Source organism: Microcaecilia unicolor, chromosome 12 (genome assembly GCF_901765095.1).
Source record: "Microcaecilia unicolor chromosome 12, aMicUni1.1, whole genome shotgun sequence".
Taxonomy (NCBI): domain Eukaryota; kingdom Metazoa; phylum Chordata; class Amphibia; order Gymnophiona; family Siphonopidae; genus Microcaecilia; species Microcaecilia unicolor.
The window spans coordinates 43743916-43804863 of record NC_044042.1 but is presented as its reverse complement, the minus strand read 5'-3'; the positions used below and the strand labels follow the sequence as shown (position 1 = coordinate 43804863).

The window sequence follows — 60948 nt, the reverse complement described above, 5'->3', positions numbered from 1 at the left end:
TCCCTCTGCTTCCCACCCCTCCCAGTCCCATCCATCTTCCCTCTGCTACCCCCCCCCCACGAGGTCCAAGATGGTGACTCCGTTTACCCCCTCTCTTCCTCCCTCCCTCCGGCGCAGGCAACAGTCTTCAGCTTTTTCAGCGTTCCTGGCAGCGGTAGCGATGTACACGCTGCCTTCGGTCTGCCCCGGAAGCCTTCTCTTCAAGTTCCTGTTCCCACCTATGCGGGAACAGGAACTTGAAGAGAAGGCTTCGGGGCAGAGCCAAAGGCAGCGTGTACAACGCTACCGCTGCCAGGAACGCTGGAAAAGCTGAAGACTGTTGCCTGCGCCGGAGGGAGGGAGGAAGAGAGGGGTAGACGGACACGCTCCTCTCCGTCCGCTACTCCGCTTGGCTTCCCTGCCCTCTCTGTCTGCGTCCCGCCTTCCTCTGACGTCAGAGGAAGGCGGGACGCAGACCGAGAGAGCAGGAAAGCCAAGCGGATGGAGAGGAGCGTGTGCGTGCATGTGTTTGTTTGTTTTTTTAAACTAATGGCGCGGCGGCGCCTCATCGTCGTTTGGGGGGGCATTGCCCCCCCTCGCCCCCCCCAGTCTACGCCTATGCATTTAGTGACTGATGGCTCCCCACCCCAAGGCAAAACATTGCAACAGACCAGCTCTCCAGTGTTTTCTCTAAGGACTTAAATTAGGCCGGCAAATATGAAACTTGTTTCGCCTAAAGTTTCTTTGGAACATGAACTTTGCAGAATGTCCCAACTGCCATCTGCTGAGAAAGTGACCAACAAATAGAATACCTAGCATGATCTAAAAATGGGTAACTAGAGCACCAGTGAGAACAATTGGAGTACTAAAACATCCATTCATCCAAAATACATAGAACACCTTTTATGTACTCCCAGAACCCTTAGCAAAAAATGTGGTTTATAACTGTGATGGGAAAACAGGAAAGTTGGCCTGGTGGGTACCTGCACCTGGAGGCCATATCTCACTAAGAGTGTCTTTTACTAAGGCTTACTCATGTTTTTAGCATGCGCTAAAATTGGCACGCTAAACGTTAGAGACACCCATAGGAATGCATTGGCGTCTCTAACGTTTAGCGTGCCCACAATTTTAGTGCGCCCCAAAAACATCAGCACTCCTTAGTAAAAGAACATCTGTGCACATAAATAATCTTGAAGCGGATCAGAGGAAGATGAAAAAAATGGTATGGGGTTTGTGCCAGAAGATATATAAGAAGAGATTTGAGGACCTCAATATGTATACACTAGAGAAAAGAAGGGACAGGGGAGATATGATACAAATCTCTTTCAGAGATGGGGAAGTGGTAGAACTAGAAGTTATGAATTGAGGGTATAGGGCAATAGACTTAGGAATAATATCAGGAAATATGTTTTCACCAGGAAGATGGTGGATGCCTGGAATTTATTTATTTACTAGTAAAAAAGGCCCGTTTCTGACACAAATGAAACGGACGCTAGCAAGGTTTTCCTCAGAGTGTGTATGTTTGAGAGAGTGTATGTGAGAGTGACTGTGTGTGAGAGAGAGAGAGTGAATGTGCAAATGTGTGTGTGTGAGAGAGAGAGAGAGAGTGAGTCTGTGTGCAAGTGTGTCTGTGAGAGAGAGAGTGTGTGTGTGTGAGAATGAGAGTGTGTGCAAGTGCGTATGTGAGAAACAATGTGAGATAGTGTGTTTCACACAGATACAGTGTGTGCGAGAGAGAGAGAGAGTGTGTGTGTGAGACACAGACTCTCTGTGAGACTGAGTGTATGAGACCAAGTGAGTGTGTGAGTGACTGTGTGACACATAGAGAGTGAATGTGATACAGTGTGAGACATAGAGTGTGTGAGAGACAGTGTGAGAGAGAGAAAGACATTGACTGTGAGAGAGAGAGTGTATGAGAGAGTGTGTGTGTGACAGAGATACCTCCCCCCCTCTCTGGTGTCAGGTCTCCCTCCCTCTTTCTGGTGTCAGCCCCCCCCCCCCCCTCTCTCTGGTGTCTGAGCGTTACTGTGCAGGACGCTGAGCTCTGGCTGTGCTTCAAGGAACTGACCAATCCTATTTAATAGAATGCACCTCCAACATTCTGAAGCCGAGAAACCTCATGTGGTTGGTCACTTCTTCTTGTGACGAACCCAGAAGTACGTGATGTCAATTCAGGAGATGGATACAGAGAGCAGGAATGCCTCAGCCATGCAGTCAGCCTCAGAATGTTGGAGGTGCGTTTTATTATATAGGATTATCTCATTTGTACCCCACAGTTTCCCAACAGCGTCAGGCTCAATGTGGCTTACAGCGCACCACAGAGGCAAATGCCAATGCAGTAAAATGAAGCTAATACAGCAGGAAAATCCCTCCTGTTGGAGGTGGTGGGGACAAAAGCAGTGACAAAATTCAAAATGTGTGGGATAAACACAGAGGATCCCTATATAGAAAGGTTAGAATCAAAACAAATCTTAATTGACCTTCACAGTTTGAACAGGACATAGAGGGGTGTAACCTGAAAGAGTGACAGGTACAACTTTAGCTGCCTTGTTGGACAGACTGGATGGACCATACTGGTCTTTATCTGCTGTCATAAATAATTAATAGAATAAAATCACTTCTGTTAGAAGAAAAACGATGAGGGAAAAGAGGGGAAGCACTTCACTGATGGTAATAGGATGGAGTAGAAAAGGAGGGTGTTGACTTTTTTATGCAAATCCAGAGTTGAAACTTTTCAGTAATCTAACTCCCTTTCCCTATAATAGTAGTTGGCTCCTGACAACAGTGTCCAACACGCCTACAGCTTTGCAGTAAACTTATAGTGAAGCAAAAGAGGATATCCAAATTTAAACCATGGAATCGAGCCAAAGGAACACACCTTCCTACCTTGCTCTCTCCATCTTTAACATGTTGTGCTGCTGCTTCCCTTTGGGAGTAATCGCTCTGGTCTGTTCTCTCCGGGTAAGTTCCTTTATCTTTTTCTCTTTTTCTTCTGTGACTTGCACATTTTACTCTTTCTTTTACAGATGTCTTTAACATTTGACATACCTTAAAAGCAGGCACAGTTACAGCATACATATCAAATAATGATAATAAATAGACAAACAGGCACACAAAGAAAAGCATATTTCTCATGTGCAGCTCAATTGTGCACAAGAATCAAGCAGTTTGCTTTAGCTCAAAAGCTATTATTAAAAATCCACAGAAGAAAAGACACTCTCAATATTTCTGAGATATTTGTATCATTGATATTAGATAATTGCCTCATTTTCATTGCCAGATAATATTTTATCTTCACTATCTTTTGCGTAGTCCACAAATTGTAATGAAAGAGACACAGTCTGGGAGAGTCTTAAGAAGCTGCAACAGAAAAGACAGAAGGAGAGGTCAATAAACGGGGCAATGTCTAGACAGTTTCCTGCTCCTAGTAGGGTCAGGTGGAGAGATGTTAACCCCATTGGAGACTCATTTTGAAAGCACTTAGACTTACAAAGTTCTATAGGTTACTATGGAACTTTGTAAGTCTAAGAGTTTGAAAATATGTATGTCACCCGACTCTGGACCGTATACAGGTTCTCAATCCCGACCAGAAAACCAGTAAGGGATCATCCCCAGTTCCTGGCTCAGACCTCACAATTGACTTTCACCAAAAGTCAGAGAAGTTGTACGTGATGCTCATTACTCCTGTACTAACTGTTGTGTTTATTTCATCAGGTGGGTACTACTCATATAAATGTACAAATGTTGTTTAACTTAGTTGACAGCCTTATAAATATTGATGATTTAATGTTAGAATCTGGATTTAACATTCCTACATCCGATGAGCTGGCTTTAGATATAAGGTGAAAACTATTCGGACTCATTTACAATAAAGTACTGTCTTGCAACTTGATGTCATGAATGGATCAGTTAGTATTCCTGGGAACTATGCATGGGAGTATTTTGAACGAGACCATCCAGGAAGTCAGGTTTATGTTAGCTCGGTATGTCAATGAACCTATGTGCAGTTCACATGATGAACAATGCCAGCACTGCTTTTCTAACTGCACTGGGGGGGGGGGGGGGGGGGGGGGGAAGAGAGAGATTGTTTTAGCACTAATTCCCAAAAAGTCTACAGGGAATTTAAAAGTAATGAGTAACTATCCTTCTTTTGCATCTATCCCATTGTTTATGAAAATTATGGAGGGTTATGTTACCAAGTTGCTGGAAAATTACCTGGATAAACGTAGCATTCTGCATCCATCACAGTCTGGTTTTAAGAACTATTTACTGAAACGGTGATAGGTTCTATTATTACACAAGGAAAATCTTTGCTGCAACAGCAGAGCATAACTTGGTGTCTAAGGATTACCTTCTGACCCAGAGTTTGTCCACTACATTAACGCTGTTTGCATCCACCTATTTTTAAAGACTTTGTTCTATCTTGTGATTTTCTCTCAAGCTACAAAATATATATATAGGTCAGTTTCCTGTGACATGTTTTAATATATTCACACACTTCTCAGGCAGGCCCTGTTGCCGAAACACAGTGCCGTGTCGAGTCCAACTTTGTTACAGAATAAAGAACATATCTCTTCAGCCCGTCGTCTTGGTTCTTGAAAGAGTCTTGTTGATCACGCTACTCCCCTGCTGTTGTTGTTGTGTTCTTTTTGTAGTGGATCCAGTTTCTCCACCTCGGTGGTTGACCCCTGTCTACTACATTGAACAAAATTTCAGAGTGTGCACAATTGATTGAGGATTGGATTTTGGCCCAATGGCTTTAAATTAAATCGAGACAACACTAGGTTTCTGTGGATAGGTTCATTTGATAGGATTGGGATCCCTCAGAGTTTTACCATCAAAACAGACACTTTCACCTTTGAGTTTCTATCTAAATTTTTTTTGGGGGGGAGGGGGTAGAAGTAGACTAGTCTTTTTATATGTTGCAAAAACAGAGCAATTCGTAAATACTTTGCACCAGTAAATGTTTTAGATTATTAGTCCAGACTTTAATTCTATCTAGGATAAATTATTGTAATATTATCTATGTTGGATGTTCCAAAGCTTTAATTAGACAGGTGCAGGTCATATAGAATACTGCAGCACATTTGATATATACAGCCCTCAAATTCGATTCTGTTGTCCTGTTTTTTTTTGTGGAGCTGCATTGGCTCCCATTAGAAACCAGATTGCAATTTAAGGGGGTCTAACATTTATAGCTCATGCTAACAATCATCCAGTGCTAAAAGACCTCTTACCTTATGTACTATTATTTTTAAAAACATGAGTGGTGATGCTCCAGATTATCTATGTGATTCGATTACATTTCCTCAAAAATGTCTTTTTTAAATGACTTGTAACCAAATGTTATTGTGTTTCCCATCGGTAAAGAGGATTAAATCACATAAGGTGTTTAATTCCTCGCTTAAGTATCAGGCAGGTTTAGTCTGGAATTCACTGCCATCTCAGATTTGATTACTCCCTGATTATTTAATGTTTAGGAAAACCTTGAATATAACAAAAGAGAGGGAACGAAGTACAAACTAAAGTCCAAACAAAAAAAACAGCACCACGGGCCTTTAAAATGGAACACAGTTCTTTAATGAATGAGCCTTGACAAAAAGACCCGACACAGAAAGTGAAAGTGCCTTGGTGCTTTGTAGCTTTTACTATATGAGATGTGGGGTAAGGAATAATATATTGTAGAGGAATATATTCGAGTTATTCCCCAAGGTTTCCACGTCATCACTGTGACCCCTGACACAGGTGCTAGTCACTGAAACACGGCCCGTGCCGGGTCTTTTTGTCAAGGCTCATTCATTAAAGAACTGTGTTCCATTTTTAAAGGCCCGTGGTGCTGTTTGTTTGTTTTTTTGTTAGGAAAACCTTGAAAACATTTTTATTTCACAGATATGTACTACTGGGAAATTAGATCATGTTTGGCATGTGCATTGTAATTCCTGCGTAACCCTAGTAGCACTTTAGAAATGTTAAGTAGTAGTAGTAGTAATCCGCATAGAACTGTTAAGGTATCTGTGGAATAGAAGTTTGGTCATAATAAGCCTTATGGGAACAAATTAATTTGTTATGGGAACAATGGGCATTAATGGGTTAAGCCAGGTCTCAAGGATGTGCCCATACCAAAAATAGCTATTTGCCATACTGTTTTCTCTGCTGTAGACTGGCTGGATTGTTGGTGTCTCTTATGGAGGAAAATAAAAACCCTCAGGCCTTTCCTTTGATTCTTGAGCTTTGACTGCTTCTCTTTTTTTCATACACATTTCTGGCCAGTTTTTTTTCAATGCTTGGAAACCCATGCTGTAAATAGAAGTTTTCAAGCCCATACTTGCAAAGGAAGTGGTACTTTTTGGTCACCGTATAAGAAGTAAAATTGTACACCCAAACCAATAAATACTATTCAAACGTATGTGTTTACTCTGAGTCTAAGGAACCTTCCTCCTCCCCTTCAGCCACGAGTGATGGTATTGTTATGCTGGACAGTATTTGGCAATCTTTATCATTTGTGTGTGTGTGTGTGTGTGTTTTTTCTTTTGTAGCACATAAGCAAAGTCTGGATTTGGCTTGTATCTCCTTTCCCCGTCATTAGTCTTCTCCCTTAATTGCAGCCAGACCTCCTCAAGCAAGCTGCATTGTTTCAACTATTAGTATCCAATTATCACAGCCTGGCAAATTAAGCTACAAATTCCTCATTTTTAAGGAATCATTTGCCATTTTCACATTAACTAATCTTTTCTTGGTATTTATGGAGTTTTTTTGGGAGAGGAGACCTTGCTACTGTGTGTTTTAGAGACTCCAGGCTGTCTGCCCTGTCCCCTGGAGGGGACAGATGGAATTACTTCCAGATTTGAATACACTAGAGAAATGAGTTAAGGAGATATTTCTACATTTAGCAGTCTTGTTACAATTTTGCTGAGTTCCCTGTTAGTCTGATTGTAAGAGCATCTCAATCAGGGGACATGCCATGGAAGAACTACCAGTGAAATCATACTTTTAACTACTAGAGGCGCTGGAGAGCCATGGACTGTCTTCTTTATGCCCTGATATTTTCCACTCCATCTCCTTGGCAACACCCTAGTGAAGCCAGCTTCCTGAACCATCATAGACTGAACCCCAAAAGCTGTCTTCCAACCTAACCCTTCCTTCCTGATCTGGTACTGCACAGAAGGGGCTGATGTACTTGCTAAGAAGTTTTCTCATAGACATAACTTGGAGAATACTTTTTAGTACATCTATCCTGTGTGTATGATAGATACAGATTTACACATATACTGTATCGATATATTTTAGACCTGTATTTAAGGGACTACCAAACTATGTCTAAAATATGCCCATTTAAATCTCAGTGTGCTGCCTGATTTAAAATCACTAGGTATACATAAAGCCCCATTTACATATGTAAATCCACTATTAGCTATGTAATGTCATCTAAACATTTTAAAATAGCCTCTAATGCCTTTTTACGGGGTTACGTTTAAAAGATTGTGAGTAGTTTTTGAGGGTTATACTTCTCAGTCTTGCCAATTTTTGCACCTTTTTCTTAAGTTGTTACTAGAAAGATAAAATTCAAGGGACAGGGAATATTTCTTTCAGTGATTCGTCTAATAGCAGTGCCTGTAGGGATCTTATGGTTTACCTTGCTCTATGGTTTTCTTTTCTTTGTATTGTAGTAGGATTTTCCTGGGTATCTCAGCTGAAGCTGTCATCATCCTGAGTTGTTACAGTGCTAGGATCTTTGTTTGGAGGATTCAGTTTGTCCTGTCTTTTGGGTCAGAACATGTACAGCAGTACCGTGTAGCTTGGCTGTGTATAATGTTTGTGTCTGTGTGCGGGTGATGGAAATTGGAGCTGTGAAAGAAACTACATCTGTGGCTAATTTTCTCAGGGAGGACCGCTCACCCTCCACACAGGAAGTGCCAATGCGTCGGTCATCTGGCAGCCTGGTACCGGCTCTGGAGCCCCCACAGATTCTGACACCGACCCCCCAGCCTTTTCCGATGGAAGCTCTCGACGAGCGCATCAGAGCCCTTCTTCCACAGCTTCTGGAGGGATTGCTGCGCCAATCTGCTTTGGTGTCGGGGGTGCTTGTGCCTTCTGTACTGACTGTGGAAGTGGCATCTGGGCCATCGCCTGTGGTGAGGTCCCCGTCTTCGGCACCGCTTGCGGTATCGGCGTCGGCCGCCACCCGGGTCGATTCCCCCTCGACGTCGGTGGAGGAAGCTTCGCCGGAATCCAGGCAGGGGTTGACTTCTCAACATCCCTCACGAAGTCGTCATTTTCTCCGACGTCGAGACAGGCTCGGCTTCGGGCTGCTCTTAGGGAGCTTTTGTCCGATACCGATGATGAGCGCACATGGGAAGAGGAAGAAGACTCCAGATACTTTTCGGAGGAAGAGTCATATGGGGTTCCCTCTGATCCTACTCCGCCAATTGAAAGAAGAATGTCTCCACCTGAGAGTCTTTCTTTCTCATTTTTTGTTCAGGAAATATCTAAGGACATTCCATTCCCTATGGAGGTTGTGGATGAGCCCTGGGCCGAGATGTTCGAGGTCTTGGATTATCCTTCTCCACCTGCTGAGGTTGCAACGGCTTCTTTGCATAATACTCTCAGAGAAGTACTTATGCGAAATTGGTCGTTCCCGCTTTCTAATCCAGTGGTCCCCAAAAAATCCGAGTCCCAGTACAGAGTCCATGGAGAACCTTTAATGGTGAAGGCCCAACTTCCTCACGATTCCATGGTGGTGGACTCTGCTCTCAGAAGAGCCAAGAGTACTAGAGACTATGCCTTGGTGCCCCCAGGCAGAGAATCTAGGACCTTGGATTTTTTTAGGAGGAAAACGTATCAGGCTGCTATGCTCACCGCCAAGATCCAAACTTACCAGCTTTACACGATCATCCACTTGCGGAACTCAGTGAGGCAACTGTCTGGTTTGGTTGAAGAACTTCCTCCGGAGCTCGCCGAACCTTTTCACCAGGTGGTCAGGCAGCAGAAGGCGTGTCGCAAATTCCTGGCCAGGGGTACTTACGACACTTTTGATGTGGCATCCCGAGTAGCTGCTCAAGGTATAGTGATGCGCAGACTCTCATGGCTGTGTGTCTCTGACCTGGATCATAAGACCCAGCAGCGGATGGCGGATGTTCCTTGCCGGGGGGATAATCTTTTTGGAGAAAAAGTAGACGACATGTTCGATCAGATCAAAAAGCACCATGATGCTATGGATTCTCTCTCCCGCCGGGCATCTTCTGCTACAACCTCCTCATCTAGGAGGTTTTTTGGAGGGAAGAGGAGTGCTCCCTATTCCTACAACAGGCGTAGGTACAATCCTGCTTCTTGGCAGCCTGTCCAGGCTCAGTCCAAGCACGCTCGTTCCCGTCAACAGCGTGTGCCTAATGCCCCTAGGGCTCCCCAGCAAAAGCAAGGGACGGGCTTTTGACTGGCTCCAGTGCAGCATAGCCTCCGAAAAAGTGTCCATGCCGGACAGATTGCCGGTCGGGGGGAGGTTGATATTTTTTCACCAAAGGTGGCCTCTTATAACCTCCGACAGGTAGGTTCTTCAAATAGTCTGGTTAGGATACACTCTTAATCTGTAATCCAGGCCTCCAAATTGCCCACCGGGAGCTCAGTCCTTCAGCTCCCAGCACAAGCAGGTACTCGCAGAGGAACTCTCCGCCCTTCTAAAGGCCAATGCGGTCGAACCCATTCCACCAGGGGAAGAAGGGCTGGGATTCTATTCCAGATACTTCCTTGTGGAAAAGAAAACAGGGGGGATGCGTCCCATCCTAGACCTAAGGGCCCTGAACAAATTCCTTGTCCAAGAAAAGTTCAGGATGGTTTTCTTAGGCACCTTTCTTCCCATGATTCAGGAAAACGATTGGCTATGCTCTCTGGACTTAAAGGACGCCTATACCCACATCTCGATACTTCCAGCTCACAGGAAGTATCTTCTATTTCGGTTGGGAACTTGGCACTTTCAGTATTGTGTACTGCCCTTTGGTCTTGCGTCTGCACCCAGGGTTTTCACAAAGTGGCTGGCAGTTGTCGCAGCATCGCTATGCAGACTGGGAATGCACATGATCCCTTATCTCAATGATTGGCTAGTGAAGAGCACTTCGGAGGCAGGCTCTCTACGGTCCATGCGGATGACTATTCGGGTGCTAGAACTTCTGGGCTTCGTGATCAATTATCCCAAGTCCCGTCTTGTCCCGGTTCAAAAATTGGAGTTCATTGGAGCTCTGTTGGACACACAGACGTCTCGAGCTTATCTTCCCCAGGCAAGGGCAGACAATCTCCTGTCCCTAGTGTCCTTGGCTCGAGCGTTTCAACAGATCACAGCTCGGCAGATGTTGAGACTTTTAGGGCACATGGTTTCCACAGTTCATGTAACTCCCATGGCACGCCTACATATGTACATAAGTACATAAGTAATGCCACACTTGGAAAAGACCAAGGGTCCATCGAGCTCAGCATCCTGTCCACGACTGCGGCCAATCCAGGCCAAGGGCACCTGGCAAGCTTCCCAAACGTACAAACATTCTTTACATGTTATTCCTGGAATTGTGGATTTTTCCCAAGTCCATTTAGTAGTGGTTTATGGACTTGGCCTTTAGGAAACCGTCTAACCCCTTTTTAAACTCTGCCAAGCTAACCGCCTTCACCACGTTCTCCGGCAACGAATTCCAGAGTTTAATTATGCGTTGGGTGAAGAAAACTTTTCTCTGATTTGTTTTAAATTTACTACACTGTAGTTTCATCACATGCCCCCTAGTCCTAGTATTTTTGGAAAGCGTGAACAGACGCTTCACATCCACCTGTTCCACTCCACTCATTATTTCATATGCCTCTATCATGTCTCCCCTCAGCTGTCTCGTCTCCAAACTGAAAAGCCCTAACCTCCTTAGTCTAGAGATCAGCTCAATGAACCCTAGCTTCCCAGTGGTGCCAGGCCACAGAGGGTCTAGAGGATGTGATCCATCTCTCCACCGGCTTTTGCAGTTCCCGTCAGTGGTGGACCATTCGATCCAATTTGACCTTGGGACGTCCATTCCAAATTCCTCAGCTGCAAAAAGTGCTGACGATGGATGCATCCCTCCTGGGGTGGGGAGCTCATGTAGATGGGCTTCACACTCAAGGAGCTTGGTCCTTTCAGGAAAAAGATCTTCAGATCAACCTCCTGGAATTGCGAGCGATCTGGAACGCTCTCAAGGCTTTCAGAGATCGGCTGTCCAACCAAATCATTTTAATTCAGACAGACAATCCGGTTGCAATGTATTACACCAACAAGCAGGGGGGCACCGGATTTCGTCCTCTGTGTCAGTAAGCCATTCAGATGTGGCTTTGGGTTCACCACCATGGCATGTTTCTCCAAGCCACGTATCTGGCAGGCGTAAACAACAGTCTGGCAGACAGGTTGAGCAGGATCATGCACCCTCACGAGTGGTCACTGAACATGGACGTTGTCTGCAAGATCTTCCAAGCGTGGGGCACCCCCTCGGTGGATCTTTTTGCCACTCAGTTCAATCACAAGGTTCCTCAATTCTGTTCCAGGCTTCAGGCCTACGACAGACTAGCGTCAGCTGCCTTTCTCCTTCATTGGGGGACAGGCGTTCTGTATCCGTATCTTACCATACCTCTAGTAGGGAAGACCGTGGAACCATGATTTTGATTGCGCCCTTTTGGCCCCGTCAGATCTGGTTCCCTCTTCTTCTGGAGTTGTCCTCCGAAGAACCCTGGACATTGGAGTGTTCTCCGACCCTCATCACCCAGAACGAGGGGTCGCTTCTACATCCCAACCTCCAGTCTATGGCTCTCACAGCCTGGATGTTGAGAGCTTAGAAGTTGCCTCCTTAGGTCTTTCGGAGGGTGTCTCCCGAGTCTTGCTTGCTTCCAGGAAAGATTCCACAAAAAAGTGTTATTCTTTCAAATGGAGGAGGTTTGCTATCTGGTGTGACAGCAAGCCCCTAGATCCTTTTTCTTGTCCTACACGGACCCTGCTTGAATACTGTATAATTATGGTACAGCCAGAGACCCCCCCACCGGAATGGTGGCGGGCCCAGTCATAGAGCTCAGGCCATTACAGACCTTGGCTGAGTCAGAAATCTGATGGCTGACATAACTGGGAGCTTACTGGAAAAGTATGGCCTAGTTTGTAGCCCAGATTGAGGCCTAAAAGTTAGGTAAATAGATATGGAAACAAAATAATGGAGAATTTCAACACAAAATGGAAGCCCGTATCTGTTACAAAGTGGAATTTTCTCTAATGTAAGTTAGAAAAACAAGTTGAGAAATGAGTGAGTCATAGCAGGTGCAGAGAAAATAGGGAACTAGCTGTCCAAGAGAGGAGGGAGACTTTCCTGTGAGCAGGGTCTTGCTTAAGATTTGTGATCAAGCGAGCTAAAGATAAAACCATGTTAGCAAGATAGAAGCTACTCATTAGCATGAGCCAATCAGTGACAACCATGACATTAGCATAGATCCAATCAGGTATATCTACTGTCATATTACCCATATCCTGAGGGCACCTATAAAAATCCGGGTATTTCCTGGTTTGAGTTAGAGAGAAAAGGGTTGGCACTCTCTCTCCAAGGGAAACCAATGTGTCCAGCAGAATTGACAAATTACCTAATTGCTTTCCCTTGTAAAACCTCTAATTGGTGAAAAATTATAAAACATTAGCAAATAATTAACACCTGTTTGTAGCTTATTATATTCCTATAATTAATTGATTGTACATGCCTGTTGTCAATCGCTGATTTGACTTATACCTTAGCAAATAAACTCCTCATTCCAAATGATGATTTGTGGGCTTCACTTAATGATGAAAGGCTGTAAGTATAAATGCTTTTGCTACATCAGGCTATCATTCGCTGCATTGTATAACCTGTAGCCTAAATCCAGTTTGTCATAAGGCTGGTATCTATTCCTTGCCAGTGCTGAGAGGCGGACTAATGCGGGTCCCTCTCAGTGGCAATTTCTCTTAGAACTTCACAATTCCCTGATTACCCCAGTACTAATGCTATTTGGAGATGGAGTCAGATTAAGGTCACTCTAGCCTTCTTGGGGGGGGGGGGGGGGGCTCGGGACCCCTCAATTCTCAACAATACCTTCTACACTTATCAGAGTCTGATCTCAAGAGCAACTCTGTAAGGGTTCACCTTAGTGCAATCAGTGCTTACCATCAATGTGTAGAAGGTCAGCCTTTCTCTGGACAGCCTTTAGTAGTTTGTTTCATGAGAGGTTTGCTTTTGTCAAAGCCCCCAGTCAAACCTCCACCAGTGTCATGGGATCTCAACATCTGAACCAGTCAATTGTCTTGCCAACATTCTTTCCACGTCCTCATACCCGCCCTGGTGAAGACAAGTTGCACACCTTGGACTGTAAAAGAGCATTGGCCTTTTACTTGGAGCGGACTAAGCCCTATAGACAGTCCGCCCAGTTGTTTGTTTCTTTTGATCCCAACAGGAGGGGAGTCGCCATCGGAAAATGCACAATCTCAAATTGGCTAGCAGATTGCATATCCTTCACTTACGCCCAAGCTGGGCTGACTGTGGAGGGCCATGATACGGCTCACAATGTTAGAGCCATGGCTGCGTCAGTGGCTCACTTAAAGTCAGCCTCCATTGAGCAGATTTGCAAGGCTGCAACGTGGTCATCTGTCCACACATTCACATCTCACTACTGCCTTCAGAAGGATACCCGATGCGACAGTCAGTTTGGGCAGTCAGTGCTGCAGAATCTGTTCGGGGTTTAGAATCCAACTTCACCCTCCTAGGCCCATTTATGTTCTGTTCCAGGCTGCACTCTCAGTTGTGTTTCTTTTTAGGCCAATCTATGTTATGTCCTCGCCATTGCGAGGCCCAATTGACCAATGTTCATTGTTTTGAGTGAGCCTGGGGGCTAGGGATACCCCAATAGTGAGAATTATCAGCCTGCTTGTCCTCGGAGAAAATGAAGATACATACCTGTAGCCAGTGCTTTTTTGGTAGAAAAAATGGTGCCGGTACTCATTGTGGGCAGAGTCACCACATATGACTCCATCCCTATTATAGCCATACCCACATTTGCCAGACCCCTTATACCAGCTATAGCACATATAAACAGACATCATTGAAAATATTATACTAGTATAGGAGAAAAAAATAAAGTGATTTTTTTTTTCATTATAAATAATTTCTGTAAGCTGTTACAGCTCCAGTATACCCAGTGCAAAATAAGACAGCAGATGTAAATTCTCAAATTGGACATATTCCAGACACTAAAATGAAAATAAAATGATTTTTTCTACCTTTGTTGTCTGGTGACTTTGTTTTTCTGATCATGCTGGCTCAGTATCTGATTCTGATGCTATCTGTCCTCTTAACTCAGTTTCCAGGGCTTCCTTTCCATTTATTTATTTACTTTCCTCCTTTCTTCTTCATTTCTTGCCCTACATCCGTAAGTAAAAGCTGGGTCTTCCAAAGACTTGACTGTCCAGTGGATCCAGCTTCTGCCTACTTTCTACATCCATGTGCAGTTTTTCTCCTCTCTTCCTTTTCCCTCATCTCATCTCCTTCCTCACTCTTCCCTCGCCTCCATCCAGGGGTGTGGTGGTAAATTTTTAACAACAGGCTCTTTCTCCGGACGTAGCCAGCTCTGCAGTTGGAAGGGCCAGGAGTGGCCGGGGGGGGGGGGGGTGGGGGGGGGAGCAACACTTGCCTCTCTCTCCTCCCTCCCTTTGTGCGGGCACGCTAGGCATACCTTTACTGGCAGCCAATAAATGGACTGCCACCACTCCCAATATCTTGCTCTGAGCAGCATGCTGGAACTTCTCTCACATGATCAAGAAGTCCCAGCCTGCTGCCCAGAGCTGGAAACAAGGAGCGGGGAGCAGCAGTAGTCTATTTACTTGGCTGGCAGGGTTCAGCATCCCCACCAGCAAAGTAAAAGATAATTCAGCAGGGGGCCCAAGCCCACATTTTGGGAGCCAGTTGTTAAAGTAGCCATGGAGGGCCCTACTTTAACAACTGGATCCCAAAATTCTTAAAAACTTAACAACCGGCTCTTGCGAGCCTGTGAGAGCCTGCTCCAGCACACCACTGCCTCCATCCATGTCCAGCATTTCTTCTCTCTCCCTTCCCTCTCCTCCATCCACCCATGTCTAGCAGCCCTCCTCTCCCCTGCCCTCCATCCACCCATGTCCAGCGACCCCCCGTCCGCCCTGCCATACACCCATGTCCAGCGATTCTCTCTTCCCCCTGCCATCCACCCATGTCCAGAAACCCTCCTGTCCCCCCTGCCCTCCCCTGCCCTCCACCCATGTCCCGCAACCCCCGTCCCCCCTGCCATCCACCCATGTCCAGCAACCCCCGTCCCCCCTACCATCCACCCATGTCCAGCGATTCTCTCTTCCTCCTGCCATCCACCCATGTTCAGTGACCCTCCTGTCCCCCCTGTCCTCCCCTGCCATCCACCCATGTCCAGCGATTCTCTCTTCCCCCTGCCATCCACCCATGTCCAGCGACCCTCCTGTCCCCCCTGCCCTCCACCCATGTCCAGCAACCCCCTGTCCCCCCTGCCCTCCACCCATGTCCAGCGACCATCCTGTTTCCCCCTGCCATCCACCCATGTTCAGCGACCCTCCTGTCCCCCCTGCCCTCCCCTGCCATCCACCTATGTCCAGCAAGCTCCATTGTCCCCCCTGCCATCCACCCATGTCCAGCGATTCTCTCTTCCCCCTGCTATCCACCCATGTTCAGCGACCCTGCTGTACCCCTGCCATCCATCCATGTCCAGCAACCCCCCTGTCCCCCTTGCCATCCACCCATGTCCAGCGACCCTCCTGTTCCCCTGCCCTCCACCCATGTCCAGCAACCCCCCCCCCGTCCCCCCTGCCATCCACCCATGTCCAGCAACCCCCCGTCCCCCCTGTCATCCACCCATGTCCAGCGATTCTCTCTTCCTCCTGCTATCCACCCATGTCCAGCAACCCCCTGTCCCCCCTGTCATCCACCCATGTCCAGCGACCCTCCTGTCCCCCCTGCCCTCCACCCATGTCCAGCAACCCCCCTGTCCCCCTTGCCCTCAACCCATATCCAGCGACTATCCTCAGTTTGGGCAGTCGTTTCCCTGCTCCCCCTCCCTCCAGCCACCTATACCCATCTGAACCCCCCTTCCCAACCCAGTCCCTACCTGCCTACCAGCTCCGTGCCGACGACCCTCTTCTCCTGCCACCCAGCACCGTGATGACCAAGCCTTTTAAAAAATCTACGAAGCGGCGGAGCAGTGCCTCGTGTCTGCTAGTAAAAGAAGAAAAATCGCCTCATCGGCCGGCTTTCCCTCGCTGTGTTCTGCCCTTGCGGAAATAGGAAGTTACGTCAGAGGGCGGGACACAGCGAGGGAAGGCCGGCAGACGAGGTGATTTTTCTTCTTTTACAGGCAGGCGTGAGGCACCGCTCCACCGCTTCGTAGATTTTTTTAAAGGCTGGGCCATCACGGTGCCGGGTGGCAGGAGAAGAGGGTCGTCGGCATGGAGCTGGTAGGCAGGTGGAGGGGACCTTCAAAATAGGTGCCGGTACACTGTATCGGCGCGTACTGGCACAAAAAAAGCACTGCCTGTAGCAGGTATTCTCCGAGGACAGCAGACTGATTATTCTCATAATCCCGCCCTCCTCCCCTTGGAGTTGTTCTTGTTTCTGGTTTGCTTTTTTATTAAGCAGATCGTTGAAAGACAAAATGTATTTTATTATATATATATATATATATATATATATATATATATATATATATATATATATATATATAAAATATATATTTATAAAAACTGCCCGACCCAGGCCGTGTTTCGCCCAGCAGGGCTGCTTCAGGGGCTACAAAATAAATAATATAACATTAAAAAATCATATAATAAAACATATATATTTGTATTGTATGCATATTCATTAAATGTAGAAATATTAACAAAAATTACATATATATGTGTGTATATTCATATTATACATTAAAATGTACATAAATATGGAATGTAAAATATAAAATATGACACCAATATCCCACAATAATAATAAATAAATAAAACTGGATACTTAATCAAAAAATAGACTGTAAATTCTATGCATGTTAATTATGAATGACTAATATGTTCATAACACAAATAAATAAATAAATAAATAAATAAAGCACATACGTCTCACAGTCATATTAAAACAATCAAATGATAATGAGAAAAAATAACAAAAAACTACTATATCTATTAACTTAAAATAAATCTCAATTAATGGACGTCTACCATGAATTGGAAAGCATATTTGCTTAATAAGACAAAGAGAGCATATTAGTTTGATAAAACATATAACTTATATTATATTTAATTTCCGTCTTGGAGTTTGCAGATCGTCTGCCTTTGTGCTTTCTTGGACCCTTGCTTTTTTATTAAACTGAGGGACTCACGCTCGTGTCATGGGCGGGAAGCCGTTCACGCATGCGCGGTGCACTCAGCCCACGCGACGGAGCATTCCAGAGACTTCTTAGTTTGCTCTCAAGTTTTTTTTTGGTTTCCTGGGCTCTTGCGGACGACGACCCAAAAGTGAGAGTAATCAGCCTGCTGTCCTCGGAGAATACCTGTTACAGGTATGTATCTTCATTTTTCTGGGTATCTGAGCTGAAGATTTCATCATCCTGAGTCGTTACAGTGCTAGGATTTTTGTTTGGAGGATTCAGTTTGTCCTGTCTTTTGGGTCAGAACATGTACAGCAGTACCGTGTAGCTTGGCTGTGTATAATGTTTGTGTCTGTGTACGGGTGATGGAAATTGGAGCTGTGAAAGAAACTGCATCTGTGGCTAATTTTCTCCTTATAGATGTTTCTAGATTGAAGATCGCAACTGCAGTGCCCCTCAAAATAACCTTTTCCATAAAGAAGACTATTTACCTTGAATCCAGCTAGTAGGTATTACCTTTGAGCAATAAGCAACACATTACTCCTCCTACTCCCCCCTCCCTCAAAACACTTCCTCTTCAGCAGCCCTAGTCCCAAGATCCAACTTGGGGATTCATGTGAACCTTCCACAGTACAGTACTGGCATTGAGCCGCCTCCACAGTATAGTACTGGCATTGAGCCGCCCACGTTCACTGTTAAACATTAGCACAGATTTCATTTATGTGTGTAGTCATTGAAGGCTTGATGGTGTACAGATGTGGTGTGAGGACATATTTATTTATTTTATACCTTTCTGGCCCATCTATTACCTAGGCAGGTTATAATAAAATATATTTAATTAAAACCACAATTAAAAACAAAGTAACACAATACAATACAATACAACACAGTCTGGTTCATGTTCCATATCAAAATATCCTCATTATAACCATATCCTAAGACTGAAAACCTAAAGAAACAAATGTAGCTGCTTCTTAAATATTGATAGCTCTGTGCGCATACATAATTTCTACTACTAATAATCATTTCTATAGTGCTACTAGACATACGCAGCGCTGTACACATTATGTGCAGGTACTTTTTCTGTCCCTAGAGGGCTCACTATCTAAATTTAATGTATGCATATCTTTTCTTTGAAAATTATCTCAGAAAGCACATACACACATTTACGTCTGCTACAGTACAGAGAAATTTCATGTCTACTTACATGTATATATGTGTATTTTATAAAGTATGCACAGAAACAGTAACCCCTCCCCAATCCTGCCCCAGGGAACAGCTTCACTCACTTCAGGTAAACCTATGCGCATACAGCTTGTACTAGATCTACTAAGTTGCCCAGTTCCAGGAGGTAGAATTTTGGGTCAGCAGTCTGTGGTTTGTAGTTCTTAATTCAAGCCTTTGAAATCAATTCCTCAGGTCTCTTACTGCATCACAATAGGATTGTTGGGAATCCAGGACTGGCCCAAAATCTCCCTCCTGGAACTGAGTACTTTGGAGCTCTGTCTATACATGTAAGAACATAAGAATTGCCCTACTGGAACAGACCGAAGGTCCATTTAGCCCAGTATCCTGCTTCCGACAGGGGCTAATCCAGGTCATTAATACCTTGCAGAATCCCAAAGAGTAACTAGACTCCATGTTACTGACCCCAGGGATAAGTAGTGGCTTTTTTGTGTGTGTGTTTACCTGAATAGCAGTTTATTGGCTTTTCCTCCAAATCTCTTTCACGCATATTCAGTATGGATATCCTGAAAACCTGAATGGCAAGGGGTATACCAGGTGCGGACTTGGGAAACACTGCTATAAAGGAAAGTAGGTGAAATACGTGTCTATAAATTAGGTGTAAAACTTAGAGCTGATGCCAAAGATAATTTATTGTATTCTATAAGTTATCTCCCTCATTATATAAACTTGTGTGCACAGTTTCACAACTATCATGCAAAATTGTTTGTACAGGATGTAGAATAGAGGTAATTTCATGTCTAACTTAATTGTTAAATTAGGTGCTTATTGGCTTTAATTACCAATAATGGCCCTTAATTGACATTAATTAGTTCTGATTTCCAGTAACACAATTAACTGCACTTAGGCACTATTCTATAAACACAGGGGCTGATAATCAGACCTAGCCAGGCTGCCTCCTGTGGTCGGCACTGAGTCTGGATATTCAATGTTGGGCCGTTTCTGGTGACTGGCATTGAATATCCAGTTTATTTTTGGCCACTAAGAACATGGCCGGCCAAGCCAATATTCAGCACTGGTCAGCTAAGTTCATAGTGGCCAAAGATAGACCTGCTATTGACATGTCCAGATTTGGCCACCAAACTTAGATACCCTTTTACCAAACTGCGGGAAAAAGGGCCCTGTGCTGTCGGTGGGGGACGTTTTTCCCACACGCCAGGGCCCTTTTTGACTGTAATGGGCAAAAAATACCCAGGCACACATGGCTTTGTGGTAAGAGTTGCATGGCCATGCGGTAAGAGAACTCTTACCACATGGCCGTGCTATGGGGGAGTCCTTACCACTACCCATTGAGATGGCAATAAGTGTCCCGTGCTAACCCAGCGGTAAACAGGCATCGCATGGCAATGCCCGATTACCACCGGGCTATTGCCGCACAAGCCATTTCCGGGGGTTTTCTTTTTTCCTTGGAAATGGCGCACGCTCGGGGTGGAACTGCTGTCAGCTGCCATGTTCGGCTGGCTGTAGTCCCGAAAGAGCGAGCGGTAAGCCCATGTTGTGCTTACCATGGTTCTGTAAAAGGGCCCCTTAGCTGCTAAGTACTAACTGGGAACATTCAGTGGGTGACAGCCAGCTTTCTGCTGTTGAATATCGGTGGATAGCCGGCTAAGTACCATTTAAGCAGCCAGATGCCGTTCCTGGCCTATTAAATGGTTTTGAATATCGCCCGGATAGTGCCTAAAGGCTGTGGCACACAACTACAAAGGGGGCATGCACAGTGGTGGGCCATGGGTGTGTCTTGCAATTGCACAGGTAAGTTCTAGAATACTATCATTTACATGTACAAGCACAAGCATTTACACCAGCCTTTGACGTGGTATAAGTGCTCACAACTAAAGTTGGGTGCATGAATGCCAACTTATATTTGTATTCTATAACGTTAATTATGCACATAATTTCCATTACAGAATTGGCACCTAGCACTCAAAGTTTTGGTGCCTAACTGTAGGCAACCTTTATTGAATTTACCCATATGTGCATAAATGTGAGTTCCACACATGCTTTGCCTAGACTCTGCTTATATGTGTGCCGACCTATAAAATATGCACTATGTAAGATATGCACATATACTGTATATAGAATAAGGCTTAGATGGAATTTGGTATTTATATGCACATGTGTACATAAACACACATGCATGCCATTATTCTAATTTTTTACATGCATACTCAGTACCTAAATGTTAGCGTCCACTTTATAGAACTAACCTCTATGTACCTAATGATATTATTTAGAAAACATCTGTGGGTAACGAGAACAAGAATAAGACTCAAAAGATGGTCAAAATCATACATCTGCATAGATTTTGTATAATTTTTCACCTTTGTCTTTCATACACCAAAGATGACTTTGGAAGAAGTCTTCTTTATTCTGTGATGGTACTCTGATCAAACGTTTAAGTAAAATAAATTCTAGAACCATTGTTTGCTTTCACTTCAAATTTGAATTTTAATAAGTTACAGTGTTTCTGGATTGATGGGCATATTGAGCCACTGTGTAAGTGCTTTACAGATCATCATGAAGTGTGCTAAAAATACCACGGGATACTGTACTGTACTGACCTGGTTTTACAGCCTGCCTCACTGACACAGACTACTCAATAATTACTATGGATTCTTTTGGATTCGTATTAGGTAAATGAGACTTTTATTAGAAGTTCACTTTAAATGAAGAGTGTATAAGTCATTATGGTCTAAGATACACAATCATTAAGATACATACACAACGATTAAGCTATATAACTGAAGAGAAACAATAATAAAGAAATATCACATCACTGGTCATTAATTACTACATCCAAGCAAAGCCAGGAGTCTCTTGGCCAGGAGAAGAAGCAATAATAAACTATACATCATAATATACATACATCACTGGTCATTAATCACTACATCCAGGCTCTTGATATCAGCTGGGGGGGGGGGGGGGGAGCGTTTACAGCGATAGCCATGAGTCTCTTGACCAGGAAATGTAGTTCTTTGCGCAGTACGTATGTTTACTCGCAGACGAGCTCCCCAATTTCATTGGCAAAGATTCCCCTTTTTATTAGGTTTAGAACGCATTTTCAGAGCTAAGGAAAACTTTAGAATGCTTGAGAATGTAGGAATGTGGTCACATGTTTCTCTGTACAGGTGGCCAGCCTGAACTCGAAATATGCTCCACTTCCCTCTTCACATACCAAATTAATTAGAGCCATGTCTTATCTTCCTTGTCACTTGCAGCAGATGAATCCAGGAACTAGTGGGTTAAGTCCGCCTACCAGTAGCTGGAGATAGAGATAAACAAACTAAAGGCAGTGATGCCAGATGGCCAGCTCCTTCCTCAGTTAATATGTCTCTATCTCAGCAGGTGGTGGACGGCTTTTTCTCCAGCTCCTGGGCCCAAGGCCTCTGAGGGTACTCTTGGGACGGTGGCCAGTTTGAGCCGGGGGTGGCAGACTGGTGGTGTCCCCTTTGGCAGCATGCGCAGTTGCTGGGTCCCTGCTGCACCTCAAATTCCCTCTGAACAGGCTTTTGCTGTTCCTTTCCTTCCCAGTTTGTTTCTGCCTCCTCACTAATAAAAAAAAGAGAACCATAGAATTTGTTTAAAAGAGAAACAGAGAAGCACAGGGAAGTGTGTTTTTGCTGAGAGCAGGTTTGTGTTACTGTTGTCCGAGTCCTGTTTTCTGTTTCCTGCTTGTCTGATCCTGCCTTGAAGTGGAGTCGGAGAGTTTTTTTTCCTTCGGCTTAGCTGTCAGTTCCCGCGCTTTCCTGGTCCGGGGTAAGTCCTGCTGGGTTCCTGTTTGGGGGCGGGCGATGGCAGCAGAGGTGGTAAAATGCTGTTCCCGATGCAGGAAACTGCGTTTGGCGGTGGGCCTTTGCAGCACAGGGTGCGCTGATTTTGCGGGACTTGACAGAGCGGTGGCCCCCCCCGAAAGCGTGCTTTCCCGCCTGGAGCCTGACGATTCTCACGCCATTTTACGATCAGTCGTGGAGCCGGCTCCAGTAGCGGTTTTGGGCAAAGCTTCTTCTCCGCTGGTAGGGGAGTTGGGGGGGGCCGTCAGGCACTGTGGGTGGTGGTACAGGTGCCATGGCTGCGACCTCCTCCGTTGTGGGGGAGGGGTTTTCACCAGAGTTTATTTTGCTACTCCATCAGACGACCTTCTAAGGCCTTTCCGGTACATGAGGCTATTGAAGAGTTGATTTCGGCCCAGTGGGCAGATCCGGATGGGGGGCTGAAAGTGGTCAGGGCTATGGCCCAGCTGTATATGGTTTCAGTGGATTGTTTAGAGAAGTTTGCTCTACCTAGGGTGGATGCTCTGGTGACGGCAGTCACTAAGAAGACTACTCTTCCAGTGGAAGGTGGTGTGGCACTCAAGGATATGAAAGACAGACGGCTGGAGGCCTCTTTGAAACATGCCTTTGAGGTGGCCACTTTGACACTTCAAGCTTCTGTTTGTAGTTCTTATGCAGCTAGAGCTTGTCTCAGTTGGCTACATTCTGTCATGGATTCGTTTCGGAGACTATGTCGGACGCTCTTCAATTGCCCCTGATGGATATTGGGCTGGCGTACATGGCGGATGCCTTGTATGATTTGGTCCTTGCTTCGGCCAAACTCATGGCCTTGACCATTTCCTCTCAACGTCTTCTGTGGCTCCGTCATTGGGCCGCAGATATGGCCTCCAAGCAGCAGCTTATTAAATTACCTTTCCGTGGGAAATTGCTTTTTGGGGAAGACCTAGAAAAGATTGTTAAAGATTTGGGGGATTCCAAATCTCACTGGCTCCCAGAGGATAGAACCAAGTCTACGCCCAAGCAGGGAGTTTCGCGGTCACGGTTCAGGGAGTTGCGACGGTTTCACCCGGGGCGCTCCAACGCAGCCTTCCAGCATTTTCGTTCTGGGCAGCGCTCTTCCTTTCGCAACGAGAAGCATCCGGCTGGACCCCCCTCTAAGGGGGCTCTGGCTCGATCCTCCCAATGATGGGGCGCAGGTCCACTCGGGAAGAGAGCAGATCGGCGGTCGGCTTTCTCTCTTTCTTCCAGAATGGGCCAGAATTACTTCGGACCAGTGGGTCCTCGATGTAGTGCGAGAGGGCTGCAAGTTAGAATTCTTCTCTGCCATCACAGATTTTTTTCTGGAGTCCCGCTGTTTATCGCGGGCCAAGAGGACAGCGGTTCTGCAGTGTTTGCGAGACCTGCTAAGCATAGGGGCTATCATGCCTGTTCCTCCTCTCGAAAGGCGCACAGGTCGGTACTCCATCTTTTTTGTGGTGCCAAAGAAAGGAGGGGCTTTTCAGCCTATTCCCGATCTCAGAAAAGTAAAGCAGTTTTTGCGGGTTCGTCACTTCCGCATGGAGATGTTGAGGGCAGTTATTGCTGCTGTTCAACCAGGTGAGCTGACGGCTCTCGCTTTGAGGGAAGCGTACCCACACATTCCCATTTGGCAGCCCCATCAGCGATTTCTCCGATTTGCAGTGCTCAATCAGCACTTCCAGTTTCGGGCCCTTCCTTTCAGGATGGCCACTGCCCAACACACGTTTTCCAAAGTAATGGTGGTGGTGGCGGCGTTCCTGCGGAAGGAGGGGATTCGGGTGCATCCATATCTCGACAACTGGCTGATTCGGGTGACTACAGCAGAGGAGAGTCGAGTGGTCACCGATCGAGTGATTGCGGTGTTGCAATCCTTAGGTTGGGTGGTCAATCTGGACAAGAGTCATCTGGTTCCTACTCAGAGTCTGGAATATCTTGGAGTGCAGTTTGATACGAAGCGGGGGAAGGTGTTTCTTCTCGAGGGGCGAAGGATCAAATTGCTTTCTCAGGTACGGACCTTATTGAGTCGTCGCACTCCCTGAGTGTGGGGCTATGTTCAGCTCCTTGGTTCCATGACAGTGACTTTGGAGGTCATTCCATGGGCAAGGGCTCATATGCGGCCTCTTCAGAATTTCATTTTGAGCAGATGGTCGCCAAGATCGCTGGATTATCAACGGCACCTTCCTTGGTCAAGCCGGGCCAGGGACAGTCTCGTGTGGTGGCTCCAGTCAGCCAATTTACAGAAGGGTGTTTCTGTGGTGTCTCCCAATTGGGTGGTAGTCATGACAGATGCCAGCCTTGCAGGCTGGGAAGCCCATTGTCTTCATCGAGTAGCCCAGGGATCATGGACCCCTCTTGAAGCGACTTGGCCGATAAATCGTCTGGAGTTGCAAGCAGTCATGAATGCGCTGTGGAGTTTTCAGGACCTTCTGCAGGGGCAGGCGGTTGTGTATTTTCGGACAACACCATGATGGTGGCCTATATCAATTGGCAGGGGGGCACTCGCATTCTTCCCTTGGCAGTGGAAGCATCTCGTCTTCTAGTATTGGCGGAAGCAAATGTTCAGAGTCTGTCAGCAGCGCACATTGCGGGTCAAGACAATAGTCAAGCGGATTTTCTCAGCCGGACTCTTTTGGACGCAGCAGAATGGATGCTGTTGGACTCGGCTTTTCGACTGATCTGTCAACATTGGGGAAGACCAGTAATGGATCTTATGGCCATGGCTTGCAATGCCAAAGTTCCCCAGTTCTTCAGCCGCAAATGGGAGCCAGGATCCGCAGGATTAGATGCTGAGTCACTAACTGCCTATGGCAGTGATCTTCATTAATTTTGAAGTTGGGGCTGCGTTGGCTTCAATAGGGTTGCAAGAGAGCCAGCAAATATCTTCCCAAGATGAACTACTAGGGATCAGGCACCACTATTTTGAAAACTGGCAGCCTGGAGGCATGCTCCTGTCTTTTACAAGCAAGTGGGGACTGAGGTGTCAAAAGGTTGTATGGGGGGGATTGGAGGAGTGTCTGGGAAGAGGCTAGGGAGATGTCTGGGAGGTCAGAGAAGTTTCTGAGAGGACTTGGTGAGTGTTGGGGGAGGGGGAGGTCAACATGGGGCTGCCATTGCCTTGCAGGCTTTGCCTTGAAGAACCCTGATCTATGGTGACATTCAAATACATATGAAAATAGTCCGCTCCTATTGTAGGATGATATGAGTTTAATTGTCAGAGTTATTGATTTTGCTGGATCAGATACAAATGTGTATATAAAAAATACAGCTGCAAAGACTTATTGGGACAGAATCAGATAAACTGGTCTGGCTTTCATCTCCCCCTTCCCCCCTGGAAACTACTGATAACAAAAACTAGCTGGGTGGATACCTAAGCCCATCAACACATCTCCAAAGAACAAAACTCTGAAAATGGACAGCAATCACAGAGACTACAGATAACCAAAGACAGTGAAACTCCACCTATTCTCAGACAATAACTCAGACTGAAAAGCCCATCTACCTATCTAATCAGACAAAAGAAGCCCAATTACTCTCAGACAATGGATGGACCTAACCATAACACAGACAGGTGGCACAGGACAGATGCATGTTAGAAAACAAACAACAGAACAAAGCTATATAGTTAACGGACAAAGGGGCTCGGGATTACCGATGATGCTGTAGCAGTAAAAATAAACTCCAGTTGGTATGGGGGAGCAAATGTAAGTGTTTAGAACAGGAGGACAGTAAAAAACCATACAATTTCAGCAGGTTAGCGCAAGAGATGTGCTGCATTAGACTGCTGCCGGAACGTATAGCTGAACGCCAAAGAAAACCCATCTCAGGTGGAGGTGGGAAGTTTAGGGGTGAACATAGTAGAAGATGGTTAGAAAGGAATTGAAAATTGATATATATAGAAAAGTAGTGCCTGTGGGCAGGAGGTTGTTAACTAGAGAAGTGCAGTGACAGTGTAACTCACCGACAGACATTTTCACTGACAGCAGAACCAGATCCGCTTGAGGAAGAGATCACACCATGGTTAACACGCACAAAATACAATTTTAAAACCATGCAGAGGGGGAAAGAAGGAAATGTCCAGAACTGAAAAGCAAGTGCGCCATAAGGAATAGGAAGTGGGGCACGCCCAAAGTTCCTCGACTTCATCAAAGCGCAGAAAGAGAGGTGATAAGAACAGTAGATAAAATAAAGCAGCGAAGTGAGAAAGAGACGTGTAAAAAGAAAGAGAAAGAGGGCAGAATACCAGGACAAGTAGTTCAGGAAGAAAATTGACAGGAGAAGGGGTTAGAAAAAGGGGGGGGGGGGACTGAATACCAGTTCCCAGTACCCCTCAGGAGGGCACTTTTCACCAGGGTATATGCCAGTCCAGAGAAATGAAGGTGTTAGTAGAGAAACATAGGAAAGAAAAGAATTTAGATTAAAGAACCGCAGACCCAGAAAGCCAGGTAATATCAAGGCTAAGAGAATCCCCAGAAAGTCCACAGGCACCAAGTAGCGGAAGCACGGGGGAGAGAAAGACAGTACATGGGGAAACGCCCAAATTTAGAAAGGCGCCTGATGCATGCAGACAAGCTAGGAAAAGTAGAGACAGAGAAGAGCAGGATAACTCACCAAAGTGTATAAGCAGCAAGAATAGACACAGAAAAAGGACGAAGTTGTAGGTGAAAGTCTAGAAAAGATAAGAAAAAGAAACCATGGGAAATTGAATGGGAAGAGATGTCCCAGCGGAGAAGACAGCCAAAAAGAAAAATAGACATGGGGTCCTAAAGAAAGAATACAGAGAAGGACGGCAAAGATGAGTTAGGGAAAGAAGAAAAGGGTAGGGAGAAAGAGAGTGGTACAGAGAAAGAGAGAGGGATACAGCGCAGGATTTGGCAGCCAAAATACGGGAATATATCCCCTCTGCGGCCAAATAATACGCACCAAAAGTGTCCGAAACTTCAGCAGTCCGGGTCACCACCCCCTGCACCACCCCCTGTTCCCATTCAACGGGAAACCACAGTTGCAGATTTGACAGCCCTCGAAAACATCAAGGAACCCGACCCTGGTAGAACTGAACTATATCCAGTAGACCGGTGTAACTCTGAGCAACTATCAGAAATTTTAACCCAGTGGTCTAACGAAGTGGAGGACACAGACAACAGAAGCATCACCTCCCAGGAGTATGCTCCAGTGGTGCAAGCATACTCCCTTTTCTTTTGCTTCCCATCTGCTTGGCTGTTCATTGTTGGACTTGTGTGTCTTGTTATACTGTGCTTGGGTATAGCATTATTCTTTACTGCATTGTTTGGTTTTACCCTAGCTAGAGTCAACAGCCCTACAGTCAGTGATCATACGGTTAGTACCTTTTCATCTGGTAACTTTACCTTGCCAGCTGAAAAGTCCACTGTCATAGGGCCTACCCTTGACACGTCCACAGGGTCTGAAATACACCCCACACCGGCTGCCCAAAGCAGTACACCAGAAGGTACACCACCTCCTCACACTTTTAAAGAATCTAGGACCACCTTTACTGTCAACTCCACCTTGCCGGCAGGAATTTATATCGAGACTGAATTTCCGGCTGGTAACCTTACATTGCCAGTTGAAAATTCTGAGACTACTTCTACCCCTACTGACGGTCGTACTTTGCCTCCTACTCATTCTACCCATATTAGTCGCAGTCCAGGTACTATTGTCCCATATCCTGAGAATTTTACCTTGTCTAAGCTCCTGCCTACCCCTCCTTCCCATTCTCGGGTGCCTGACATTGACCCTAGTCCTACCACAAACCTTGCCCTGACCACTCCCAAAGCAGAACCCACTATTTCCCACAGGTCACTTGTGCAAACCCCCACCCCCTTCAGTAACAGCACCATTGTACCTGGTACCCATTCACCCAATTACAACCTTACTGATTGATCAACATTAATGGTCAATCCAGTGAGGTATCCCCTCCAACCTATCCCTTGGGACGATTTGATTGAACTTACCCTGTCTGTCCTTTGCCTTACCCTCTCAATAATTTTTGCCCTCATTTGGTTCATATATTTCCACCAAAAGCTCTTAGCAGGTATTCCTGGATCTATATGAGCCTACCAAGCCCGGAGCCCAGTATTTTTGAGTTCTGCGATTCCGCGCCTGACGACAATTCCTCGTGGAACCCGATGGATAGATATCACATCCTGTGTCAACCTTTACTGGAAACCACCAGTACAGGGCCAGCCACAATTATACAAGACATTTTCCCTGTATTACGTGATGCAGGATTAGTCAAGGTTTCACGAAGCACCTATCCATTGCTTAGACCTGAAACTAGGGAAGAGGTTGTATTTTGGATAGTAACTTACAGACTTTATTGCACTGGGTGGCGCCCCTGGCTCTTTTTAAGGAAAATTGGGAACAGACCCCTAGAGAAATATTGTAATTCCCCTGACGGTAGAGGGTCTTTTGCAGCTATGCGCCTTCACCCAGGTTATACCATAGCCTAGTGGTGGATGCACATGTCTGAAACTGAAGGGACAAACATCCAGAATTCCCCAACATACTCATCAACTTTTCCCCTGTTCTCTTCAACCCCCTCTTGGGGCCCATCGCCCCCGTGGGATTCTTGGGATTTTGGGAACTTTGACCCTGAAGATAGTGTGGACGATCTGAACCTTTGGGATTCAGATTCTGAGAACGACGTAAGGTGGACACATTGGGACCCCGCCCCGGAAGACGACCCCAATTGGGATCTGTTGACCAGGTTCCAGACACTGTGTGAGCCATTACTTGATCCCTGGACTATTGGCCCCGGATGAAATTGTATTTACGCCCTTTCTCTATTTGGAGGAAGTATAGTTTTGCAATTGGAACAGACAGACATACAACTAGTTAGACCTGACACCCACAAGGTAGTAGATTTCTGGCTACTCACCTACAACCTCCTCAACACTAGTTGGAGACCCTGGTTATTCTTTAGAGAAGTAGGAAGCAGACCACTAGAGGTGTACACTCTTTCCCCAGCAGGAGCCATCAGAATGTTTCCTGAATACACCAGTACCTAATGTTATACCCATACCTATTTTATTTGGGAATAGTTCTTTTTGTGATTTCTGTTATTGCTGAAACCTTAGGGTTAATCCTGGTACTCACAATATTCACCATTCGTCAATTGCCATTCCTTCAGCCCTGATCTAATATTACTGGTTTCACAATTGTAATCAAAATGGCCACCCTTGGTTTTTTGTTATGCTTTTTAATCATTGCCCCACTCCCTTTGAGAGCACAGATCATGGGGCCCAAAAGGATCAGTTACAAGATACACTTAGCCCCGACTAACGAAACAGTTGTCCTTACCTTCGACTTTTGTGCCTACACTAGTTGCGGAGAGGTGCCTTACCAACAATACTATTCAGCATTCAATATTTACATGTGTACCTCCTCCACCTGTGACAGCTGGTCAAAGGTACGGTGGTTTGCAGGAGACTAGAAGCCCCAACCTCCAGACTCCTTTGTAAAGACTATCTCAATAATGAGAACACGAATGCCACCCAATTGCCAAATGAATCAGTGCAATCCGATTGCAATTATGTTCAGAGGGATGACCTCGGCTACCTACCGAGCCTATACCCTGGGATTGGATGCCACGGGAAGAGATCCAATGGACACCATTCAGATTATGCCTCCTCTAAAAACGACCCCAAACCCCCCAAACCCTCTGATGCCCACGAAGGCCCCTGAGGTGGTAATTCCTTTTCAGGTCCATGAAGTAGGCAGTACCAAGGAATTGGCTATGATAGAAACAGGATTTGGTGAACATAACCTATGGTTAGAATGGACTTACTATACCACAGCCAGTTTGAATGTATCTAATTGTTATTTTTGTGCAGAGGCCCGATTAGAACCCATAGTGGTCACTTTCCCACTGCATTCCAACCATCATCCAGAGGGTTTCAAGTGTATGCTACGATTATTTCAGGGTGTCGTGTCCGACAACAAATCCTGCTTAGCTTTGAGTAAGCAGTATCCTGAAATACCCCTTCGACTGGGAATCCCACCAGCATTTAGGAGACCAGATCCAAAGCTGGAATTCCCAACCTGCATAAGCAGAAACCCAAAATGCAATCCAAAGTTTGTGGGTAATTTGACCAACTGCAATGTTACTCTGGAAAACACTTTTGACTTGGTGAATTTCACCAGCTTTACCCATCCTAGAGCTGATGTATGGTGGTATTGTGGAACTAACCCTTTACCAAATCTTGAGCCTCAAGTGGAAGAGAAAATGTGCCCTGGTAAAGTTAGTTATTCCACTTACCATTGCTTCTCTGCGCCCTCAGACCCCCTCTAGAACAAAACGGAGCACCTCACCCCCCGGTTCCTTTGATAACCGGGTGTACATAGATGGGATTGGTGTTCCGAGAGGGGTACCAGATGAATTTAAAGCCCGCAACCAAATTGCTGCTGGATTTGAGTCAGTTTTCTTTTGGTGGTCTACGATAAACAAAAACGTAGACTGGATAAATTACATCTATTATAACCAACAGAGATTTGTGAATTACACTAGGGATGCTGTCAAAGGAACAGCAGCTCAATTAGATGCCACCAGCAGGATGACGTTTGAGAATCGATTAGCACTTGACCAACTTCTGGCAGCAGAAGGGGGCGTGTGCAAAAAGATACGTACCCAGTGTTGCACCCCCAAACCCCCAGAAATCGTGAAGTGGCCGCCTCCGGTGAAACGCTCTCACACCCTCCCACCCAGCGACGGGGGGGTGGGGGCTGGAGGTCCGGTGGAAATCCAGCCCACCCCAACTCTTCCCCCCCCCCAGCGTTCTCCTTTGAATACCTGGTGGTCTGTGGTGACAAGCCCCCCTCCCGGCCCCCCTACCTTTCATTGGAGGAGGGACGCAGCCTGCCTGCCTCCCTCCTCTTCCAGTCAACGCCGCTGCAAAATGGCGGCGCCCAGCCCCGCCCATTGCATCCTGGGATGCGCTGGGCGGGGCTACAGACCATGTAAGGGAGCGATTCCCTTACATGGTCTGTAGCCTCGTCCAGCGCATCCCAGGATGAAATGGGCAGGGCTGGGCGCCGCCATTTTGCAGCGGCATCGACTGGAAGAGGAGGGAGGCAGGCAGGCTGCATCCCTCCTCCAACGAAAAGTAGGGGGCTGGGAGGAGGGCTTTTCACCATGGACCACCAGGTATTCAAAGGAGAACGCTGGGGGGGGGGGAGTTGGGGTGGGCTGGAGGTCCACCGGACCTCCAGCCCCCACCCCCCCCCCCATTGATGGATAGGATGGTGGGAGAGCCTTTGGCTGGAGGTGGCCACTTAACAATTTCTGCTGGGTTTGGGGGGCTGGAGACCCACCGGACCTCCAGCCCCCCCCCCCCGGTTGCTGGGTGGGAGGGTGTGAGAGCGTTTGGCCGGAGGCGGCCACTTCACGATTTCTGAGGGTTTGGGGGGGGGCTGGAGACACACCGGAGCTCCAGCCCTCGTTGTTTGGGCCTCGACAGGCTGCGCCCCTCCTCCAACGCAAGGTAGGGGGCTGGGAGGGGGGTTGACACCATGGACCACCAGATATTCAAAGGAGAACGCTGGGGGGGAGGAGTTGGGGTGGGCTGGAGGTCCACCGGACCTCCAGCCCCCCCCCCCCCCGTCGATGGATGGGAGGGTGGGAGAGCCTTTGGCCGGAGGCAGCCACTCAATGATTTCTGGGGGTTTGGGGGGCTGGAGACCCACTGGACCTCCAGCCCCCCCCCCCCCGTCGCTGGGTGGGAGGGTTTGAGAGCGTTTGGCCGGAGGCGGCCACTTCACGATTTCTGAGGGTTTGGGGGGGCTGGAGACCCACTGGATCTCCAGCCCTCCCTGAACATGGAGGGGGTGGGATCGTCAGGGGGACCGGAGGTCCAACGGACCTCCAGCCCCCCCCCCCCCGTTGCTGGGTAGGAGGGTGGGAGAGGGTTTGGCCACAACGTTTTCTGGGGGTTTGGGGGGGGGGGCTGGAGACACACCGGAGCTCCAGCTCTCGTTGTTCGGGCCTCGACAGGCTGCGCCCCTCCTCCAACGAAATGTAGGGGGCTGGGAGGGGGGTTGTCACCACGGACCACCAGATATTCAAAGGAGAATGCTGGGGGGGAAGAGTTGGGGTGGGCTGGAGGTCCACCGGACCTCCAGCCCCCCCCCCCCCCCGTCGATGGATGGGAGGGTGGGAGAGACTTTGGCCGGAGGCGGCCACTCAACGATTTCTGGGGGTTTGGGGGGCTGGAGACCCACTGGACCTCCAGCCCCCCCCCCCCCCCCCCGTCGCTGGGTGGGAGGGTGTGAGAGCGTTTGGCCACAACGTTTTCTGGGGGTTTGGGGGGGGGGGCTGGAGACACACCGGAGCTCCAGCCCTCGTTGTTCGGGCCTCGGCAGGCTGTTTGACAGGTTTGGGCTTTTGACAGCCCAGACCTGTCAAACAAGTGCGGGAGGATTGTGCTGAGTGCATGCTCATGCGCAATTCTCCCGAACTTCTACATGATAATCAAAGATAATAGCGCTGCTTAGATTTGCATGCATTATCTTTGATCATCGATGAAGAAAAGCCCTGCGCTGTCCCAGCACTATTTTTAGAGCGCTGTTCGGAACAGCGCGAGGCTTTGGATCATCTGGGCCTGAGAGAGGTAGTTTCAGCCTTCTTTCCTCTACAGGTGGGCTGCTAGCCTCATTACCTCTCCAGGCAGCTATAGCAAAGGGGTGTGGCTGCCACCCTTTGCAATGCAGAAGTCTGTATATTAGAAGCCTGCAAACAGAAAGAGAGGACAGCTTGGCCCCTTGGAGCTGTAGACAGCTTATCTCAGGGAAAGGGGGAGACTCTGAAGCCATTCAGATCCTTTGAGGGAGTGAAGTAAGAGCCAATACAGAGAGGGAAGCACTTGTGCCCAGATGATCAAAAGCTTCGCACTGTTTCAAACAGCGCTCTAAAAGTAGCGCTGAAACAGTGTGGGGCTTTACCACCCCTATGATCAGTGATAATAGATAGCACTCAGACACAATCCTCCCACACTTGTTTGAAAGGTCCGGGCTGTCAAAATCCCAGAACTGTCAAACACAGGGGATGGACGTCCATAGGACCAACAGACCCCTTGAAACAGCAAGGCCCTGGTGGCCTAGTGCCCCCATCGAACCCCCACTCCAAGCCAGTGACACGGGGCTGGAGGTCTCCAGTCCCCCCGACCCTCCCGACACAAGTTCACAGGAGGCTGCAGATCTGGTGGATTTCCAGACACCCTAACCCCCCTCGCACCCCCCAAAAAAGCCCTGGTGGCCCAGTGGGCTGCAAACAAAGTCCCCCCAACCTGGTGGTCTATTGGCCCTCTTCCCCACCCCCTCCATACCTGAAGTGTTGGAGGAGGGAGTAGTACTGCTTTACTAGGTACACTGGGGCAGAAGCATTTCGCCTCCCATGGAGACCAGGAGCAGCCACTGGGGTCTCCTAGTTGTGACAGTATTCATGGTGGATATCCTGAAAATCTGACTTGCTAGGTGTATCCACAGAACTGGGTTCAGAACCCTTCACAAGAGTGATCCTAGAAAATTACAAAATGAGCCATCATGCTTTTAATATTAAGTTTGAATGCAGAGCTGCCCTGTTACCCAGTTCCACGAGGGAAGCTTTGGTTTTAAACTTACAACCCAAAGCAGTGTAGTATATATAGTCCCATCTATTCTTTGAAATCAGTGCTGCAGATCCCTTAATGCAACAGAATGGGGTTGTTGGAAATCCAGGAATGGCCCAAAATCTTGGAAATGAGCAACTTGACAGCGCTATTGGATGAATATTCCTATTCTGGTGTCATCTCAGGAACAGCAGTCCTAATACAGAGCTGCCAAGTTTCCCAGTTCCAGGAGGGAGACTTTTTAGCTAGTCTTGCTTCTGAACTTACATCCCAAAGCAATGTGGTATTGTGGAACTGGATTCTGTGAGCAGTGCTGTGGGACCCATAATGCAGTGCTTCTCAACCTAGTCCTTGGGGCACACCCAGCCAGTCAGGTTTTCAGGATATCCACAATGAATATGCATGAAACAGGGCAGCATACAATGGAGGTAATGTTTGCAGATTTATCTCATATATCTTTGTGGATAACCTGAAACCCTGACTGACTGGGTGAGAAGCTTTGCCATAATGCATCAGGGTAGGGTTGCTGGAAATCCAGGACTGGGCTAGAACTGGGCAACTTGGCAGCTTTATGACAAGCACATAGTGAAATAACACAAAACTAGGCAGAAGAACATGCTGTGAACCCATAGAGCAAAGTTGCCATACCATACCTAAACTACCTGATGGAATACAAAAAAAAAATCTACCTTTTCAAGAAGCATCATTGCAAATATTGCAACAAACAAACCCTAGGCAACCAATGCCCTTCTTATAGGAATACTAGGAAAAAAGGCCCGTTTCTGACACATTTGAAATGGGCGCTAGCAAGGTTTTCCTCGGAGTGTGTGTGAGAGTGAGTGTGTGATAGAGAGTGAATGTGTGAGTGTGTGAGACTGGGTGCGAGAGTGTGTGTGTGAGAATGAGAGTGTGTGCCAGGGTCCCCCCGCCCTCCCTCCCTCCCAGTTCCAGGGTGGCCCCGCCCCCTCCCTCCCAGTTGCAGGGTCGGCCCTCTCCCCCTCCCTCCCAGTTTCAGGGTCTCCCCCTCCCTCCCTCCCTCCCAGTTCCTGGGTCCACCCGCCCCTCCTCCAAGTTCCAGGGTCCGCCCCCTCCCTCCCTCCCACCCACCCACCCTCTCATTTCCAGGGTCGTTTCCCCCTCCCTCCCTCCCAGTTCCAGTGTCATTGCCCCCCTCTTCCCCCCCCCCTCCAGCCACCCTGCGATGTTTAACTGCAAAATTAGGGAGCTGTGTAGTGTAATAAAACGCACCTGCAATGTTGTGAAACTGACTCCGTGGCTTCACTGAAGTGAAGGATTCGTAAGGTTCGTCAGATTCGTCAGTCTGTCAACATCTCTCTCGGCCCCGCCCTCGCGCCTCTGATAGGTCCACCGCCCTCAACGTCATCACGTTTTGACGTGAGGGCGGGGCCGAGAGAGATGGTGACAGACTGACGAATCTGACGAACCTTACGAACCCTTCACTTCAGTGAAGCCACGGAATCAGCTTCAGAACGTTGGAGGTGCTTTTTATTATAGTAGAGATGAAAACAAGTCAGAATGTTCCAGATTAGCTGGCATGAAGTTTCTATGTGAATATGACATCTCAGTCACTTGCACAGACCAAGAGAGACCATCACTAAATGTAGAATTCAGGACCACAATTTTTTGAATATTGGGTTTTTTTCTTGATTTTTATTTATTAATGTTTAAAGTGGATTAATGTTGCAAGCACACTGCTTTATCCAAAGGCATTCCTAAATATTTACATTTCCAGTAATTCCCCCTTCAACACCTTTTATTTTTCCTATTGGAGCATTGTGTTGCTGTTTCAAAACTCTCAGAGTCAAACATTTTATTGCTGCCCAAGCCATCCAAATAAATCACTTTGAAATAACCCGAGCACCATCCCTTCTTTAGGCTGAACATCGATTCCTTGCATCAGCTGTACATGTCCTAAGGCACAAGACAGAAAATCAAACTTCCTTAGAAATCAGTAATAATTTATAATCTCAATAATCATAAATATACATATAAAAACAGTGCTATACTGGGCTTAGATCTTTGCAAGATGGTTGATGAGAAACTCTTTTCTTATATAGGGGTGTAACACCATCACCTTTGTGATTGTATCTGGCGAGTCCTTTTCTCCTGTGGTATACTGCCCTGATGTCGTAACACCTAAGGATACATCTACCAAAGGGCACTAGGAAATGGACTTAGCACATGCTAACATGAGACCTTCCCAGGTGCTAAGCCTATTTCTAGTGTGCCCCGTATGTAGGTCATTTTCAATGTTTTTCTTTTTTTAAGCTCATGCACTAATGTTTATATTAGTGGGCATTGCCTAAAAAAACAAATTAACAAGGGAGCATGTACTGCCTCCTATTTAGGAAGTGCTAAGGGTTCACACATTAAGCCAGCATTAACCAGATAGCGCTCGCTAATATGGACATGGTTAACACTTCCCTGCCCATGCCACACCTCCAGCAATAATAATCAGAAAAAAATAACACATGCTTAGTGCTCACTAAAAGGTTGCCTACCATTAAAACACTTTAATGTGTCTTGCATAAAGTGTTTTCACACATGCTAAGTGCGCATTAGGGCTTAACATCCTTTAGCAGACACATCCCCTAGGTTCCATGAAGCCCTGAAGTAGGCACCATATTAAAACATGTTGGGCATCTGATATGTGGTGTAAACAACAACAACAACAAACTGAAGGCCCATCTTTTGCCTGTCTAAAGAAAACATTATTTAACATGTAATGCACAAAGGGGTCATGTGTCCCTTTTATCGTTCCCAGTAGCAGCTACTGACAACCCTATGCAAATGCATCGCACCAAGCTCATTACTATTAAAATGAGCATTCCGAGCAATGTACAGACCTGAGCACCTATCTTAAATGTGCAAAATTTTATGACAGGTCTGGACCTGTCCTTATGGGGAGCAGTGTGCTTGTACTGTGTAGTGCAAACACACTGCTCCCCATGGTAGGTGCTCAGTGTACCAACCTCTTGACACTCACCAAGACCTTTACAAATCTCCCTGATGGTACAGTGTATCCCAAATCTAACCTCCCCTGCACCCCTCTCAGCTCTCCCAAGCAAAAACAAATCCCTCTCAAGCCCTACCCCCCCCCCCCCCCCCAACCAAAAAAATAAAAAATCTCCACGGTGGTCTAGTTTGTGACTCTAAGTTTTCCCACGCCAGCCATATTTAATGGATACCTTTGTGCATCTGGCCCTGATACTGGACAGTAATTCTTTTCATGACAGCATTTCTTTCTTGGAAACTTAGGAGTTTTGATATATGTATTTAGAAGAATATTGAGATTAAAAGTTATCACTTTCTAACATTGTATTTGTTCTGTTTGCTCCCTGACTGTTTTGTGTATTTTATTAAGACATATTTTTTTACCATAGGGTATCCACCTTCCTTAACTGTAAACCAGAAAATTAAACTTTGTCTTACTTTTGAATGTTATTGGTGCACTCTGTGCTTTTCGGTAGCATCAGCCCCTTTGCTGTGCTCTCTTTTGGTATATCTCTGCATTATTAAAAAAAACCTACAACCATGCAGATTCTCCTGTGGTTTGCACCTGTTCCAGGTCTTATGTCAGGCTCTCCATCCTGGTCCAGTGACTCCTAGAAATATTTCACTGTACCATTTTCATTCTCTCCTCTGTAGTGTATTGGAACATTGCAATTAGCTCTGATTTAAAGAAAAAAATAATCTGTTGGCTCCTAGGCACCCAGACTTGGGTATTATTTGACAACAATGATGCAAATGGCACCGAAATAGAATTCACAACCAAAGCACACAGGAAGCAAAATGACCAGCTGTCAGATAAGTAGAAAACAAGTCTTTATTGGAAACTAGTAAAAAAGGCCCGTTTCTCACACAAATGAAATGGACACTAGCAAGGTTATCATGTAATAGCGATTAAGCGATTAAGGGAACCGTTAGAAGAAATGTTCTGTCATGATAAGTAATAATTGGGAAGGGTGTATAATGAGTAATATGCTCCAGGGGTATGAGATACGGAATGTTTTATCTATGTTTTTTTTGTTTTAATCTTTTTTGTGATTTTTATTTATAGTATTTTTTAAAAGATAAAGAGTATGCAGACTCCATCCATGTCCAGCATTTCTTCCCTCTTCCCTCCCCTCCATCCATGTGCATCTCCTTACTGACTTCCCTCCCCTCCATCCATCCATCCATGTGTAGCAACTCTCCATCCTCCCCTGCCCTCTCCTCCATCCACCCATATCCAGCAAATTTCCTCTCTCCCCTGCCCCCTCCATTCATCCATCCATGTTCAGCAATTCTCCTCTCTCCCCTGCCCTCCCCTCCATCCATGTCCAGGAACTCTCCATTCTCCCCTGCCCTCTCCTCCATCCACCCATATCAAGCAAATTTCCCCTACCCCCACTCATCCATCCATGTTCAGCAATTCTCCTCTCTCCCCTGCCCTCCATCCATCCATGTCCAGCAACTCTCCATTCTCACCTGCCCTCTCCTCCATCCATCCATTTCCAGCAACTCTCCATTCTCCCCTGCCCTCTCCTCCATCATCCATATCCAGCAAATTTGCTCTCTCCCCTGCCCCCTCCATCCATCCATGTCCAGCAATTCTCCTCTCTCCCCTGCCCTCCCCTCCTGTCCTGTCCAGCAATCTCTTCTCCCCCTGCCCTCCTCTCCAATTCCAGCCATCTCTTCTCTCCCCCTGCCTTCCCATCCATGTCCAGTGATTCTCCCTGCCCTCCCTCAGCTCCCTGACAGCCCTCCTCTCTGTTCCCCCCCCCCCCCACATTTAACCCTTTTACTTTCAGGCGCAGCGACGGCAGTGAAGAGGACAACACAGCTTCTCCCTTCCCTCACATAGTGTCCCACCCTCGCGGAAACAGGAAATGCATCATCGCAGAAGGCAGGACACTATGTGAGGGAAGGGAGAAGCTGGAGGCGAGTCCACTGTGTTGTCCTCTTCACTTGCGTCGCTGCACCTGAAAGTAAAAGGGTTAAACACATGCAAGGGGAGGGGGAGGAACAGAGAGGAGGGCTGTCAATAGAGGAGCTGAAGGCGGGAAGGAACAGAGGGACCGTCCGAGAGCTGCCTGGCTGCTGCGCTAGGCAGCCCTGCATTTGGGAGGGCAGCAGCCATGGGAAGGTCACAGTTGGGCTGGGGAGGCTTAGCCTCCCCAAGCCTCTTATATGGGGTGCCTATGACTGTCCTCCCGTCCCATCCATGTCCATCAATTCTCCTCTGCCTTGCCCTCCCCTTCCTCCCTCCCCTCGATGTCCTGCGATTTTCTCCTCCTGACATCATCTCACCTCATTGTTTCCCTTCCCCCTCATTGTTCCACCCTCTGACATCATTACGTTTTGATGCGAGGGCGGGGCAATGAGTGGGAATGGATGTTACAAACCCAGGCATCCAGACGTGGAATGTTGGAGCTGCAGATTATTATATAGGATATGGTGCTTTTCCAATCAATACTTGTTTCCTACTTATCTGGCTGCTGGAGATCTTTTGGTCCTCCCTTACTCTTGCTTCTTTTGTGTACCCATAGAATTCAATGTCAAAACATGCACAACAATTAAACACCAAAAAAAAAAAAAAAGGAAGGAAGGAAAAAGCCTCAGAAAACGACCAGCGCTCAGCTCTCCTAGCTTTCAATCGCAGGCTAAAAAAACCTTCCTTCAAATTTCCTTTTAAATGTACCTCTTATGAAATTTGTAACTGAAGAATCTCACACAGGAGGATGTCTTTGTAAATCGGATGCAAACATGTATCCATGGGGGTTTGGCTGATGAAGTTATTTTGAAAGGGAGGGCTTTGTCTGTAAATCTCTCTAATGTGTCTTTGTTTTTCCCAGGTTGAAAATGCTTCTGGTACTGGAGACTTTGATCGTGCAGCTAATGCTTCCCGTCTGGCTCGAATCCTCAACATTGTCGGGATTGTCTTAGGGATCATTTTGATTGTGATCTTAGTCACCATCATTTTCGTGTTGCCAGCAAAAGAAAGACATTAAAACCAAATAGCAGTTTCTCCAAGATGCCTTCTGCCCCTCACGTGCAGGAGGAGAAACAAATGAAACCTTTCTCTAAAGATGTTGTTTACCTTTTCCAAATACATGTTTTGGTTTAGCTTAGCAAATATTTCTAAATATCTGAAGCAAACATAATATTCTAAATGTGTTCCTAATATCATCATTTTTATTCAATTTTTTAAAATAAACTTCAGTCCAATATAATAAAACTCCTCTTATCTGTCTATATATTGTGTAATAAACTAAACTTTTTCTGACTTCTTGGTGGTAGTGCTTTAGTTCACTAGTCAGAAATTAGGTGGTGCAGTCTGTAGATTCATAAAAGGTTACAGCTTAAGTGTTTTGTTCCATGCCAGCTTTTACTTGCCTACCTGCCTCCTCTGACCCATTTAGATAAAAATGGAGTTTAGCTGCAACTTCCATAAATAACTAGTCAATATTCAGCCCCCAGTGATCAGCATTTTTTGAAACACTGATTGCCATAGGCAGAATTATCCCCAGATATTCAATGCATGCCCGTTCTTTTCCGAATCGCTAAGGGATCAGTAAGGGAAGGGCTTTTTCCATTCAGTTAGTGCATCAGTTAGTCTACTGCAGTGCCCCCTAGGGTGCCAGGTTGGAGTCCTAGCATGTGAGGGGGACCAGTGCACTACGAATGCTGGCTCCTCCCACGACCAAATGAGTTGGATTTGGTCGTTTTTGACATGGGTGTCTTTGGTTTACATTATGGCCGAAAACCAGGGACGACCATCTCTAAGGTCGACCATCTCAACATTTATGTCAACCATCTCTAAGGTCGACCTAAATGTTGAGATTTGGGCGTCCCCGACGGTATTATCAAAATGAAAGATGGACGCCCATCTTGTTTCAATAATACATGTTTCCACGCCCCTTTGCGGGGACATCCTGCGAGGACGCCCTCAGAAAAACTTGGGCGCCCCATTCGATTATGGCCCTCCATATCTTTTTTGAGATACGGCAACCAGAATTGAACACAATATTCGAGGTGCGGTCACACAATGGGCTATACACAGGTATTATAACATCCTCATTTTTGTTTTCCATTCCTTTCCTAATAATACCTAACATTCTATTTGCTTTCTTAGCCGCAGCAGTACACTTAGCAGAAGGTTTCAATGTATCATCAACGATGACACCTAGATCCCTTTCTTGGTCCATGACTCCTAACGTGGAACCTTGCATGACATAGCTATAATTCGGGTTCCTCTTTCCCACATGCATCACTTTGCACTTGTTCACATTAAACGTCATCTGCCATGTAGACGCCCAGTCTCCCAGTCTCGTAAGGTCCTCTTGTAGTTTTTCACAATCCTCCTGCGATTTAACAACTTTGAATAACTTTGTGTCATCAGCAAATTTAATTACCTCTCTAGTTACTCCCATCTCTAGATCATTTATAAATATGTTAAAAAGCAGCGGTCCTAGCACAGACCCCTGGGAAACCCCACTAACTACCCTTCTCCATTGAGAATACTGATCATTTAACCCTACTCTCTGTTTTCTATCTTTTAACCAGTTTTGAAATCCACAATAGAACATTACCTCCTATCCCATGACTCTCCACTTTCCTCTGGAGTCTTTCATGAGGTACTTTGTCAAATGCCTTCTGAAAATTCAGATACACAATATCAACTGGCTCAACTTTATCCACATGTTTGTTCACCCCTTCAAAGAAATGTAGTAGATTGGTGTGGGAAGATTTCCCTTCACTAAATCCATGTTGGCTTTGTCTCATTAATCCATGCTTTTGAATATGTTCTGTAATTTTGTTTTTTATAATAGTCTCTACTATTTTGCCCGGCACCGACGTCAGACTCACCGGTCTATAATTTCCCGGATCTCCCCTGGAACCTTTTTAAAAAATCGGCATTACATTGGCCACCCTCCAATCTTCTGGTACCACGCTCGATTTTAAGGATAAATTACATATTACTAACAATAGCTCCGGCGGTTCATTTTTCAGTCCTATCAGTACTCTGGGATGAATACCATCCGGTCCAGGAGATTTGCTACTCTTCAGTTTGTAGAACTGCCCCATTACATCCTCCAGGTTTATAGAGAATTCATTCAGTTTCTCTGACTCATCAGCTTCGAATACCATTTCTGACACCGGTATCTCACCCAAATCTTCCTCGGTGAAGACTGAAGCAAAGAATTCATTTAATCTCTCCGCTACAGCTTTGTCTTCCCTGATCGCCCCTTTTACTCCTCGGTCATCTAGCAGTCCAACCAATTTTTTGCCGGCTTCCTGCTTTTAATATACTATCAGTGGCATAATCGAAAGAGAAGGATGCCCATCTTCCTACACAAATCAGGAGATGGACGTCCTTCTCTCAGGGTCGCCCAATTTGGCATAATCAAAAGCCGATTTTAGACATCCTCAACTGCTTTCTGTCGCGGGGACGACCAAAGTTCATGTCAGCAGTGTACCGAAGGCGGGACGGGGGCGTGGTTTAGAGATGGGCATCCTGTGCCGATCATGGAAAAAAGAAGGGTGTCCCTGAAAGGCATTTGGCCGACTTTACTTGGTCCAATTGTTTTCATGACCAAGCCTCGAAAAGGTGCCTGAACTGACCAGATGACCACTGGAGGGAATCGGGGATGACCTCCCCTTACTCCCCTTACTGCCTGGTGACCACCAACCCCCTCCCACCCTAAAAAAAATTAAAAAACATTTTTTTCCAGCCTCTATGCCAGCCTCAAATGTCATAGCCAGCTCCATCACAGCAGTATGCAGGTCCCTGGAGCAGTTTTTAGTGGGTGCAGTGCACTTTAGGCAGGCAGACCCAGGCCCATCCCCCCCTACCTGTTACACTTGTGGTGGTAAATGTGAGCCCTCCAAAACCTACCCGAAACCCACTGTACCCACATGTAGGTGCCCCCTTCACCCCTTAGGGCAGTGATGGCGAACTTATGGCACGCGTGCCTGAGAGGGAACGCAGAGCCCTCTCTCTTGGTACGCGTGCCGTCGCCTCAGCCAATCAGGCCTCCGTTGCCTCAGCCAATCAGGCCTCCCTCCCTCCCAGCACCAGGCTGCCCGAGCACCAGGTCGCCCGCCCGCCTGCCCGCCCTCCCTCCGAGCACCAGGGCCCCCCCTCCGAAATTTAAAAGTCATACGTGGTCGGGGTTAAGGCGGCGTCGGCAGCGGCAGTGAAAAGCGCTGGCTCGGCGCGCCTTCAGCCTTCCCTTCTGTCTCTCAAGCGCTGGTTCCTGCCCTCATTTCCTGTTTCCACAAGGGCTGGACCAGCGCTTGAGGGACACAGAAAGGAAGGCTGAAGGCGCGCCGAGCCAGCGCTTTTCACTGCCGCTGCCGATGCCGCCTTAACCCCAACCAGGTATGACTTTTAAATTTTGGAGGGGGGGCCCTGGTGCTTGGAAGGGGGGCAGGCTGGTGCTCGCCTGATGCTGGGTGGGTGGGTGGGAGGGAGGGAGGGAGGCCTGATGCCGGTGTGAGGCCTGATGCCTGGTGCTGGCTGGGTGGGATGGGTGGGATGCCTGGTGCTTGGTGGGAGGGTGAGAGGGAGGCCTGATGCCTTGTGGGAGGGAGGCCTGATGCCTGATGGGAGGGAGGGATGCCTGGTGCTTGGTGGGAGGGAAGGGTGCCTGGTGCTGGGAGGGAGGGCGGGAGTGATGCCTGATGCTGGGAGGGAGGGACGGATGCCTGGTGCTGGGTGGGTGGGAGGCCTGGTGCTGGGTGGGAGGGAGGGAGTGATGCCTGATGCTAGGTGGGATGCCTGGTGCTGGGTGGGAGGGAGGGAGTGATGCCTAATGCTGGGAGGGATGAATGCCTGATGCTGGGTGGGAGGGAGGGATGGATGCCTGGTGCTGGGTGGGTGGGAGGCCTGGTGCTGGGTGGGAGGGAGGGAGGGAGTGATGCCTGAAGCTGGGAGGAAGGAATGCCTGATGCAGGGTGGGAGGGAGGGACGGATGCCTGGTGCTAGGTGGGATGCCTGGTGCTGGGTGGGAAAGAGGGAGTGATGCCTGATGCTGGGAGGGAGGAATGCCTGATGCTGGGGTGGGGGGGGGGGGGAGGGACGGATGCCTGGTGCTGGGTGGGAGGGAAGGGTGCCTGGTGCTGGGAGGGAGGGCGGGCGGGAGGGCAGAGGGGAGAGGAGGGTGGCTGGACATGGGTGGCTGGAGGGGAGAGAGGGTTGCGGGACATGGGAGGATGGAGGGGAGGGCAGGGGGGAGAGGAGGGCAAGGAGGAAAGTAAAGAAATAAATGGAAAGGAAGCCCTGGAAACGGAGTTAAGAGAACAGATAGAGAGCAGCAGAATCAGAGACTAGGACCAATATGGATAGAAAAACAAAATCACCAGACAACAAAGGTAGAAAAAATCATTTTATTTTCATTTTAGTGTTTGGAATATGTCCAATTTGAGAATTTACATCTGCTGTCTTATTTTGCACTGGGTATACTGGAGCTGTAACAGCTTACAGAAATGATTTATAATGAAAAAAAATCATGTTATTTTTTTCTCCTGTACTAGTATAATAGTTTCAATGATGTCTGTTTATATGCACCATGGCTGGTGTAAGGGGTGTGGCTATCATAGGGGTGGAGTCATATGTGGTGACCCCGCACCTGCGATAAATAATTAGATTTTGGGTTGCTGTTTGGGCACTCGGTCTCTGAAAGGTTCGCCATCACTGCCTTAGGGCTATGGTAGTGGTGTACAGTTGTGGGGAGTGGGTTTTTTTTGGGGGGGGGGGTTGGGGGGGCTCAGCACCCAAGGTAAGGGAGCTCAGCACCTGGGTGCAATTTGTGAAGTCCACTGCAGTGCCCCCTAGGGTGTCCGGTTGGTGTCCTGGCATGTGAGGGGGACCAGTGCACTATGAATGCTGGCTCCTACCATGACCAAAGGGCTTGCATTTGGTCGTTTTGAGATGGGCATCCTTGGTTTCCATTATCGGTGAAAACCAAGTTCGTCCATTTCTAAGGTCGACCATCTCAACATTTAGGTCGACCATCTCTTAGGTCGACCTAAATGTTGACATTTGGGCGTCCCCGACCGTATTAACGAAACGAAAGATGGACGCCCATCTTGTTTCTATAATACGGGATGCCCCGCCCCTTCACGGGGATGTCCTCAGACATGGGCGCCCTTAGAGATGGGCATCCCCGTTCAAAAATGCCCCTCCACATATTTTTGCCTCCAACGCAATCTTTTTTTCGAAGTCCTTCTTAGCCTTCCTTATCAGCGCTTTGCATTTGACTTGACATTCCTTATGCTGTTTCTTATTACTTTCAGTTGGTTCCTTCTTCCATTTTCTGAAGGATTTTCTTTTAGCTCTAATAGCTTCCTTCACCTCACTTTTTAACCATTCCGGCTGGCGTTTGGTCTTCAGTCCTCCTTTTTTAATATGCTAAATATATTTGGTCTGGGCTTCCAGGATGGTGTTTTTGAACAACATCCACACCTGATGTAAATTTTTGACCCTCGCAGCCGCTCCTCTTTTTTTTCACCCATCTTCTCATTTATCATAGTCTCCTTTTTTAAAGTTAAACACTAATGTATTTGATTTCCCGGCTCATTTTCAAAGCACTTAGCCTCCCAAAGTTCCATAGAAACCTATGGAACTTAGCCTCCCAAAGTGCTTTGAAAATATGCCTCGTATACTTACTTCAAAGCTAATATCAAATCCAATCATATTATGATCACTGTTATCAAGCGGCCCCAGCACCATTACCTCCCACACCAGATCATGCGCTCCACTAAGGACTAGGTCTAGAATTTTTCCTTCTCTTGTCAGCTCCTGTACCAGCTGCTCCATAAAGCAGTCCTTGATTTCGTCAAGGAATTTTACCTCCCTAGCATGCCCCAATGTTACATTTACTCAGTCAATATCGGGGTAATTGAAATCACCCATTATTATTGTGTTGCCCAGTTTGTTTGCGTCCCTAATTTCCTTTTACATTTCTGAATTTGTCTGTTCATCCTGGCCAGGCGGACTGTAGTACGCTCCTATCACTATCTCCTTTATAGATGGAATTTCAATCCATAGTGATTCCAAGAAATGTTTTGTTTCCTGCAGAATTCTCAATCTATTTGATTCAAGGCCCTCCTTAACTTACAATGCTACCCCTCCACCAATTCGATCTACCCTATCACTGCGATATAATTTGTACCCTGGTATGATGGTGATTATCCTCCTTCCACCAGGTCTCAAAGATGCCTACTATATCTAATTTTTCATTTAGTGCAATATATTCTAACTCTCCCATCTTATTTCTTAGGCTCCTGGCATTCGCATATAGACATTTCAAACTATGTTGTTTGTGCCTATTTACATCAAGCTCAGTACTTGACAGTATTAATTTGCAATCTTTTGTCTGATTTTTATTTTTATTGGACACCTAATCTACTACAGTCTCTTTTGCAACCCCACTATCAGGATACCCTATCTTTCCTGTTTTATTGATACCTTTGAAAGATACCATTATCCCGAACCATGCGCTTTTGAGCGACTGTCGGCCTTCCCCCCATTTCTAGTTTAAAAGCTGCTCTATCTCCTTTTTAAATGTTGATGCCAGCAGCCTGGTCCCACCCTGGTTAAGGTGGAGCCCATCCTTTCGGAATAGGCTCCCCTTTCCCTAGAATGTTGCCCAGTTCCTAACAAATCTAAAACCCTCCTCCCTGCACCATCGTCTCATGCACGCATTGAGACTCCGGAGCTCTGCCTGTCTCTTGGGCCCTGCACGTGGAATGGGTAGCATTTCAGAAAATGCTACCCTAGAGGTTCTGGATTTGAGCTTTCTACCTAAGAGCCTAAATTTGGTTTCCAGAACCTCTCTCCCACATTTTCCTATGTCATTGGTTCCCATATGTACCAAGACAGCCGGCTCCTCCCCAGCACTATCTAAAATCTTATCTAGGTGGCGGGTGAGCTCCGCCACCTTCACACCAGGCAGGCAAGTCACCAGGCAATCCTCACGTCCACCAGCCACCCAGATATCTATATATAAACTAGGTCCTGCTTGCTTCCCCCCCCCCCCCCCCCCTCTCTCTTTTTATTCCCCTTTAATACTAAACTAGATCCTGCAGTGCCTGCTAGAGGCTATCTGTTAATGCTGTGGTACAAAGTTCAAGTTTTTAAAACTAAGGGAAAAAGACTATGGAGATTAGTTGATAAAATTTGCTTTTTTCTATTTTTATTCTGCCTCTCACAAACCTACAATTCCTCCTTTAAACCTCAATCTTTAAGTTCCCAAAGCACAAAGCAAAATAGTGTTCACTTACCAGAGAATTGTCCTCTTCTCTCAGAACTTCTCAGAAAGAAAGTTCAGTGGGACCGTTCCTCTTTATATAGTTTTGAATCTAAGGGGCCTTTTTTAAACAGGCTTTTTGAAGCTAACTCAGCAACCTATTCAAATATTCTTTTTTTTAATTTATTTATTTATTTAATTTTTACAGTTTAGTTCAAGCACAAATCTTGAGTTCAGAGAAAGATGATTATTAGCAAATACATAAACAAAAGGGGAAATAGTATATATTACATAATTAAATCAAATTATTGACTATTTTACTCATCTTTAGTCCACAATTCCGGGACAAACATACAATATTTAAGGAAATTAAATATATTAGAATAGAATTAAATTTCTAATTCTAGAATTAGGCGGCTGATAAGAGCGACCAGGTGTATTATATTAATTACGGAGTTGAAGTTATTATAGTCCTTGGTAGTGGCAAAGGTGAATCCATCAGTTTAGCTTTCAAAAAAATATTTAATTGTTTAGCCTCAAAAAATACATATTTAACAGAATTTAACTTTATCACACACTTGCAGGGAAAATTCAGCCAAAATAAAGCGCTGAGTTGCAGTGCCTTCGGCCGCAATTTCAGAAATTCTTGTCTTTTCTTTTGTGTAGTTCTAGAGATATCAGGGTACACTCTTATTTTACAATTCAGGAAATCTTGTCCTCTATGTAGAAAATATTGTTTGAGTATCCAGTCTCTATCAGGTTGTAGTATAAATAACACTTTAAGTGTAGCGGTTGTCAATCCCACTTTATCATCTTCAATTATTTGGGTCAAATTCATATCTAAAGTCCAATGCAAATATTCTACTTCCCCAAACCTTAGTTAACATCCAATTGAGGTCACTGCACATGCTACCTCTCCAGCAACCAAAGAACAGAAAATAACTGCCTTTTAGAATAAAAGTTTTTAGCTAGAAAAGGTTTCAGTTTAAAAGTATCCAGTGTTCCCATCAATCTGTTCCCATATGGCTTATTATAGGAATCAGTGGATAGCCCCACAAAAGCAATTTAACTTGGCAGGAGCCTCTTCTTCCCACTTAAATCATTTGAATAGTGACCCCTAAGAACATTAGTGTTGAGTAATTTTTCATAGATGACATTTTAAACTGTTCCCATGAGCCTCAATACCATGGTACTAGCCATGTTGAAGCATTGATCGTGAATGGCCTCTCATGAGATAGGACCTTTCTGTAGATACAGTGTGAGTGAGATCTTCCTTGGAAGACTACAGAAAAAAAGAGGGAAAGAAGCAAAAAAGGCTGGTCATACCAAAGATGATCAAAATCAGAATTAATTCACAGGAGAGGGTGGAGAAAACAGAACATCAGTATGGTAATGGAACTTTATTGATGAAATAATGCATAGACCCAGAGACTTCAGGAAACATTGCAATAACTTGACCACAAAAAAGAATATGATTTAGCAGTTTTACAATATATATATATATATCAAATTAACAATCTGAATTTGGAAACCAAAGGTATATAGAAAATATGCAAAAACTCAGAAAAAAATCTTTATCAGTTAACAACATAGAACTGAAATCTAAATGGATCCAATAAGGAAAAGAGGAATATTAAACCTGATATAATATAACTATAAGATAGGAAAATACTGTCTAAACTTCCCCTTTACATTGTGCATTCCCACTTTCCATAAACTCTCACCCACAAAACCAATAGCAGATGTAACTAGATCCCACAAACAGACCCAGCTAAATTAGACCTCTTCATATTTTCAAGCAAAGTTTGAAATTATGCAGAATCAAAGAAAATATATCTATGAGATTCACAAATAACTATACATTTACAAGGAAACCTAACAAAAACCTGCATCCCCAATTTCTTCTATCTTGTGTTACTTGCATAAATCAGGAAATAACCACAATTTCTGACCAAGAAACAAAGCAGTACAGTAATGACAAAGCAAAGTAAATGTTCTCTTTTTGTCATGCTGGATTACAAAGGATACTAGTAAAGTAGCCCTGTTAGTCTCTTCATCTGCTGATCTCTCTAGGATGGCGGAAACATTAAGACTATCATTAGAAATGTCAACTTTCTCATTATCTCTTTGCCTAGATTTTACTGGATATAACTCAGCTGAAACCTTTAGGATATCAGAAAAATCTCTCTTCAGGGTGTTTCTCGGTAACTCAAAAGGCACCTTGGGAAAGTTTACAAATCTTAAGTTCAAAGATCTTATCTTGTTCTCCACCAACTCTAACCTTCGACGTATAAAAATTCTGTCCTGAGCAAATGAGTTAATCACATTACTTTGTTCCACTGCTTGTTCTACCTTTTCCACTCTACCAATCAAGATTCCAATTTTTTTCTTCATGATGAGTTTTATCAATTTCTAATGTGTTTGATATCCATCAAGATCTTCTGAAATTCTAGATACCAAATGTCCAGTTGCACTAGAACTGACCATATGGCATCTAATGTTATCACCATAATACCAAAACACAAAAAATAAGACAACTTCCTATACCATCTTCCTATACCATCGATCCACTTATATCTGTCAGAATAGGTTATACTAATGCAAGATCAGTGGTAAATAAAGGGGAAATCATCACAGACTGGATCACCTCAGAGAATCTAGATCTATTTTTTATCACAGAAACCTGGATCCGTCAATCAGAAGATCCTATCATAAATGAACTATGTCCCCCGAGCTACAAAATACTACACTGGCCTAGGAAAGACAAAAGAGGAGGAGGCATTGCACTCATATACAGATCATACTTCTCTGCAGAACCTACCTCAAAGTCCATCTCAACTCAACTCGAAATTGCCTCTATAAAACTATATAGCCCCATGCTATACGAACATTTAACCTGCATACTGTTCCATAGACCTCCCAATAACTGGAACCATAACCAAACTTCATTCATGGACTTTGTATCAAATGTATGTATCAACAACTCCAATATATTACTACTAGGGGACTTAAACCTCCATTTAGAAGACTCCAAATCTGCCCATACCCGGGACTGCATAGACTTCCTCCAACTATGTGATTTCAACCTCCCTCCAATAGTATCAACCCATAAGAAAGACCACTCAATATCATCACACACAAACATTCTACTAATCAAAATTTCAGCTTATCAGACATCCACTGGGCCACCTCTCCCTGGTCCGACCACCACAAAGCAACCCTATCCGTACAATGGCGGAAAAAAGGTCATCCCAAACCACCGGAACCCACAACAATAAAAACCAGAGGACGAATTGAAAAGGATACCTTCTGGCAACATATCTATGACAACAATTGGTCGATAGATCCAAATACAAAACACTTCCTTACAGATTGGGACCATAGATGCAGTCTCATTTTAGATGAAATTGCTCCGTTACACTCCAAAACCCTACATACAAAGAAAAAAACCCTCCCCATGGTTCAACAAAGAATTTAAAAAATTAAAGAAACAAACCAGAAAACTAGAAAAAACTTGGAGCAAATCAAAAGATGATCTCACCTTGAATGCGTGGATAAAAACTCAAAAGAAATATAAAAATGACATTAAACGAGCCAAAAGAACATACTACACAAAACAAATCATAGACACTGGAACAGACATAAAAAAACAATACAAAATCATAAAGAATCTTCTTAACACGAATCCAGTAACAACTTCACCCTCAAACTGTCCATCTGCCGATCAGATGGCCAAATATTTCAACGATAAAATCACCAATCTGTGCAACACAATTCCCCCACGATAAAACCAATATTGACACTTTCCTTGATGAACTGGACTCAGATTTCAAAGCGATCCCAACAGATCGCTATTGGACAAATTTCACCCCCCTTGGCACTAAGGAAATCTCTTCAGCACTATCCAACCTCTCCAAGTCTCACTGCCACCTGGACCCATGCCCCAATTATCTTATGAAAAATGCCCCAGAATGATTCCTTATGGAAATCACCACCCACTTAAATTTCCTACTTCAACAAGGCTCCTTCCCCTCTGAACATGGCAATATCCTACTCACACCAATACCGAAAAACCCCAAGAAACCAGCAAATGACATCACCAACTATCGACCAGTGGCCTCCATCCCTCTTCTAATCAAACTGATGGAAAACAGAGTGACCGCCCAAATCAACAATTTTATACAAAAGTTCTCCATACTACAAGAATCACAATCGGGTTTTCGTCCTGCACATAGCACATAAACAGTATTACTCACCTTGATAACTAAGTTCAAACAAGAAATTTCTATTGGCAACAAAATACTTCTTCTGCAATTTGACCTATCCAGCGCATTTGATATGGTAGACCATGATATCCTCACAAAATTACTGGACAAACTAGGGATCGGCGGAAACATCATTAAGTGGATAAGAAGCTTTATCACCACCAGATCCTATCAGGTCAAATCAGCTTCTTCAATATCGTCTGCGTGGTCATCAAAATGCAGAGTCCCCCAAGGCTCACCTCTATCCCCGATCCTCTTCAATCTTATGATGATTCCTCTGGCCAAATCCTTATCCAGATCTGGCCTAAACCCCTATATCTACGCTGATGGCGTCACAATATTCATCCCTTTCCAATCCAACCTTACAGAAATCTCGAAGAAAATAACTACTGCCATGAACATCCTAACATCCTGGGCCAATGCTTTCAAGATGAAAATAAACAAAGAAAAAACTCAATGTCTAATCCTTTCATCACAACACGCTACTCTACTCCCGACCACCCTGACCACCCACGACGTCACAATCCCAATATCTGACAATGTAAAAATCCTAGGAGTAACATTAGACAACTACCTAACTCTAGAAACTCATGCAAAAGCCATGACGAAGAAGATGTTCAACATGATGTGGGTATTGAAAAGAGTAAAACCATTCCTCCCACAGAAAACTTTCCGCAATCTAGTACAATCCACAGTACTCACCCATGCCGACTACTGCAACAGTATCTTCATCGGTTGCAAAGCCCAAATCATGAAAAACTGCAAACCGCCCAAAACACAGCAGCCAGACTCATTTTTGGCAAAACAAGATTTGAAAGCGCAACACCACTTCGTAAAAAACTTCACTGGCTCCCTATCAAGGAACGAATAAATTTCAAAGCCCACACAATGATCCACAAGATCCTCCAAGGCGAATCTCCAAACTACATGACCAACTTGATCGATCTTCCAGCCAGGAACGGGTCCAAATCTTCTCGAACCTATCTCAACCTTCATCTTCCCAACTGCAAAGGCCTCAAATACAAAACCTACTACTCATCCAACTTCTCTGTGATAGGTAGCCAACTTTGGAACGCCATACCCCGACACATCCGAACAACCAATGAACACCTACTCTTCCGAAAGCTGCTGAAAACTTACCTCTTCAAACAAGCCTACCCAAACTACCCCACTTAATTCTCAAATCTATTCACACCACTAGCACTACCCATACTACAATCCCTTCCTCAAATCTCTTCCTATTATCCCACTCTATATAACTGTGTTATCTCTATGATACTCTGTACCATATTCTGTGTCACCTCTGTGATACTTTGTACCATACTTTGTGTCATCTCTGTGATACTTTGTAACAAACTCTGTAAGCCGCACTGAACCTGCTATCTAGAGGGAAAGAATGGGGTACAAATGCTACAAATAAATAAATAAATAAATAAATTTAGTCATCGGAGCAGAGGCATTCTTTTTTGGCACTTTTGTGCCAGAAGCCTGCACCAAATTTCCCAGCTCCAGGGTTGCTGATACCGATTTTGAATTCTGCCCTGGAAATATAAATGAAGCCTCTTGCTCCACGGTTGGAATCATCAAGTGGGGCCGCCAAATCCAGAAGGTCATTCACCATGGCAGGTCCCAATCACAGCTCAACAAAATACTCCTCAAGATTTCCTGTGACACCTCTCCACTGAAGCCCAATGGGGGAAGGGGAGGAGGAGGTAAACTCCTCGCATCTGGGCTCAGTGAACACTCCAAGAGATGGTGGGCCAAAGCCTCCTCAGCCAGTGATTCCTGACCTGGTTGAGGAGGAACAACATAGGAGGTAATCAACAGCTGTTTGGTTTTCGGTGTGTTTAGGAGTCTCATATGGGTGGCTCCTAACTTTCCCCTTGCACTTCAGAGACATTACAAAGAAGTAATATAAAGAAAAACTAATTCTCAGGCAAAATGCTGCAAAGCACTCCCAACAAGCCTGCCCTCCTAGCAGACAGTTGTCATCTTGGATCCCCCCCCCCCCCCACCCAGAAAATAAGACTTTTATCAGTAAAACCTTTTGGGCTTCTGTAGAAAAAGTCACTAGTAAAGCTCTTTTTGTTATGAAATCCTGTGAGGACTCCAAAAGCTTAGTCAAACCTACTCTATCTGGGGAATTAATTGAATCAAAAGCCCCCTCCTGATGAATAGTGCTAGTTCCATGAGGGAAAGAAAAATTAACAACAGAGACTGCATCACCAAACAGTTGTAATATATCTTTCAAAAACATCTGGAAAAGCTCAAGGAGCCAAATAATGAGTCACAGGAAATTTTAAAAAAATGCATTGGAAGCATCCCACTTTCTTAAATTTCTTTGTAAGTACCTAGTGACACATGGAGAAAATTCATATATAGTAACATAGAAGAAGACCAAAGATAAAGACCTGTATGGTCCATCCAGTCTGCCCAACAAGATAAACTCAAAGCATAAGGTATGATGTGATACTACATATGTGTACTTGATCTTGATTTGTCCTTGCCATTTTAAGGGCACAGACCATATACAGTAAATCTGCCCGGCACTGGTCAGTGGCCTTATTCTCCAACTAGTGAAGTTGTCATCGAAGCCCCACTCCAGCCCATCCAAATCTGTCCAGCCACGATCAGGGCACAGTCTACAGAAGTCTGTCCAGCATTGGCCTTGTTCTCCAGCTGTTGAAGCTGAATCTGTGCATCCATGATCAGGGCCCAGACCATGGAAATCTGCCCAGCACTGGCTTTGCTTCCCAATTACTGGTGTTGCCATCTAATCATCACTGAGCCTGTTTGGTTCCATGCCTTCTATACAGGATTCTTTTGTGTTTATCCCATGCATTTTGAATTCCATTACCATTTTCATTATCACCTCCCACGAAAGAGCATTCCATGTATCTACCATCCTCTCCATGAAAAAGTACTTCCTGTCATTATTCCTGAGTCATTCCCCACCACCACCACAAACAACCTCAATTCATGTCCACTAATTCCTGTCTCTGGAAAAGGTTTGTTTGTAGATTAATACCTTTCAAATATTTGAATATCTAAATCATATCACCCTGTCTCTCCTTTTCTCCATGATATACATGTTCAGGCCCTCAAGTCTCTCTTCATATGTCTTGTGACGTAAACCCCATACCATTTTCATCACTTTTTTTCTGAACCGCTTCAAGTCTTTTTATCTCCTTAGCAAGATATGGCCTCCAAAACTGAACACAATACTCCAAGTGGGGCCTCACCAACGACTTGTACAGGGACATCAACATCTCCTTTCTTCTGCTGGTTATACCCCTCTTTATATGCAGCCTAGCATCCTTCTGGCCATGGCTACTGCCTTGTTGCATTGTTTCATCACCTTGAGATCCTTAGACACCTTCATCCCAAGGTCCATCTGCTGATCTGTGCTTATCAATCTCTCTTCTCCTATCTGGTGTATCTCTTTTGGATTTCTGCACCCCAGGTGCATCACTCTGCACTTTTTGGCATTGTTTTAACTGCCAGACCTTTGACCATTCTTCTGATTTATGAAGATCTCTTCTCATGGTTTCTACTCCACTCTATCATCTGCAAAAAGGGCAACTTTTCCTACTAATCCTCAGCAATGTCTCTCACAAATATATTAAACAGAATTGGCCGCAGTATCTGACCCCGAGGCACTCAACTACTTGCATTCCTTTCCTCCGAGTAGATTCCGTGTGTCACCAATTTCCAATCCAGTTCACCACTTTGGGTCCTAAGTTCAGCCCTCTCAGCTTATTCATGAGTCTTCTGTGAGGAACAGTACCAAAGGCTTTGCTGAAATCCAAGTAGATTACATCTAGTGCATGTCCTTCATCCAATTCTTTGGTCACACAGTCAAAGAAATCAATCAGATTCATTTGGCAGAATTTTCCTTTGGTAAAGCCATGTTGCCTCGGATTCTGCAACCCATTGGCTTCTAAAAAGTTAACTGTCTTTTCCTTCAGAAGTGACTCCATTAATTTTCTTACCACCGATTTGAGGCTTACCTGCCTGTAGTTTCTCACTTCTTCCCTGTCCCCGCTTTTGTGAAGAGGGACCACATCAGCTTGTCTCCAATCCCAAAAGTACAAAGTCTAGGGGACACTCGAGGAAGTTACAAGGAAATACATTTAAAACAAATAGGAGTAAATATTTTTTCACTCAATGAATAATCTCTGGAACTCTTTGCCAGAGGATGTGGTAACAGCTATTAGTATATCTGGGTTTAAAAAAGCTTTGGACAAATTTCTGGAAGAAAAGTCCATAGTCTGCTATTGATGCTATTGAGATAGACATGGGAAGCAATTGCTTCCCCTGGGATTTGTAGTATGGAGTGTCGCCACAATTTGGGGTTTCTGCCAGGTACTGTGACCTGGCTTGGCCACTGTTTGGAAAACAGGATACTGTGCTAGATGGTCTGACCCTGTATGACTACTCTTATATTCTTATGGAACCTCTCTCATCTCTGAAGATCTATTAAATAAATTCTTACGAGGTCCTGCCAGTATCCTGGGATGTATCCCATCTGGCCCCATATCTTTGTCCATGTTCAGATTTTCAAGCTTTCCTCTGTGAACGGCGTAATATCCACTCCATTCCCAGATATACCTTCGGCAGCTGACTGTGATCCTTCTCCAGGATTTTCTCCCATGAACACTGAAGAGAAGTATTTGTTTAGCATATTTGCTTTATTCTGATCACTCTCCCACATGTCACAAAAGTCAGGAATAGTGAGCCCTTGGGGGCACGCAGCAGTGTGAACCACCCAACAAGAATCGAGGCTGAACCAGACAGGACCAGTACAAGCAGGACAGGAATTGAAGCGGAAGACAGGCAGGACTGGAACAAGCCGGACTGGAACAAGCAGGACTGGAGTGGAAGCTGAAGGCAGACAGGGCTGGAACAGCAGTAGTCGAACAAGCAGGACTGGAACTGAAGCTGAGAGCAGGCAGGGCTGGAACAACAGGAGCACCGGTCTTGAAATCCAGTGGTGACCAGTTCAAATCCCACTGCATCTCCTTGTGTTCTTGGGCAAGTCACTTAACCCTCCATTGCCTCAGGTACAAACTTAGATTGTGAGCCCTCCTGGGACAGAGAAATATCCAGTGTACCTGAATGTAACTCACCTTGAGCTACTACTGAAAAAGGTGTGAGCAAAATCCAAATAAATAAATAAAAGCAGGGCTGGAGCTGAAACTGAAGCTGAAGGCAGGCAGGGTGAGAACAACAGGACTTGGACAAGCAGGACTGGAACTGAAGCTGAAGGTAGGCAGAGCTGGAACTGATGCTGACAGCAGGCAGGGCTGGAATAAGCAGTGGTGGAACCAGGGGCATAGCCAGACCTTAGGGTGGGAGGGGGCTAGAGCCCGAGATTGGGGGCACATTTTATTATTATTATTATTTATTGCATTTGTACCCCACATTATCCCACCTTTTTGCAGGCTCAATGTAGCTTGCAGAGTGTTGTTATGATGTTTTGAGTGCCGCCCCCAACCGCCACGACGCAAAGCTTTGCCCCACCTCCCCAGCTTTGCCTCACCTCTCCCCGCCACCGCCTCGTGCCTGCTCACACCCCCTCGCCTCCTTGCACCCCCTTTGCCTCGCAAATACCTTTGCTGGTGGGGGGCCCCAACCCCCGCCAGCCAAAGCCTTCTTCAGCGCCGTCTCTGGTGCATCTGCATTCCTGCCCTGCTCTTGTTGCTCCTTATGTTCTGTGCTCGCTGACGCTCCTTCTCAGTTTCAAGTAAAGGAGCGTCAGAGTGCACAGGACAGGAGAAGCAAGAAGAGCAGGGCAGGAACGCAGCTGAGCCGGAGACGGCGCTGAAGAAGGCTTCGGCTGGTGGGGGTTGCGGACCCCCGCCAGCCAAACCAGGGGCCTGGACATAATTAGCGGGGGGCCCAGGCCCCCGTGGCCTCCTGTAGCTACGCCCCTGGGTGGAACTAAAGCTGAAGACAGACAGGGCTGGAACTGAAGATGAAGACTTACAGGACTGGAACAAGCAGGGTTGGGATTGAAGTTGAAGACTGGCAGGACAGGAACAAACAGGGCTAGAGCTGCAACAAACACACACAGACGAAAACTCATCTGAAGACCTCTGTTGCAAAGGCAAAGCCTGAAAGTTCCCAGATGCTTTATAAAGGCATTTACTGATGCTGTCACAAGTAAGTTTGAGGCTTGGCAGTAGGAACACCAGGGCAAGGCTTGGCTGCAAGAACACCAAAGTGAGGCTTGGTTTCAGGAACACCAAAGCAAGGCTGGAATGCTGGAACATCAGAAGAGGACTGGAATGATCTCTGGAACATGACTGGGAAACAGAGAGGAAGCAGTCCACAGCAGCCAGGTCACTTTAAGGAGAGGTGAGTGTAGACTTGGGGCATGGCCACAACCGTGACACCACATTGCCATTCTCAGCATCTTTCAGTCTTACTATTCAATTCCTAGCTTTTCTCCTTTCCCCAATCTATCTGAAAAAGGTCTTGTCACCTCTCTTTACATCTTTAGCCATTTTTTCTTCTGCCTGTGCTTTCACTAGCTGTACTTCCATCTGCTCTTTGAGTTTAATTTGGTAATCTTTTTTCCGGATCCTCTTGTTGTGTTCTTCTGTATTTCTTGAACGAAGCCTCTTTTGCCCTTATTTTTTCTGCCATTTTTTTCTAGAACCATATAGGCTTTTTGTTTCTCTCGTTTTTGTTTACTTTTCTTATATAAAGGTCTACTGCCATATTTATAGCAGCCTTCAACTTGGACCACTTCTCCTATGCCTACCCATGCCGTCAGCTCCATATGTTTTTCTGGATCCCCTGCAACTAGAGAATTTCTTTTTAGATGTAACTAGAGCAACCTGATTTATTAGTTATGATTTACTTTTTTTCTCTCTGTTCTGGGCAGCTGTTTTGGAGCTAGTATTATCCTCAGTCCTGGATATTATTTGAATACTAGAATATTGTTTATACTCTCTGGATTAGGAAAGGTTTCTTTTTGAAGTGGGCTAGAATACTCTGTGTATCTGTATAATTTATGTCATTGTTTCCTTTGTTTATCCTGAATGTATTGTTAAGTGCATTTTTAAAATGTATAAATAAAAATAAATAATTCATAGGCACAAAACCCAATGTGATCACGTTTCAGCATCCACCTACACCAGGCTATAACAATGTCTGCAACAAATATATGTTTTAGAAATTTTAAAAGAAATAATAAATAAATAAACAAATGTCCAATCCCCCCCCCCCCCCTCCCATTTACTAAGCCACTCTTTCAACACCTGCTTGTCCTAAACACTTTCTTTCTGTTCAACACTTCCATCCATTTCACATTTCAAAACTTTTTTTTATTTGGTTTGGCTAAGTGTTTTATATGACTCACACTTAAAGTTCAGATCTATTTCATTGATCCCTGAAGCAGGTGCTTGATTCTAAAATGTTGGAATGTAATTGTATTTTACATGCATTGCCTGTCACCTATTATTTCTCTGTGATTACTCTGTGACCTCTGATGTGAATTACTTAGAGAGGTCACACTGCTATGCAACTTCCTGTGGGGGTTAGACACAGTTAGATGCAGCACATGGAGCACATACACAGCAGACAGAAGGCTAAGAAAATGGCTGAGGGAAGAAATTCACCATTTTTCTATTCTCTCAAGGTGCCTAAATTAACTGAGTTTAATTATCGGCAGTGGGAACTAAGATTCATATGTCTCCTTCGAGCAAAAAGATTAAATATATGCTTAGACCAAGACAGAACAGCTGAAAATATGGCTGAATGGGACAATGCAAACTATTATGTGAAGTGCATGCTTTTGGAAGCTCTCTCAGAGAAACAAGCCATATTAGTGGAGGGACATGTATCTAAATGGTGTAAGGAAACACAAAACACTCCCTCTAACTCACCTGTATCTAACGAGGAACAGGCAGAGGAAGCAGACACAGAAAGGATCATTGAAGAAGACAGTACAGTTGGAGAAGGGGAATCAATTGGAGAAGAACTCTCAGATTTAGAGGATGCGGAAAGGTCGGACCAACCTGTTGTCAGACGCTCATCCAGGGAAAACAAAGGTGTTCCACCCCCAAGACTGTCTTACCTAACAAAGTCAGCAGAAGCTCAAGAGCCCTTAACATGGGATGAGATTGAGAAAATGCCAGCAGAAGAAGCTGCTGAATGGCATAAAGCTGCACAAGAAGAAATTGATGCATTGGATAAAAATAATACTTGGATTCTTACAAAATTACCTCCTGGCAAGAAAGCTATAGGATGCAAATGGGTATTCAAGTTAAAAAGGAATGCACAAGGAAAAGTGGAAAGGTATAAAGCCAGATTAGTGGCAAAGGGATATCTTCAAAAATATGGAGAAGATTTTGATGAAGTGTTTGCACCTGTAGTGAAACACACGACAATTAGAACACTTCTGAGCATTGCAGTCTCAAAAGGCATGCAAGTCAACCACATTGATGTGAAAACAGCATTTCTTCACGGAGATATAACTGAAGACTTGTACATGGAACAACCAACAGGTTTCATAAATACAAAACAAAGACAGCTAGTGTGTAAATTAAACAAAGGTCTTTATGGATTAAAGCAAAGTGCAAAATGTTGGAATGATAAATTGCATGAAATATTGACAAATTTAGGATTTAAGCAAGGTGAAGCAGATAAATGCTTGTACACTAGGTGCACAAATGGACAATATGCATACATTTTAGCTTTTGTTGATGATCTGCTCATTGCAAGCGAAAGTGAGCAAGAGTACAAGGACATTGTAAAATGTTTAAACCTCAATGTTGAGATAAAAGAACTGGGTAATGTGTCATACTATCTTGGTATAGAAATTGAGAAACAAAATGATGGTTCTTATCTTCTAAGCCAGAAGCACAAAATAAATGAGCTTATTGAAAGTTTAGGTATGCAAGATGCCCAAGTTGTAAGCACTCCCATGATCACTGATTTTCTGAAGGATGAAACAGTAAGAGAACCTTTACCAGATAACATCCAATATAGATCAGCCATAGGTAAGCTTTTATATCTAGCTACCACATACAGGGCTGATATAGCAAATGCAGTAGGAATTTTGAGCAGAAGGGTCAGCTCACCTACCAAATCAGATTGGACTGCAGTTAAAAGGATGGTAAGGTATTTAAAGGGTACCATTGATTGTAAATTAAAGATTTCAGCCAATAGTAATCCAAAACTAATATGTTACTGTGATTCAGATTGGGCAGGGGATCATTCTGATTATAAATCCACAAGTGGATATGTGTTTATGTATGGAAATGTACAAATTTCATGGGCCAGTCATAAACAAAGTATTGCGAGTTTGTCTTCTACAGAAGCTGAATATGTGGCCGTATCGGAAGCGTGCAGAGAACTGATGTGGATTGAAAAACTT

General features: G+C 45.4%; 1 protein-coding gene across 1 annotated transcript; it reads left to right on the top strand.

The window, feature by feature from the left end:
• The first annotated feature begins 2731 nt into the window (after positions 1-2731).
• LOC115481896 (trafficking regulator of GLUT4 1-like) lies at positions 2732-40302 on the top strand. Its single transcript, XM_030221349.1, has 2 exons — positions 2732-2940; positions 39895-40302. The coding sequence occupies exons 1-2, from the start codon at positions 2833-2835 to the stop codon at positions 40048-40050; spliced, it is 264 nt and encodes an 87-aa protein (XP_030077209.1). The 5' UTR covers positions 2732-2832; the 3' UTR covers positions 40051-40302.
• The last annotated feature ends 20646 nt before the right edge of the window (positions 40303-60948 follow it).

Coding starts and splice junctions, on each gene's coding strand:
- LOC115481896 (XM_030221349.1), top strand. CDS start 2,833: ATGGAATCGAGCCAAAGGAACACACCTTCCTACCTTGCTCTCTCCATC. Junction 2,941..39,894: donor CTCTGGTCTGTTCTCTCCGG/GTAAGTTCCTTT, acceptor TGTTTTTCCCAG/GTTGAAAATGCTTCTGGTAC.